This window comes from Lepidothrix coronata, unplaced genomic scaffold (genome assembly GCF_001604755.1).
Source record: "Lepidothrix coronata isolate B3197 unplaced genomic scaffold, Lepidothrix_coronata-1.0 Scaffold46, whole genome shotgun sequence".
Classification (NCBI taxonomy): Eukaryota; Metazoa; Chordata; class Aves; order Passeriformes; family Pipridae; genus Lepidothrix; species Lepidothrix coronata.
Genome location: NW_016690226.1, coordinates 4,297,479 through 4,369,567, shown reverse-complemented (window position 1 = coordinate 4,369,567; position 72,089 = coordinate 4,297,479). Strand labels below are relative to the sequence as shown.

The window sequence follows — 72,089 nt, the reverse complement described above, 5'->3', positions numbered from 1 at the left end:
AACTGGGAGAAGTATACTATTTCATGCTAGTCTCTCTCCACGCCTTCAGCTCTTTGAAGCCTTACAACATTGAGCCTGAAAATTCAATTTCTCTGTCTGGAGACTCAGCGCTAATAGCTCTGTCTGGAACATCAGTATCAAGGGACTGTGTCTTCAGAGTTTAGAGGAAGTCAGCAAAGAGCTTTCTGGAGAGACAGGAAAAAAATTCTATCATTCATTTTAGAGAGAGATTATTAAGAAGTGAGCATATAAGAGCATATTGTTTTTGTTATCAGCATCCCAGTATTACAGTATACACCAAAATTTATGTAGAGATACAGAAAAAAAATGGATTCGTACCTGTATACTACATAATTTGCCCAAGTTCTCTCACCAAAAGAATTCATTGCTGCTCATTTCAGAACAAGATAGACTGAGCTGGGACAATTAGCCTCCCACCTGAGGTCCCATCATCATCTCCAACAGTTATAAGCTATTTAAGCACTGAGGCAAAAGGATTTCATATTTCTAACAGTAAGTCTCATCATTAGCAATGAATATTCTTACTGCTATGACTATGCATCATTACTTTTTAAAAAAAACCATTTTTGCAAGCCTGCTATATTCTTGGGCCAGTAAATTTTCACTGGTGTTTAAATTTTCCACTGAATGACATACACATTCAGAGTGTTTTTAAAACCCCACACTAACTTTCTGTCTATTCTGACTGTAGCATGCAGTTGGTTAAGTTACCCAAACATATTACTGTGCACACATTAAGACCATCAGGAAGAATCAATGCTCAAACTGTACTTAGGAGACAAAAAATGAGGATTGCTCTGCTGAAATCCAGAAACCCAAATTCAACTCTTCCTTTGTCAAAGGTGAGGCATTTTTCACTCAATTGTCCTTACCATGTGTGTTTGTCATCATATCTTCTATCAAGAACTATGAATCAGACACCACCATTGTTCATATTTTTGTATTTGTGTGATTAGTATTTCTGAATTTATAAACATACGTTTATATTCAGGTATTTAATGCATTTATGTATTTAAAAACACATAAATCATCAGTGTGACTTTGTCTGTGTGCCTGTCAGCCTCCTGTTCCTGGTTTTGGTCTTCCTAGTAAGACTCTCAGCTTTGCTGCATCTTCTGGGATCTAGCCATGTTGATTAAAGCTTGCATCATGTCAGCCCAGTGAAAATAAGCAAAATAGTCTTTACTTGCAGCTTTAAAACAACACAGTTTTTAGGGAAAAAACCCTGATGTCTCATTTGCAAGGACACAGGTTCTAAGCCAGTATGGTTACACAGGTCCATCATCTTAAAAAGTTCAGGCTCTGTGACAGGCATCTGTTTAAGCACCATTTACTGTTAATGCATTTGATACATGTTGAAATGGATCACCCATTGCAGTTGGATCAGCTTTCCCTAAGCCGGAGTATTTTATTTAGACCTGTCTGTAAATATGTAGGTGTATAAATATAGACCTGTTTCTGGTATAACTCCATCAAAACAAATTGCTGAATAAAGACAGCTAATAGGAACTTAAGAAATTACCTGAAAGGAAGAACTTTCCTGATACAACTTTTATATGCTTCCACAATTTGATTTACATAACTTCATTTTCTCTGTCAAATCCCACCCTCATTTCTCCTTCAGAGCAGTATAATCCAAAACGTTCTCAGTCTCCCTCTTCCCTATTCACACAGAACCACAAGAATCTGCTGGGTTTTTTGTGAACACAGTGGCAGTCTGCTCAGATGCTCAGCTCAAGTCTTGAAAACTGGACTTTTAACTTGGGCTGAAGAACACATCTCCCACCTGCAGAACATGAACCTCCAAATATGCTTTGCAAACCACACAGTAAGAGGATTGAATGAATCAAACTTACCAATGTGGGAAAGATGTGACAAAAGGAAACGTAGGGGCAGTGTGAGAAAAATGCAGAGCACCAGAAACCAGGAGGTGGATTAAAAGGGTAGAGCTTTGAACAAAGGTTCAAACTCTGTTCTAATTTACGAGTACAGAAGTGTTGTCCAGACAAACAACATTTGAGAAACTTTCTTTCTCTTGATATTTTGTGACCATAAAAGGATCCAATAGATGTGTACATGCTTTCTAATTTCTAAACTAATAATAATTTAAGACTATGGAATAGTAAACATTACATGAAAAACTGCAAAGTAAATTAGTTCCTGATACAAATTTCTAAATAAATATTAAAATCTGTGTAAAGCTAATTAAAATTTCAGAACCTGCTTTGAATATTACCTATATTCAATTTGTAATTATCTGATTACTTACACATTATTAAATCACCCGTAGCCAGGGAGCAGAGCTTTTCCTCAGTCACAGCTGAACCTGAATGATTATTTTGCTATTTTGTTAAAATGAGCTGAAATAACTTCAGTCATGGCAGCACATGAACTAGGACTGAGCTGAAGAAATAATTAACTCAGCTCCACAACATGAGCTCAAATCTGTGCTGCTCTATTCATCCATTTTTTAATTTTTCATCTGAGTATAGAATGAAAGAGAATGACCTTTTGATTTTTCAACTAGCTGAGGTTCACTTTATCATGCAATCTGTATTTACAAAGTCATAGAGTATTCCTAGAATAATATCACATCAGGCAGCTCTTATTGTAGTTTTATATGTATCAGTGTAGAGTCTTGGAACATGCAGAATATTTCTGAAGAAATGGTCCCAGAAAATAGTGTGAGAAGGACAGTTCAGTTAGCAATCTGCAGAGGAACCACAAGATACTTTCTGTTTCTTCAGGCATTTAGGAAAAACAGAGGTATAGTGAGCAAGGTTTACAATTTTATATAGTTATGAATTTTGTTCAGAGTAAGGGCATCTGTATATTTTTATATATAATTAGTAGTCATAACCATTTAAGTTGCACTGTAAACACGCACTTTAACTGTGTTAAAGACAGATGTCAGGACTACAGTGAGCTTTACAAACTAATAAACTGTGGAAGAGGGGTTTATTTTTTGCCTCTTTAAGATCTACACAATCCATGCAGATAAGGATTTTATTGCTTTATTAATAAGAATTAAAGACAGCAGAAGCATGTTACCACCCATAGATTAAACAGTTGACTGAGAAGAGACTATGTGCTGCAATGAATAATTACACATTAGTAAATGTTGCTGTACAAGTCATGCTCAGGTTCTCCAAGCTGTTCTTGGCATAAGACCAGCAGAGGTGAAACAAAAATAGCTTTATGTCATCTTTGCAGCTGCCCAAATCCAGTAACAAAGGAAGGCCAGCCCCAGCCCTGCATGACACAATGTAGCTACAGGACTATTCTATGTATCACGCACTTGCCTATGGTTCCAACAGGGTATTTCATAGCTGAGGACCATTGGGAGAAGATGGATTTTAATTCTCAGAGGTATTTTTCCCAGGTACAGAAAACATTAAGGGAGCTGGCTGGTACTGAGGAAATGGGTCTCTGGATTTTAGAAACATCTCAACTTAAAAACTGTTCTCCCTAAACTTTTTGGATGGAACAATGCCGTAACATTAACTTAAAGTACTTAAATTTAAACTGGACAAGGTATACAGGCAAAGCAGAGAGGCTATACAGGCAAGGCAGGCAGAGTGCACAGGCAAGGCCATTGAGAGCAGCTCAAGGAGGACTTGGGGATCTTAGTGAATGAGAAGACTGACATGACCCAGCAATGTGCACTTCCAGCCTGGAAAGCTGATCACATCCTGACTGGCCAGCAGGTCAAGGGAGGTGATCCTCCCCCTCTACTCCACTTTCATGAGACCCCACCTGGAGTACCACATCCAGCCCCAGGGCCCCCAACATAAGAAGCCTGGAGAAGTCTGAAGCGAGACCATATAGCGATCTTCCAGTAAAAAAAGGGCTACAAGAAAGCTGGAGAGGGATTTTTACAGGGGATGTAGTGACAGGACAAGGGGAAATGGCTTTAAACAGAAAGAGGTTTTGATTAAATATTAGGAAGACATTCTTTACTGTGAGGGCGGTGAGATTCTGGAACATGTTGCCCAAAGAAGTTGTGGATGTCCCACCCTTGAAAGTGTTCAAGGCCAGGCTAGATGGGCTTTGAGCAACCTGGACTAGTGGAAGGTGTCTCTGTCCATGGCAGGGAGATTGGAACTAGATGATCTTTAAGGTCCCTTCCACTCCAAACCATTTTATGATCCCACTGTGTTCATTTTCAATTTCTATCAGCCCACAGCATCGAAATGGAAAGATGAGAGCCACAAGTTATCTAACCCCACTGTCAGCTACTTTAGTGAAATCATGTTCTCTTAATTAAGAGGTATGGATCTCATAATCCCTTTCCCCAACAGGATGTGAACTCTTGCTCACCTAAAATACTTCACTTAGGAGGAAATGTGCATTGTTAGGTACACATCAGCACTGCTGTGTTACATGCTTAACTAAGAATTATGAATTCTCTTTCCTTCCTAGTTATAACGTTATTATATACTTGAATAATTTTTATTTTTGCTTTCCTTCTGAAGATGGTCGCCTAATATTAGTGTAACCATCACAGAGATATGTTAGCTGGCAATTACTGGCTAAAGCCAGAGACAAATTAGCAAAAGAAACGAAGAAACTTAAAATAACAAATCCCAATGAGAAACGAAATATTTAGGCTTTTACATGATTCATATGCTCATCAAAAACTCCTTCTTTTAATCTCTGGGCCTGGAAATCAGATCATTTTTCAAACTTGAATGCAAGTTGCCATCTAAACCTATATTTGGATCAATGACGTGAATATTAATGTAAGTACCCAACAATAGAAATCTGAACCTGAAAATTACAGTTGTGTATTTTTTCTACTTTGACAATCCTTGATACAAAATGAGAACCTGTTATGCCATAATTAGACATTTTTAAAAGCTCTTTCAGATCTTTGGATGAAAGACAGTATCTGGATGCCAAGGTGTTGTCAACTTTTCTTACTGTCTGGAATTGTATGTTCAAATCCTGGCTCTATCAAGCCAACCTTTCTTATTTCTGGGACAGCTATTTCAATGTGTTCTGATTTACTGCAAACAGAGCTTTCAAACAAAGCCATATAATGTAGAGCTGTTTCAAACCCTGCCTATGAAAACAAAATCTTAATACTCCACATGTTTTGCGTGCAAGCGTATTCTTTATAATTTACAAGATGTTATTGTTTTTAATGGATATCCCTCCAAACTTACCTGCCAGTTTGCAAACTGCTAACAGCAACAGCAGATTGGTAGAACAAACTGCACTCTCTCTCAGCATCTCCTACACTCTTCTGTGTCGCCCAGGTTGTTGGCACAACTGTCAACAATTCTCAGTTCTCAGTTACATGTCATTAATTCTTTGGGCAAGGTATGTGAAGAGAGAGGATACAAATTGTTGTGTCAGCTCTGCTGGCTTTGCAATGTTAATTAAAAATACAGTACCAAGATTTGATTTAGTCTTTAGTAACTGCAGCTATCACCTTGATAAATATCACAACAGACATATCGAATAAGAAAATGAGACTACTAAAAATCCCCTCTCAGAACAAGATTTTACTTTAAAAACTGTGAACACTAACAATAACATGGCATTGCTTATAGGAAAGATATTTTGGCAAAACTATAAAACTTTTAGGAAAAATATGTAATTTCAGAGTAAGCAATTTACATTATTTTGATATAGTGGCATTAAAATAATCTGTTCCTGAGTAATAATCTTTGTCAATAGTATCTTCTTGCAGGATGTCATTGGGATTTTTAGCATCATTTGCCAGGCACTGTCATCAACCTAGAGGTTCTTAAAAATATCATATGCAGCTATAACTAACAATAGTCACTACCTAGAGTAATGGAAATTAAATGCTATGCTGCAATGTCATTTACAGACAATAAGTCTGTTTCTACAAATAACATACTGATGTACAATGCAAGGAATAAATTATTAGGGGAGAAAGAAACCAGACATTATGTAGGAAAAGCATCTCATCCTCACACAAATAACAAATGCGGAGCACTCAGATTCACAGCCCCTTGTTTCACCTCATTGACCCTGTTCACTCCAACAGCTGTGCAAGGAAGGATGTTCTTCCCCCATTTCCCTTAGGCGGGTCTGCGAGAACGCAGACAGTGCCAGCTCTGTGCCTGTCTCAACTCCCACCCCACTACTGCTTCTTGTCAGTTCCCCACATCTGCTCCAGGCCCTCTCACTACTGCTGGTTTCAGTACTAACACTGCAGCATCTCTCATCACACTGTGCTGCCAGCTACGGCGCTGATGATATGATGTCAGACATGTCCTACTTCAGCTAGAGTAATTCCAGTTTGACAAGTAGCGACAAATGGCTAGATCAGGCCCCTACCTGAATACCTTCAACTCTATCACTGCACAGAGGAAGTCCAACAACATGGAGAAACACTGCACTTCTCTCCATATTGTTCACCTATGACAATGACCAGAATATTGATATTTCTAGTTGTGTTCAGCTTCTTCCCATTAAGAGTGCCTCGTGTCCAATTTTTGTTGTCCTTCACAAAATACTTCAGTGCCCCAACTGAAAACTGAAATAGACTCTTTGAATGAAGTGAAAATAACTACAACAAAACAACTACCAAAAACTTAATCTGCTTCATTCTGGCTATTTCCAATATATGGTGACATTCTGCTTGTGTCAGATTCCAGCCACAGAATTACTGATGCATCCGTGGTCAGAGCAAGAATGTACCTATGACCTTGGTGATTTGGTACAGCGTAGCTTCATTTGAACCCCAGCTTTCAATTTAAACTAAACTCTTCTGGCTTTCACGGCTGTGAACCAAAACATCAGTGCTTAAACGGAGTAAAACAAATACTTGTGTTGCAAATGTTGCAGAAGTTCCAGAAGAGGAAGGGATTGCAGTTATTAACGCTGAGGAACTAAAATTCAGGTCCTCAAAAGTTCTTGGGATATTCATCATCCTCTTTAGGCACAGAGATTTTTCCACCCCTAGAAGTGACATCCAGCTGCTACTTAAGCCTGGAGGGTTGAGATCTCATCTCTGCAAGTCAGCACACTGACACTGTCTCGTGCACCACTTCATAGAGACACACTGCTCAAATCTCTTTACTGAAAGCTCCCAGGCAGAGCATTGAAAATAAGTGATCTGATCTAGCTGTGGAGGAAGGAGGGTAAAGGCCTCTTTTTAAGATTAAGCAGAACTTTCTGGTTAACTGATGCTTTCAAAGGCCATGCAAATGGACATGATATGAGAGACCATGAACTATGCAAACCCTGCTTAGAGAAATAGAAACAGCAGTAATTGTACTCTAACTAGCTGCTGAAATTACTCAATCCAAGATTGTTTTAGGAAGTAAAAGAAGCATAATATGTTACCAATATGTTTGTTAAAGAGTGAAGTCTAAATCATATGAAGAATTCAGGCTTACACATTCATATATACATTCACACACCACTGATTATATTAATGTTTGTAACCTCATTACAATGCTTTAGACAAGGGTATCATATGGAGTAATGTACTTAAAAGATATTGTGACACAACAAGTGGAACCTATTTTTAGAAACCTGTTGTTTAGAAACCAGACTTTTATATTCAGTTTGTCATTCACTAACTGTATCCAGCCCCTTCAATCTCCAATACATAAAACAGGAGAATTACAGTTGCCTCCCTAAGGTAAGATAAGGACTGTAGGTAGGTTCCCTGAAATAATAAAAACAGGCAGCAGAAGATTTAGTATTACAGCTTGGTTTATAAATCTGTGCATTTTCCCTAGACTGAAGGCCACTGAATGGAGGAAATTCATCAGCAGGGTATGACATTTTATAATTTGTGCAAGAATATGACAGTCTTGCAAAATATATGGCTATGCAGAAGGCGTAAAATATCAGTGGGACTTACATGTGGCATAGATTAATTGTCCTTTGAGCAGATTGTTGTCTTTCCAACACAAAGTTCCTGTAAAGAACTACCTCCACAATTCAAACCACAAAATTCTCATGTAGGAAGAATGACATGCGAACAGCTGCAACACTGGTGTATAGTGGGTACAGCTTAGTTAAATTTCTCCTCAAAGGCTAAATGTAAAACATGTTCTAAAATATAAACAAAGAGAGAAATATGAAAACTGGATTAGTCTTGCAGGGCTTGGACTTCTGGCTTGCTCAGGTTAGTCAGAAGGCCCTAATGAGTACAAATTAGGATATGTTCAAAGCATTTAAAAACACGTATGACTAAATTGGTCATCTTGAAAACAGCTGCCATGGCAGACTGAGTGTAGTACACATGGATACACATGGACCCATTCAGTCATGGCTTTCCACAACAGGGTTTCAAGCAGTGCCAAAGAACTGAGCAGAAATGCTCACTGTGTGTGGCAAAGACAGCAATGAGGTGAAAGGTGGAAGAAGATGAGAATAAAGAGGCAATCCTGCCACAAGCACCAACTACTGAGGCACTAGTCTAGACACTTAAACTGCATACACAGTGACTGTCTAGAATATCACAGGTAAGTGCATCAGTCTGGCAGATGTGACACAGGACCTGCAAAAGATCCTTGCCTTTCTGGGGTGAAGCAGCTGCAAAGTTAGGTTTTGTACTCTGTCTACCTGAGATGGTAGTCACTGAGAACTTTAAAGGTTCCTTCTGGGAAGAAGCAATGGTGCAAACAATATTGCCTGATTCCTCAGTCCCTAATATGTAAATTCACTGATGAAACCCCATCACCACCAGATCTCAGCTTCCCTTTTTCCTTGCCTCTGTGGAGTTTTGTGCAATGGATCATGTGAACACAGCCATGAGTGGACACTTCTATGGAGCTCCTGAGTTTGGTGAACACTTTGACACTAACTGCCAGCATAAGAGACACAGATCTGTTGCACCTTCACTGAAACAGTTAGTCTGCTCCCATTCCTGATGCTTCCAGCTGGTACTAGAGGAGACAGGAGTAATGGGGCTAGAGGAAATTCCTCCACAGCATTACATTCATCCAACAGTTTGTCTTCAGTGATGTTGCTTTACACAGGTAGTTCTCAAACAAATAAACTTCACAAGCAAATGCTCAATTACTGATGCCTGGCAATGGGTGAGCCAGAGGGTAGAAAAACAGGAATGGGGAATGAGTGTTCCCCTCTTCAAGAAGATTAAGGTTACAAGGTAAAAAGAAAGTACAGAGGACAGAGCGCACAAAAACCAGGTTAGATAGTACTTCTTTGAGGAAAGGACTTCATCTGTTAAACTCTGCCTTGAGATGATGACGTGAAATTGAAAAACAAATAGTCTTTCATCTCCTTAACCTCATCTGCCTGAGACAACTTCAGCACTCTGTGGCAGGAACCAGCTCTCTTTTCTGTTTGCAGAGCATACTGTAGACAACTATATTGGTTTATGACATGGCCTCCTAAGTGGAGACAAGTAACAGGTCAGTAGCCAGTAGCCCCATTGCTTGCAAAACCCAGAAGACTGCTCTGTGTTGTGGTGCTAGAAGGACTTGCTGACTAAAGGTAGAAAGCCAACAAAGCTGCTTACAGCAGGAATGATTCATAGTGACACTTCAATATTAGATTTTACTTTAGGTTGCTCCTAAATGTTCTTCTTTTCGTAAGATGTATGTAAAGAAACTCCAAACCCCTAGTTTCCCAATTCTTTTAATTTGAGGTATTAAGAGTCCAAGTATAGCAGCAACACAATAGGCAAAAAGAGGCACCAAAGTCAAACTCTTTCAAATAAAAGTGAGCTTTCTGTAGATGAATAGACCTATATGTTGATTATTCACATTAAACATCTGGAAAAAAATCCTGAAATCAACTGTCTTAAGTTTAATGACTTCTTGTGTATTTGGTTTGCTCAGATAGGTTGGTGCATCTGTTATCTATCTTTTAAAGCTCCCATATTGCTATTTTCAGGTAGCAATTTAATTAGGAAAATTTACTGAACTGATCCCATAATTTAAGTTGTAGAGAATTTATTATTACTCATTAGAGGTGACTTAATGTGTTCCTAATTTATTAAGCTGAAATAACTGGTTTTAGATCCCGAATACTGTTAAAAGTTCCAAAAATAGTGTATTTGTGCAAACTATTACAGAAAGAAAAAAGTCCATCAAGGAATTCCTGTAGACAGTAGCATGGTCACCAAGTTAATTTTTTTAAAATAGATGCCAACAGTTTAGCTATGAGCAGAGTATTCAGATAACTTACCCACTGTTGATTGTGAGATGTCTTTATGTTGACTGCTTTTATAATTTATTTCAGGACCATGAGTGTACCTTCTGCTTGGCTCACGCTGTGTAATCATTTTTTGAGAGGACTGAATTCCGTTTCATGATTGTCTACATGCTGCATCATAAATTCAAGACTACACACTCCCCTCTCTCCACTGATCTCCCACAGATGCCAAAAGGAAGCTTGTATAGAGATCAAAGGAAGAATTTGGGCTCTGGGTAGTAAGATAAAACTTTCAGTTGTTATTTTTTACATCACATTCAGAACTGCTTACTGAAAACTGTTCCCTTTGCTAGCATTATTACCACCCTTCCCTCCTGTCTCTTTTTTTCTTCCCCATTCTTCTTTCTTTCCTCTGTCTTCTTTTTCTTCTGTTTGTATTTGTCATTGCAGATTCCAGCTCCCTGTGCATTGTGCTGGAACTGTTAGCATGCACAGTGCCACCATTAACCACGAGTACTTGCACTCTAAGTCCAGAAGAGCAGAGGATCAAATCTGTCTCCAAACTGAGGACACAACACAACAGCCCTCACTTTCTGCTCAAGAGAACATTGCGTTATCTACAACTGCAAATGTCACAGGTCTGTTTAATAAGGTCCCCCCCTCCTCACATTGTTTTCCAAGATGCAAAAATCAGAATCTGCCTTACCCCTATCAAACGCTCAACCAGGTGTTCAGTGCCTTGTCTGCCAAAGTATTCAGCACCAAAGAGTCTCTGTCCCAGTGCCAGGCACTGGAGGCAGAGGCAGGTTAATATGCCAGACTCAAGTGCCCCAAACTAACTATTAATAAATAAAAATTATCAAGTACAGTAGCATAAAGTTTTCTTTCCAGTTCTAGTATGGATTTAGATCAGTAGAGCTGGTTTCAGACACAGGGGACCTACTCATAAGGACCATCTGAAGGCTGCAGAGCAGAGAAGTGGCCAACTGACTCTGTGCACAACAATTTGTTGAACCTTCCTGAAAGTGGTGGGAAAAAGGATCAGAAACTTTTGAACCCCTGCTTTGCCTGTTCCCATATGGCAAACATATCACAAGACAATACAAAGCTTTTTGCATGGAAATTCCAGTGTGCTTTAGAAACCCCTGTTTCTAACCAAGATATTTTTAACAAGACTCCATGAGGTATGGTTATTTTCCTCACTTTTGAAACTGGAAAACTGAAAGAAAATGGTTTGCTTGAGGTCAGTATCCAAGCCCAGAACAGGTTCTGAAATCGTCTTTACAGTTAAGTCACTGCATCCTGTTGCCTTCACTATAATTTCATGTAAACATGAAGAGATTAAAGTCTCTCATATTTTGTGATCTGAGCAGCTTATCTGTCCTAACTTTCACAGATGAACAAAAAAATATGCTTATACGGAATTAGCCTTGAAACATCAGCAGAGAAGATTTTGGTACTAAAGCTACCACCTCTCTGTCAATGCCCTCCCACAGTCTACTTGTGTGTCAACAGTGTTCTCAAAATCATTGGCACAAATTAGTGCAGGTAAAGCATTCCACACTCTTGCAGTTAATAAGTGACTGAGAAAGCCTATCAACTTATGCAGAAGAGGTTGTTTGCAACCAACAATAGATGCAACAGTTTGCAACCAACATGCAGATGGAATGGGAGCGAACTGAAAAGGTCCATCTGTCTCACTTGACATTTTTGCTCATATTTCAGAAGATAATTCTAACAAGATTATCAAATATCAAGAAAATATTGAGGTTTGAGAATGGTGGAAAGGGTGTCAGTCTGGCAAATCTGGGATCTAAATTTTTTCATCGAGCCATTAAATTTAGCACAGGAGTTTAACTGTATGACTGCGAAAATCACTCTATTGCTACTTTGAGAATTATGTCAGAATTTTACCTGCATGCAACCCAGTCCATCATTAGCCTTTCTGAGAGTTTACAGGTAGGACAGTCTGGTGGCAAATACTGTGATGAGTTTCGACACATACTTAGATATAGAGTTGGGATAACCGTGTTAATTTTATAGTTGACTCCAAACATCATCCTTATCCTGTCCTAGAATGAAAGAAATTGCTTTGGGGTGCTCTCTATGCTTTCTCATCACCAAACTGCCATAATCAATCTACTTTAAAACTAAATACTTTTCAACAGCTTCAATTACATCATTTAAATGTAAACTAGATTTTCAAATAGTATTTCATCTAACCAGCCATCAGATCCCTTCACCACTGTTCAGTAAACATATTCCTAATAATAATCCTACTAATTTTTCCACTCTCACAACTAGAAGAGATTTATAGATTCGGAGTTCACAACACAGGGATCAATGGCCACGCCCCAGATAATGCACAGGAAACAGAAATGGATTATGTTCCTGGGGTTGGAACTTGCATTGAAAAGAGAGCTTAGTCCTGCAGCATGGTGAAGTGAGAAGCACAGGACAGTAAGTGAAAAGAGTCCATAGCTGCCCAGCCCCAGACTAAATCAAGATCAGGAGTTAAGGGCCCTAATTTCCACAATTAGCATAAATACTTTCAGGGGCACTACACTGCCTGGGAAATAGCCTAAGCAACGCCTCACTAATACTCCCCTGACCTTGCCCCTCCCAGAACATCCTATCTGCATTTACACCAGCTGGTGAAACTCGAGTAGGAGGCAAAAAAGTCCCGACAGTGATAGAGACGCTACTCAAAAGGGGAAATCAGGAAAAGCCTGCAAAGCTCTCTTTCCCATTATACATGATCAAACAGAAGCACTGCACTAGTCATGGCTGGGAGATGGAGGGCTACTAGCCTTTACTAGCTTCCTCCCCTGCTCCTCTGAATCCAGCGCAAGGTGTCCAACAACGTTAATTCTAGTTTGCACCAGGGCTGCACAGAAAGGTACACAGAAATGGTATTTGGACAGAGCTTGAAAGAGAGCAGGAGGGCTGTGCAAAATGGACCACCTGTTTCAAGTAGGAAAAAAACAGCAGTAAAAAGGAGACACTTCGAACAAACATACGAAAATAATTCTAAGTATCATATCCTGTATCCACGTAAGTAAAAATGAAGATTTTAAGGACAGCTTCATTAGTTTTTAGAAACTCTCTTCAGACATATGGTGAGATTTGTTTTGAGTAGTGCTAGGACCTTCCAAAACTCCTAATTGTGTTATAAATTGGTTTGCAAGATAGTGCTACTAGTGGTTTTTTATTAGGATCACTGAGATTATTTTTTTTCCCAGCGCGTGTGATTTCAGTAAAACAACCTGTTGCTCTTTAAAGTTTTGTTATGAATTACTGTTCTTCCCCTCAATATTATTTCTAGGTAACTTCAGCCAGAGAAAACACCTCAGACCTCTACGGAAACTTCTCCTTTTGCCTGATCCTACATGTATCAGAAACCACCCTGCCTCAGATTTGGGGAGGGGAGGCGGAGGGGTCCCTCCGTGGAATTACGTCTGCGTCTGGCACGGCCGGCCGGGCTCAGCCTGATATGCCCCCGGCCCCCCGTCGCCCTCGGCTCGCTCCCCACCCCGCCCCGCCGGGGGCTCTGCTTCTCCAGGTTTTTGTACCCCCAAAGCCAGACCCCGGCGCTGCGCAGCGCTTCCCGCCTCGCCGCCCGTCCAAACCCCGCAGGCTGCGCCCCGTCCCTTCCCCGTGCGCCCCCAGCCCCCAGCGCGGGCGGGCTGGTCCCGGCGGGAGCACTGCCCGCCCCGGCCCCGCTCCCACTCCCGGGCGAGCGCACCCACCGCGGGCCCGCGCCCCGCTCACCTCGTCCCGCCGCCGGGGCTGCTCCTGCCGCCACCAGCTCCTGCCCTTACTCCAGCGCTGGGCAGGGCGGCGGCAGCAGCATCCCCCGCCGGCCCCCCAGCTGCCGCGGCGGCACTTGCAGCCTCACGGGAACCGGCGGCGAGGGGAGGAGGGGGTGGGGGAGAGAGAAACCCCTGGCCAGGGCCCCGTCCCAGCCCTCCCCGCCGCCTCCGGCACCCGGGCTCGCTCCCACGGGCCACGCAAGGCGGGGCGGGCGGCGGCGGCGACCGCGGTGACCCGCCCGGGCGCTTCTCGCTCCGCGCCGCCCCGCGCCGCGCCCGCAGGTAGCGGCGGCCCCGGGCAGGGCATCGCGCGTACCGCCCAGGGAAGTCGGATACCTCTCCATGAGCCTTCCCGCAGCCAGGCTTCGGGCGCTGACCCGCATGCGAGTTCCCTGCGGGCGTTGGTGCCTGGTCCTGTTGTTCCTCATCCAGCGGCACTCGACAGGTTGGCATCCCGGGTACATAACCCTGCAGCAGGACGCTACTGAGGGAAAATCAAATTAAACCAAAACAAAAAAAGCATTGATCGCTCAATTTTCTTTTCAAAACTGGGTCTTCTTCCAGCTCGCAGCGAGAAACTCTGGCCACCTGTTATATGCTGTTCCTTGGTACCTCAAGTCCACGCAGTAAAGACACCAGAGACCTGTATCTCTTGAAGATGAAAATCCTCATCTTGCTCTGTACAGTTAAACTGTTGTGTTGTTGTGTGGATATGTACAGCTCCAGATCTGCTGTACCCACCAGTGTATCTGGATCATAAGAATTGAAACACAGAGGATGAAATGTTTTCATTATTATTTGCTAGCACTTACATTACTTCACTGCTTTCAAAAAATAAAGGTCTGTCAGCGCCGGTTGAGAGCAACACTGTCTTTCGGGATCATTATACAGTTTATATCTGAAAACAACCTCATAACATGCTTTTTAAAGGAAAAGTAGCATGTAGCCCTATACTCAGACACTGGTGCCATTCTACAGCCCAGTCAAACAGGTCTGGATCTGTCCTGAGGATACAGTTTTCATTTGCCAAATAATAACAACAAAAATGTTGTTAGAATTGTAATGTACTGGTGAGAGTGATACTTAGAAAATATTAAAAGTGTATTGTATTTTCACCTTGAAGAGGTGACAGAGACCTTTGTTTCTGAAGGAGATCCATGAGACTTAACTTTAGTAAATGTCTAGTCCATGTATTATTGCAGAATTACCCACAGACTTGAAGTCACCTAGGTCCTCAAATAGCATTTCATGTATTAGGGTGCGGCTAATTTTAAAAAATAATTGGGTTTTTTTTCCTGCTTCTCCTGCAGTACACTAATTATTTAAGAAACAGATAATCATCCTTACATTACTTATTACAGTATAATTGCACAATCATAATAAAATAACCGCAAATACTTTTCAGATTTAAAAAAAAAATTAATTACTGATTGCAAAGGTGAAAGAATAGCTTCCTTAATTCTTAATCATGCTTAATTGGAGGTGGTTCCAGGTATAAGGTTTACAAATTCAGAGAATATCCTACTAAGGTTAAATTAAAGTTTGATTTACAAACCCAAGAAAATCTAACACTTCCCTGCAGCAGTCAAAAGTGTTAATGTTTCAAATCTGAAATCAAAATAACATTTTGTTAGAAGAAACAGTAGAGATTTCTTTGTACACCAAGTATTTGGAGTCAGGTTCTTCAGGACTATGCTGTAGCATGGCAACGAAACAAAACTTTTTTTTTAAGGCTGTTCTCTGGTTGTGCTGAAACTTGAGGAGAACAGGAAGTCGATTATTTTAAGTAATCATATAATTATGGGGCAAAGACAGAAGACATGAAAGAAAAAAAACCTTTAAAATGGCAAATGATCCAGGTCAGGTATCAGATTGTGGTACCATCCAAAACTTCTTCCACAAAATCTGTAAGTCAGATACTGCTGTATTCATTGCTGCACTACCCCCACATAGCCAGCCATTCAATTTATGCTGTAGAGGTTTTTGTGGCCCAGTACTTGAGGCATGGTTGTATCAAATAGGAAACAATGTGACAGAAGGTTTTATTTTTTAATTTCAAAATTAATTGTAGCTCCACGTTATCTGTGATTCCATCACATTATGATGGCTTCTTTCTCCCTGATAGTAGCAACAGAGCAAAAATTGTTTCCACCAACAAAAATAGGACAATGGAGAGGAAGCAGGACAGGCTCATAGGGACAGTCTGTGATCTTGCTGGACAGCTCTGCTTTCTACAGCTTAGTGACACAAGCCAAGGTAGTACAATCACATGCATTCAGGGCCCTTCTATTTATGCCTGAGCAATGTCAGAGGCTTTCTTCCTCTTTCTCACCTACAGAGTTCAAGCAGACCATACTATAATGCACTTTGTTAGATCCCAATGTTTTGGGGAGCCCAGCCAGGATGTAGAAGGCTCAATTCCTCCTGTGTCTAAGCAGATTTGAACCCACATCTCTCACTTAGCAAGGAAATAGCCTAAACAGCTGGTCACAGAGCATTCCAGAGGGAGAATTACCTATGCTGTCCTTTTGAAACCCATATTATCCTTCATTTTGTTTCAAATGGCCTCATTTTACTTTGAATTAGGTGGGAGGAAAAAGAAAGAGTAAGCTACTTACTCCATGGAAATACTAACATTATCAGTCCTGTGCTAATGACAGTTGATTGCAGTTTTGACTCTGTTGCTCTTTGCAGATGAAGCTGACAGTTTTAGTAGAGACCCTGGATCCAATCCTGTTTCAGTAGTGACTTGATTTGGAAACTAGTCGTTATATCCAGCTTCTCTCTGCCTTTGCCATATACAATAAACACTTAAAATACAGCATAAAAATAAAAAGTAAAATCCAAATATCTTATTTTTTTTACTTAATTCCCTCTTTATTGCAATACTAAATGGCATTAGTAGTTCAGTGATACAATGCCTGACAAAGAAGGAAACCAACAAATACTGAGGATCACTTCTACTTCAAAGGCACATGTGAGAGCAAAAAGAAAAGGAATACACAGAACTACAGAGAACATGCAGCCCTTAGTTCCTTTAAAACTACAAGTCAAAACCATTTTTGAATATTTCCTGGAAATACTAGGACAGTCTGGACCAATAAGGCCTAAACCAGCTCTCAAGTTGAGCAGTTAAAGAAGGGAAAGCTGGAAAGACTGAGATGAAATACCAGGCCTAAGGATAAAGGAGAGAAAAGCTGAGGTGGCAAGAGACTTCTCTGATTTCCATGATACTGTTGTCACCTCTACTGCACTGTGGCCTTCAGGATTTAATCTCAAAGTATCAAAGGCTGTATTGTCAAGCCAGTCTATTAAGTTGCAGCAGGTCCCTTGTGATTGAAAAACACCTGTGACATCAGTGGGGAGATTCCAGGTTCAGTGTTTGCACTTCCCCTTGTAAATGTGGGCAGCTCTCGTGAAAGTGAGCTATCAATGAAATAACCTCCTCCTCTTGAGGCTTTGTCTTTGTTCTATTCAGTGTGTAAGTCAAAACAAAGTCTTACAGAACAAGGAGAGAGTTCAGAAAAACAGAACAATGCTCAGAAACAGCTACTTTCTTCTTGCAAGGGTTTTGTTTGATTGCAGGGCTGATATGGTTTTCAGTTGCATACCATCAGATGCCCAGGCATGTTAGCAACTCAGTCAAAAACAGACTGGGAGAGAGGTGGGCAACTGCTGGGAAGGACTTCTGGAGGAGATCACTGATTGGAGTGGCATATGTAATCAGTTGGACCTACTGAGGATTTATGTATATAACACATCTTATTGAGCAGAACTAAGGCAAGTAGGGTCTCATGGACTGTCTTTTAGGGCACAGTTGGAAAAGTTATGTTGGCTGCTGATTCTTTTGATTATGTCTCTGGTGATTCTTGGTCAGGAATAACGGCTCTGGTGGATGGCATTGCACACCCACCTTACACTGGCTCTGTGGATGACTTTCTCTATTCCAAGTTAATTTCCTAGTGAGTAGGCAGGGTAGGGAATGTGCAGGTGCCATGAAGTGACGGAGTCTCACGAAAGAATGTGTTGATGTGAGCAAAGCAGGTGACAGCTTGTAAGGCAGAGTATTGAAGGTTGCTCATCGCATAAACATTTTGTTCACCAACTGCGGTCCTCTCTAGGCGTGAAGGACAAATTAATCCCACAGAGGCATTTTCCTGCAGAAACTCTGCAGAGGGACAGTTCTTCCCATCATCTGGACAAAGACGTAGGTCACCTCCCAAATAGAACTCTTGCAGCTCTCAAGTCAAGTCTCTCAAGTTGGGCAGGTCTGCAGAAAGGAAAGCTGCTTGATTCACCTGATCCTGGTCAGGAGGATGGACTGGTGCTGGGACAGGCTTGATGTTCTTGTAAGTTAGCCACTTCCAGTTTGTCGGTGTTCCTTATTCAGGTGTGCATGTAGTTGGGGAAGAAGAAAAGGTCATAGAAGAAGCTATATAGGTTAGATGTCAAGGTGCAAAGTCAGATGGGATAACTAGAAAGTTTGATATTCATTCTGACAAAGCTTTCTGAGGATGCAGCTTGTGTTTGCCAGAGGTATGATTAATAATACCATGAGTGTGGATGTAAGTGCCCTGAGCCAGTTGCCTGGGAAGCTGAAGTTCAAATTTGAGCCAGGTTACTGGTGACTGAATCTTCTTCCCAAGGCATGGCATGCTGAAGAGAAGGCCTAAATCAGGCTTTTCATTGTTTTGTTCTGGTACATAAGTTCAGAGAAGTATGTGACAGCGAGAATGACTATGTCTTCCTCGACTTCTTAAACTACTTTTATTGCTAACAAAAGAAGCTAGACTGATAGTTTGAAGACTGAGAACCCAGAAGGCTGAGTTCTTCTTTCTGTTGTACAAACTGAGCACCACAGGCAAGGCATATCCTTGGCTCCCTCTACCCTAGAATGTTCCATATCTTCAGCTTGGAGAAAAGACTTTATTAAAGCCTTCCTCTCTGCTGTGATTGAATGATGAGTACTCAGAAGGAACATATGCAAGCTGAGTTTTTACAGGGGTTCAGAGAAAATTTGAACTGTTAGGCTGTGAAGGAAATACTAGAAAGAGACTGGGGCTATGAGAGGGGTGTGAAGCTGATGTACTTTTGCTGTGTAGATGTGGCTATATCACTGTCTAGTGGCTGTCCCATGGAACACAAGTCCCCTCTCTGCAGCTAGACTTTATGGATACACCACGTGCTCAAATAATGAGTTCTATGTTTATTGAGCCAAAAATTCTTTTCCCCCTACTGAGGACCATGAAGTTTGTGTATCTGCAACACATGGATCCCTTACGGAGGAGCACATTTGTTCTTGCAGGGCAGTTCATGTTGTTTTGGTCAGTGCAGGAATGAAGAATGGAATCAGCTTTTGGTAACTAAATGCGTAAGGATTAAACTGGTATTACACTACCCAAAACCAAATCTACTAGTCCAGCTAGGATTGAAACATAAACATGGCAAAATCTGAATTAAAAGCTTCTAGAGAGAGACAGCACCCAGAGTGCATTGGATAAAACCAGCAGCCCTGTGGACTGAGGACAATCCAACAACAACTCCAGCCCAGCTCCACAAATGTTATTGAACAAGTCTCATGAAGGTGTGTCTTATGTGAATTAGCGTTAAACAAAGAGGACTAAAAATCTCGAGCCTGTTCCTTCTTCCTCCCTGCTGTCTTGGTTTAAAAAGTTGAAAAGTCATGATTAAATTGGCTGAACTTGTTATTAAATATGTTTTATTTAGTTTGTATCTATGATTTTTTTAAATATTTGTCATATTGCTAAAGAATGGTGACTGTTTTCATAGAAACTGGAGATGGAAGAGACCCAGTAAGTTCACATCCAGTCCATCCCCCCTGCTGCCATCGCAGAATTGTTCTGCATGTACATTTTCCAGGACCACCTCCAAACTCATTTTGAAATGTTCTACTTTCTTGGCGAGGGTCTGTGCTCCTCGTGTGCAGATCTGGAAGCAGCTGATGATGTCCATTCTTACATTTTCTTTACTCCTTTCCCTCTGCATCATCTTTGTTCTTGTATTCCTTTTTCAGGCATAGGCATTTCTTCTTTGGTTATCCTTAAATGTTTCTTCTCCTTCCTTAGATTTTTTAAAAGGATCTGCGCAGTTGGGCAGGATTACTCTGGCAGATTCAAGCAGCCTAAGGTTGTTGAGCAACCCTGGAATATCCTGTCCTGGGGAGCATGAAAAACCAAAACAAAATCTCCAAAGTATTTGCTGAATATCAAAGCAGAAGCACACAGAGAACATTGTCCCTCTATTAAACACAGCCAAGAGAACTCTTCTTAAAATCCTATTCTGCTATAATTTTTCAGCAAGGAATTTTCTGTTAAAGACTTATTTATAACTATTGTAGTTCCTTTGTTTATTATTCAGTCCCTGCATTAGTTTGATCTATAGGTCACATTTGGCCTACTTGGGGCAGCTTAGTGAGCTGGCTGTTTTCCCTCATGACAGAGTCATCTGGTGCTTCAGGAGCTAGCCATGGACAAAATAACAGTTTCACGTCCACATTTTATGATTGCAAAGAAAACTTTCCAGATGTGAGCCAGTCCAAATAGATGTAGAGATATCTGAACCAGAAAGCTGCCAGCTTCAAAAAATAATCTAAGAGGTAGGACTTGCTTTCCTCATTTTGGCTCCAGAGTCTGTTAACAACTATTTAAAGGCAGTGTGGTGAACAGTATCTGTTGGCTCACAAACGAAAAGAGACTAGTGTGAAAAAGCAGTCCACTGAGGATGAAGCTTTCCAGCATTAACACAATAACTGAACTGAAGGCAAAATCTACTAGTGTCTGGCTGTCTGCTTTTTTCAGTCAGACTCCTCCTGTATTCTCTGATCCTTCCTCAGTCAGTTTTGTTTTGGTTGTTCTGGAATTTTTTTTTTCTGATATTAGTTCTCTTACTGTCTGCCCTTATTTTCACATCTGTATTTCTTCTCAATATTTCCAAAGTTTGGTTCAGGTGGGCTACAGAAAAACCTTGCACACATTGCCCTGTTTTTTTTCCTCAGGTTGAAGCACAAAAGCAGCACATCTGTCTGAGCCAATAGTGATTGTTAAGTCTGCAGGTTTGTGAATGTCATTCCCTTTGTGTTAGTCTGAGGTTAGTGCAAGTGAAGTGTTGGGATGGAAAACCATAAAATCTGACCTCAAAAGAGGCTTCCAAACATCCCTTTAGCACAGACAACCCAAGAAAAAGTAGGATTAAAAGCAAACACAGAATTCAGAAATGCATTGAAATCAGAAGACTTTGAAGTCACAGAAATGCTTCCCCTCCTGTATTTAGAAGGGCTATTGGAGCTCCTGTTTGTATGTATTAAAAATTTTCAAGGTTAAAACTGAACCGTAAGTGCTCATTTACTCTTGAGAAGCCTCTTGATCTTCTCTCATGTTTCCTACAGCTCCTTAGCTTCCATTCTTCCTGATCTGCTCCAATTCTATTAAGAGAGCATGTCACAGAAGTGCTACATTTCAGCCAGATTTCTAACCATATGTACATAAGCTTGCTTTTTTGGGTTCTTCTCCCAGCTCCTTTCTCTTGTAATTTCTGTTCCACTTTTGAGTTGCACGTATGATCTGTCCTGAAATTGTAGCATTCCTAGAGAATTTACACTTTGAATAATAAACAGCCTTCTAAGAACAGAATAATATTAATTAGCTCACACACCGAATATAATTTTGAAATGTGATTTATTTAAAGAGTCAATTCTGTTTCATGTGATTGCAGATGTGAGCGATTTTGACAGATTGACTGGGTGTGGGTTTTGTGTTTGGTTTTGGTCAGTTCAGGTATTATCTGCCTTGACAAACATTAACTGAGATGAATCTTAAGTTCAGCTGCTGTCGTGGTTAATTATTCATGATGATGAAGGTTAATAGCTATTTTTCTACAATCTTTTTAAGGTAAAGACTAAATGCTAATGCACTAAGGCTCTGCCTTTCTACAACTTAGTTGCTGTGTCCTGTTGTTAGATCTAAGAAAAATAGACAGTGAAGAACTGGTGGAATGTAATGCAGATCCTTTAGGATACTTACTGTATAACACATAAGAAGGTGATTAAAAGTATAAGGGCCCATCAAAAGATCTGAACAGCCCCATGAAAGTTGTCTGTCTCTATGAAGTAACGAGTCAGCATGCAGCCATTTTTCCTCCTAAATGAGATAGTTTAGTCAGGACCTTAAAATTTGGATGAAAAAAATCTTAAAACCAGGATGAATGTAGTCCTCCCTGTCTTTTTAGATTCACAGAAAATGCCATCAGTCTTTTCTCTGCACTTCTACTCATTCACAACAATCTCATCACTTCAGATAATGTTGAGTGAGAAATGAAATAATGAGAAATTCACACACATTGACATTTGTGGGTGTATTCACTATGGCTTAAGCCTCAACTTCTATGAAAGCATTTGGACATCTCAATGGACATGTAGATGAACATCAGGTTCACCCAGACAATGCTGCACAGAAAAGTGTTAATTTATAAACTGGGAATCTTCTGTCTCTGATTTGCACTGCTGTGGCAGCAGATGGAATGTTGTATCAAGTGCAAGTGTTCTTGCTTTAAGACAGATGGCCTTAAAACTGGAGATGAACAAGAAAAAGGACATAAGAATGTATAAAGATTTGGAAAAAAAAGCCTCAGTGAAAATTTGAAAGAGACAGATTCGTTTAGTTTATGAAAAGGAAGATGAAAGTGTGAGTTTATCACAGCCATTCAGTGCCAACATGGTGGTGGGGAAAGTGGTAATAGAGTTCAGTTTCAAAGCCAAGGACAGTTTTCTGGTAGTAAAAGAAAAAAAAGTAGATAACCTTACCTGTCTGGTGTTCCAAGCTAGGCAGAAAGAGATGGGTAAGCTCTCAACTCCTCAAATATGGAGAGACACCCATTTGCCTACATTTACACCCAGACACCTAGCCTGGCCAGAGACACTTATGGAAATCCCAATTTAAGCAAATTCAAACTTGAAATCAAGTAAATTTGGTGATAGTGCTGACATATAGTTGTCAGAATTACCAACAATTACTCATGCAAAATATTTTCAATTCAAAACTTTTTTTTTTTTAATAGTCAGGACATTAGTATCAAATTCAACAGTCTCTCTTACAGAAGAGGTCGAACTACATATTCACAATGCTTTCTCCTTTCTTTATAACATCCCAGCCTCTGAATTTACGCCTTCATTACAGTATTGTTTGATCATCAGTCTTAATAAAGCTCTCATTAACCACCTCTTCTTTCCTGTGAAATGGTCACATGTACTATTCAGCCATTGCTGAATAAATCTAGTCATTAAAGAAAGGAAATTATTAATCTCCTCTTGTCTTCAGTGTCACAGCTGCTAATGGGATGATATGATAACTAAAATGTAGATCAGAAAGTACATTCTGTTTTCTTTTAAAAGCATAAAATGTAATTTTAAATGTTGTTATTGTATTGCACCTACTTTTTGTCATATGCTTTCCCAGCCTTATGAGGTCCTAGAACATGCTTCTTGGGTAGACTAGTCTTCAGGCCTTTATACCCTATGAGAATTTTCTGGGTGGCTTTCAAATACTCTGTTATTGGTCAATACTGACATCATGTTTGAAGAGCAAGAGAAGAAGAGGTAATCATGTTTAGCTATATGTCCTACTACATTCTTTTTCTACATCAGTCTTAAGTTTCCATGACAAGAAGTCTCAATTAAGGAAGTATTTTGCTTCTTGGAAAGCTCTTTGCTCCAAAGACATACTTGGTTAAGTATTACCTCTCCTTTGCAAATAGGAATCAACTCACTTAAATTAATATTCATATTCAGTATTGCAGAGATAAGTTTTAGATAGTTAAAAGAATGAGTAACTCTGCAAACAAAGAGTCTCTCTGTCAACTACCAGTTTACTTTTTAGCTTCTTGTTGAATACAGTAGACTAGGAGACACCATATGAAGATTAAAAGCCTGACATGTCCACATCTTGAATGCTATCCTCAGCTCTGGTCTTTCCCACTGGAAAAAGGATATGCTGGAACTGAAGAGATACAAAAAGGGAAGGATAATCAGTGAACTAGAATAGCTTACGTACAGGCAGAAACTGAATACGCTGCTCAGCTTGGAAATGAAGCAGCTGAGGGATGTTATTGTAGAGGTCTGAAAAATCAAGAATGGTTTGGAAAAAGCAAAAATAAATTGCCATTTCAATGCCTCACCCAGGACTGTTTTGTCTTTCAGGGAGGACTTGAACTGATGGATTTCTAGAACCTGGGAGAAAACTGAACCACATTTGGACTGTTCATTTACTCCTTCCCTCAGCATTTGCCACTGGTCTATAGAGCCAGTGTGCTGCCTTCTTAAGTGGACCTTTAGTACAACTGAGGATGGCTGCTCTTACCTGCTTCAGCAGGCTGGGACGGAGGAGGGAGAGTTAGAGAAGAGATTTGAATGCGTTAGGCTATGAGATCAAGTCATGAGTGAGACAGTGATGTGATTGCTAGCTGACTGCTAGACGGGAAAGGCAGATCTGAGGAGAGCAGGGCAAGAATATCCCTTTTCCTCTCCTAGTCCTGTAATTTGAAGTGGCTTAGTTCACAGTTTTCAGTGTGAACCTGCTGTCTTGTCTCCAATCTTTCTTATGTTTACATTCTCTTTGTGACTCTGGCTTTGGCAAGTAGTCCCTTTTTAAAAAAAATCTTTCAACATGGTTATCATATTGGTAAGGTGTATGTGGCCGTGTCTGTTTCTATTCCTGCCCCTTTCATAGACCTACAACATTCCCTAAATCAAATATTAGAAGCAAGGTATCAGTTAAAAAACACCTGCCCTGATATAAACCTTACACATTCCATACCATTTCCTTTATCACCAGAAGCCCTATAAAAATTGAATTTCTTCTGCAGACTGCTGTTCCTCTCTTCTAGCCATCACATTTCTTATTCCAGGCCAGCTACTTCAATGTTGCTAGTGGTTTCCCCTTGTTATGCACCCGATGTATAAACAAAGGTCTTTTTGTACAAAACAAAGTCGAGTTATCATCTTTGATCAGATTGTTTGGATCAGGTTCAGCTGACAACTACAGAGTTATTTTTCCACCCCTATACATTTCCAACATGCTGCAAATCCCTTATGCTTGTGGGATTTCTGTTTGTTTGGTTGGGTTTCTTCAGAGGTTAACTTCTCTAAAGAGCAGTGTGGAAAAGAGAGGAATGCAGCAAATTTCCCAGATCCCAAGCAACAAAGAATGTGTGTTGCTGGCAGAATATGACTGCTAAGAAACATCTTGGATGCCATCAAGCTAAAAGCATAAGGGCTGTGAAGTCAAAGAGTGCATCCACAGAAAAAAGGTGAAGCTGAAGCTGTCAGGCCTTTGAGCATATGGTGCACACATGAAATAGATCTTCAAGATCAAAGGTTAAAAGTTATTTTTTAACTCATGTAAATAGTTCTTTGTGCTTCCACAGTGCCTTTCCTTTTGTCTAGGGATGCTAAACCGTTTTTGTAACTCTGGGGACCATTTCCTTATCTAACATTCAGAGACACTACTAATGTGCAGAGGGTTGAGGTGCAAAGTCAAGTCACGCAGTCAGAAAGTAAGGGCTGGCAAAAGCAGACACTGTGCCTTTGTCTATGGACCTTGTGTTTATAATGTCAAGGATTTAATTTTTAAAAGGACCAAATAATAGTGGTGATTATGAACAGGCTAATCTTTCCTATAGGCAAAAGTCTAGCAAAAAGTGTATTGTGTTTTACCAAAGGGGAGACTGATGCCTAACCAGGCAAGGAAATATTATTATGCCTATTTTAAAGATCAGATACTCAACCCTCAGTACTGTGTTCTATTGAATGAATGACATTTGCAAAAATTTTTATGTGTGTCTACCTCTACTCTGCCCACCTTTGTAAGAGTGCAGGTACTGAAACACAAGCAGTTAGACAATGCAGTAGCACTGTTGCTGAAATCTCAGCCTTACTGCAGGCTCTGATTGTCTCCCTGAGCCCTAAGTGTCAACTCTCCACCTGGGACACCATACATTGTAGTACTAATGCTGTCAGTATCAAAGAAGTTATTTTCTGGATACAGAACTTGGCAAAAGCTATGCTAGGCATGTTTTGTTCATGTTTTTGTCCATGTTTGTACTAAACATCAGTGCTCTAAGTTCAAATTCGGTTTATGCTTTTAAGTGCTTACATATCTCTTCACTTACCCTCATCAACCAGGAATGAAACTAGAAATAGCACAGTACTGAACAGATAGATCAGACCATTCTTTCAGTATTTCAAACCCTGGAATTGAAATATGAAGTGATTGTTTCTTTGATCTAGAGAGTCTGAATAACACCTAGAGTACCAAAGTGATCTGCAGGAAAGGGCATAATGGAATGTAATCAAGTTGCCAAATGTCTGTGCTTTTAAATGAACCACGTTAAATACAAGCAGATGTTCAGAATACAGGCAAAGTTATTGGCAAAGGCCCTAGAAAGAACTACTTTAGAAGAGTACCTGATTTGCAGTATCTGGATAGGCATCAGTGATGTGAAAAAAAAATAGAGAGAGTTTATAGAGAAGTCTGAAGCAGTTTTTGATTCTGTGAATGTCTCATTTAGAAGTATCTCTTCTTGACATGTCACAAAGATGCTAAAGCTTATCAAACATAGCAAATGGAAGTTCTGTGGGAAAAGAAATAGGGGAGATTTAAAATATTGTTATGCTGATTTTGAAAACCACTTTTTCCATTTGATCTTCTGAACATTTTAAATCTTTTAAAACATAAATTTTGGAAACCAAAAGATATTCCAGTTGAAAAAGAAGGGTTAATTTTGAAAACATTAAATTCAGATACCATAACCATATAATTTTTTCCCCAGACTTTTACTGAGTCAATTGATGAAAAGCTGCCCTTTCTCACTAGCAGGGCTGGTTTCAAAGAATTAGCTTTTCCTAATTAACAATGTTACTTCAGAAAATCCATAACCAGTTTTAAGAAACACTGTGTTTAAAAGCAATGCAAAACTCCTCACATGGGGGCCTGGGAGTACATACTGCTTGTCAGTAACAAACACATCATCACCTGGTGGTAACTAGCATTTTATCAACAGCTGTCAAAAGGCACAGGTCAGCAAGACCAGCACAGGAAAAAAAAGGTGCTGATGCAGGTATCCCAAATTGGAGGTCTGTAAGATAAGGAGATGATAACATGAAGGGTTTTTTTTTTTTTTTTACAGAGACTAGAATTACTGGAGGCATCAATTAGTCACATGGATATGCACACAAGAAAGTGTGTTCTCCCTGGTTGCAAATGAGACAAGAAACTATTTGCAAGGCAATTTGTCTGTTGCTGTATTGTCCCCATCATGGTAAAGCTCAAAAATTCCTGATCAGGTTAGGAAGCTGGTCCCTATAACTACTAACAGCTTCCTGGCATTTTCCACTAGCTATATCTGCACTGTATTGTTGATGAGATGCATTTCCTTAGGTGTCTGGGAAGTGAGCCACTATAAAAAGATTACTATGGAAAAATCTATTAACACTGCTGTATACTGACTGCACATGTACAATAGTTTAGGATCCAGGAGCCATGGAATTGCCACTGGCTGGTTTAAGAAATACAGTAATTAATAAAAGATTAAGTGTCTTCACTTGGATGAATGGCAAGCAGGGATATTTGCTCTAGATAGTGCAAAAGCATATTCCTTACCAAGGATATAGGGTAATCAAACCAATAAACCAATACTTCCTTTAGTCCATGTTTGTCAAATGGTACTTTCAAGCCTCTGACTTATTTCCTTCACAGTGATCCTTTTCCCTTGCAGATCAAAGTCTTCCCAGATTTTAAACATATTTGTTAGCCAATTCCCATTCAGAAACGTCTACATCCTTTTTTAACCTAGTTCAAGCAAAGCCCAGAATGTGGATTTCCTGTTGGAAAGCTGATCTGCAGTGACTGAGATCAGTTGTTGAGCAGTTGGCTCATCAAGGAAGAATGGTCTTGTGGATCAGACAGTGGGGTGACTCTCAGGAGATCAGATATTGTACCTTGCTCTTTCAAATCCTTCCTGTATGATGGCCAGATTGCTTAACTCTGTGATTTAGTTGTCCCACTGTTGTTGCTTCACGAGAGTACTTGTCTACTTCCCTTGGGAAATGCTTGTACATTATAGTGATGCTGACAAAAAAATAACCTAAATACCTAGATAACTCCTGACATAAACTTAAGTGCTACAAAGATACCAGAACCTTCACAGATACCTTCTCTCAAAGTTATTGTTTTCTCAATGTTTCAAAGTTAGTGTTTTCTCTTTGGAACTGTTTAGCTCCATTGTTTCAATTCCAGGCTTTTGCTATTGCTGAAATGTTTCATTTATGCCAGATTATAAATCAGATTGTTACTAATGGAAACAGCAATCTTATTTTTTTCCTATCTATTTTCAAATGCAGGAAATAAGCTCCTTGGAATTTTCAACTAGTCAGACATCTTTCCAATTTCATTTGAACCATTTCTCTGTAGGCAATGTTAAACAATTGCTATGGTCCTTGTCAGATATTTTAGTAGTGAGCTGGTCCTACATAGAATGAATGAGACACGTATAGAACTAGGCAGGCCTTCACATGGCTCCCTCACTGAAGGTAGCAATCTCTCAGGTGCATTTCCTTGTGTCTGAGGCTCTATTGAGCTCATTCTTTGGATGTGTTACTGTAGCAGAGGAACACAACACCAGTGAACTTGGTTTTTATTCTCATCAGCAACTTTGTAAAGGATCCTGTAATTCTTTTTTTCACTGATTTAAAGGTGGCAGATTCCTCTTTTGGTCTATGAATCAAGAAATTTTACTTAATTTAATAATAAAAAATTCCCCTTCTTAAATTTTACATTAGGCTGGATGAGTCACTGGGAAATCATGCTTCTTTTGCTGAAAATTGTAACTACCACTCTGCTGTAGAAGTTGTTGAACACACTGGAGCTTCAATGTCTTTACTATTTCCCATGTAAAGAAACACAAAACACCAACCTTTACAAATATGCAAACTTACACAGGTAAGTTCTCCTCCTTAGACCAGTCTATGCTATTTATCAGAAAGATGAGGGATGAAGTTTTGATGTTTCTACTAGTTCCCAGCCAGCATGGTTCACACAGGATTGGTTTGAGGGTCTGTTATATTTTCTGATACAAAGTTGTAGAATTTTACCTCTTCTCACAGATTTTCTTCAGGTCACTTAAGAGTGGCTTTATCGCTCAGCTGCTTAATCACATCGGCTGCTTCCAGCTCCCAGAATAAGGAACAGAATAAGTCTGTTCCTCTTCAGTAACAGGTGTTTTTCTTAATCACTGGGAGGAGACCACTGAGCAAATAGGTCAGAACAATCTGCATTCTCTACTATGTCTATAACCTAGCTCGCTCCTTTCTGAAACTGCATTTCTACCAGCTCTATGGGACTACTTGCTTAATACAAAAGCAGTGCATCTTCCCACTGAATGCTGAGTAGTGGTGTTGCCATAATACACTAAAGAATGGTTGGGTTTCTTTCTGATTTTCTCTCACTGAGGTACTGTGAAGGTCCTAATGCACCAAGATCTAGATTGACCTAACTAATGCTCAGAAGCCTGTGGTGATATGCTGTCTTCTTTATCTTTTCATATATACAGCATTTTGCTTGTACTTATATCACCTGGAAGAGCTAGGAAGGCAAAGACCCATTGCAGTTGCCTGCCATCCAATATACTGTATTTGCTAACATACTTAGTAGAGGTTATTTAAGGAGTACACTTGAATCAGGAAAAGTACTTCTCTGCATGCTTTTCCTGCATATATTTCTGAAGGTCCTTGTACAATTTGGCTTTCAGGTAAGTTTTAGGTAAGTTCATGGAGGGTCCAATGACTTTTGTCATTTAGGCAAAGAGGCCTAAGAGCTGGCAATATCAGCAAAGAGATTGTTATTTTGCTTCAAATTATTCAGACATTTACAGTGAAAGGTAGAAAAAAAGATGCTCCTAGTACAATCAAGGTATCATCTGCAATGGCCCAAGTGATAATGATGGCTTTCTTCCAGAGTATTGTATATTCTTGGAACATGCAGAGCTGCTGCCATGACTAGAAGGGTGGGACATACCATTTTTTTTTCCCTTTCCTGCACATGTGAGAGGAAGAAAGAGAAGAAAAAGGAGTGAGGTTTTAAAGTACTTTTCAAATCTTGTCAAGGCGAGAACTTCAGTTAATATTGCTTGTATAGGAATAGTAGGAATGTACACAAAGTATCTCAGAGAAGATTGGTAATAGATTAGTAGCATTTTTATATAAATCCAATAAATAATTATGGTCATGTCTCCAAGACTTTACGTCCCATGTACTCTTAAGTTTACCTCCTAAAATTCCCAGGGAAAGCAAAAATTGGCTGCTAGAAGTCCACAGTCACAGGACTTCTTCCTTAATCTTTGCTTGCGCACTCTAATATTGTATTACCATGTAAAGACATGATAACACCATCTTTCCTTAAGATGTTCAGCTCACCAGGGAATGTGGCAAAAGAATGCTTTGCAAAGTGTCACTGTGACACCCCTACCCAGCTTAATACTTTTGTCAGTACCATTCCACATTGCACAGGGAGAGTCATTACGGGTGTGTAACAATAGTGACGCTGGAACTTCCCCCTACAGGTGCCTATTCAACTTACTCAAATGCTTGGGAATTGTTACAGGGATGTAAAAGAATGGATTTTCATGTCTCAGAAGTATAGAGTGGTAGTGTAAACTGAAAGGTTTAGTACTACACTAAGTAGTTGGGAGGGGGAATAATTAAAACTGAAAAAGGATTATTTTGGTATTTTATATGTTCTCATTCTGCTCCTAATTTTGTTTGGATTGTATAGTACTGACAGTATTGAAATTAAAAGCTTTGACTAGATTTTTTCCAGGTTTTACAAATCCTTTTTCATAATTTCCCTTTTAAGAATAAGAGTATACTTTAAATTCTTAATAATTTCTCTGAGAGGAAAACTTCTTTCTATCAACTGCAATTTTCAGCTTCATGGTTTGTAAAATAGGAACTTCTCCCCTTAGAGACTCTCTGTCCCCACCTCTGATGTGTTATCATCCATACTCTCAATTTTCTGGATGAATTCAATTTTCCCTGTTGCATTCAGTTGTCTGGGGAACTTTACACTTTCAAACATACCTTATAATTCATTTTCCCTCTTTTCTAAACCTGTCTTGTTGTCCCATGTCTTCTTTTTTGCCCCGACTGCCTTAGAATGCTGTTCACATGAATAATTCTCCTTTTCTCTGTGTTTTCTGAGTACCTTTTGATTTGACATTAAAAGTTTCCAAGTACTGAGTGAAACAAATTGCAAAGAATTTGTTGAGAGTGGGCTAGGCTTGTGGGATTGATCATGAGCAAGGCCTGAGAAGAGGGGGAGAAATGGCAAGAAAACTACAATGTGACATTAAAGATCAGCAGAGTGAATCAATCAGCAGAGTGAATCGATCAGCATAGGTTCTCAATACCTCATCTCCAAAAGTTCTAGCTGCTTCTGGGGAAAAGGTGTAAAGAGGAAGATGCTGGTGAGATGATTTCTGTCCATGTAGCTCATGACAGAAGAGTGCCCTGGCAGCAAACAGGGCTGGTGCTATCCGGGGCTGTATTGACAGCAGCACTACCAGTAGATAGAGGGGAACGGCACTACTGTTTTTTAGTCAGCACTGCTTAGACCACCTCTAGAATACCATGTCCAGTCCTGAGTTCCCCAGCACAAGGAAGACATTGATAAATTCGGACAAGTTTGGTGTGAGACCATCCAGGCGTGATGGGACTGGAGCACCTGCACTGTGAGGAGAGGCCAAGGGAGCTCCCTTTCTTTGGTCTGGAGAAGAGATACCAAATTGTATCTTTTGAACACCCACAAGGACGTTATTGAGATGATGGAGCCATGCTGTTTGCAGTGGTGCATGGTGGTAGGATCAGAGATGGCAGCCAGAGGCTGAAAGAAGAGCAGCTCAGGCTGGGCACAAGGTAAAACTTTTTCTCTGGAGGACAGTCAAGAGGCAGAGCAACCATGTAACTCCTGGAAGGCCATGCCATTTCCATCCTCAAGTCCAGAGAAGGGTAACAAAGCTGTGGAAGGGTCAGGAGAGTAATATCCACTCCTATGAGGAGTGGATGAGGGAGCTGGGATTGTTTAGCCTGGAAAAAAGGCTCAGGGGAGAGCTTACCACTCCTTACCTTTCCAGAGCTTACCTGGAAAAGGAGGTTGTAGGCAGGTGTGGGCCAGTTTCTTCTCCCAGGCAACAAGTGACAGGATGGGAGCTTGTCTTAAGCTGTGCCAGGGGAGGTTTAGGTGGGACATCAGGAGGAATTTCTTCACAGAAAGGGTGATTAAACATTGGAATGGGCTGCCCAGGGAGCTGGTGGAGCACCATCCCTGGAGGTGTTTAAGGAAAGACTGGATGTGATACTTAGTGCCATGGTCTAGTTGTGACAAGGTGGTGTTTGATTAGACTCTATGATCTCGGAGGTCTTTTCCAACCTAATTGATCCCAAGATTCTGTGGTTGTGTTTACAGGACCTGGCAGGACAAGGCCCTGAGCAGCTCAGCCCGGCCTCAGCGCCGACCCCGTTTGGAGCCAGAGGGGGGACCGAGGCCCTACTCAGCCGCTTCCAGCCCTTGACGCTGTGACCCCACTTCTCTGCAGGCACCCCCTGACAGCAGTCCCTGCACAGCCCCCGTGCCGGGGCAGCCGGGCCGCGGGAGCGGCCGCCGGAGCCACCAGGGGGACCCCGCGCCTCAGCCGGCCGTGCCGCCGCCGCCGCTTCTGGGTTTATAGGATAAAATTGACGCGGAATTCAAATAAAACTGATGTGGAAACCAAAGGGTGCCGGAGTGTCCGTGCAAGCGGTGCGCACGGGCGGCCCCTCCCTCAGCGGTGACTGCCCGGGGCTGCTCCCCTGGCTCGGGGAGTCTGAGGGGGTCGGGGGAGGCCACTGGCGCTGCCCGGGGTCTGTAGGCGCTGCTGGTCAAGCGTTCCAGGAGGGCAAAGGAGAAGAAAGAGGAAATAAAGAGCCAAGCCCAGCGGTCTGACTGAGGACTGTCATTATCATACATAACTACATTTTCCCTCAGTGGTGTACGGCCACTACAGCTGTTCGTGTTGGAGTTTAGAGCGGCCAGCTGCAGTCAGCACCCCAAAATTACCCCGCAGATGAGTGTCCGAGATGTGATACCCTTGAATCCAGACTTCTGTGCACTTTTTGCCCATGAGAGAAACCTTAGGAGTAGTAAAACTGATACGAGAAGATAAGTATGTGCCATGGCTCCTGTGTTCTGGGATCAAAAGCCTGCTTGGCATTACTTTAGGGGAAGCTGGGGTTTGATGTTTCAGTGTGTTATGCTGATGGAGCATTTTGGTATATTGCTTCATAAAACCTACTCTGTTCCTATACTGAGTTGTTTTTATACATTTTCTGCTCTGGGTGCATACATAATATTGAAGGACTTAACCACTGACCTAATTGAGGAAGAAACACCTTCCTGAACAGTCTAATTGAATTTCTGTAAAGGCTTAGGTCTGCAAAACAGCTTTCACTTCTGCACACTTCTAGCTTGCTTACCCATGATTTTAAAGATGTTAAGCAATAGCTTTGCCTTTTAAGTATAAGCTCTAACTGTAGTTTAATTAAAGCGGAAGAAAAAATTAGTTGTTATTGAGGGTTTTTTTATTTTAAATTATCTTTTCTAATACAGCTGGACAAAGATGACTGGTCATATGATCTGTTGTTATCCATCAGTGCAATTCTGCCAGTTTCAGCCCATCCAACCTGATCAAATCTCAGCTGAGACACTCTCCAAACAGTGGTTGGACAGTGGATCTTGCACGGTATCCCAGGCATAGAAAGAAAAATCTCTGAAGAAAGAAGATCTCAGAGTTTTAAAGTCCTCTGTGTCTGGGTGCCTGATCTGTTAGGAAAAGCTTCATTTCTACCTCGCTCACAATATGCTCTGTTGCCATTGGCAACTTGAGTAATAAAAGCTGTGGCCACTGGTAATTCTTTTAAAAAGCTATCTAGTGATAAGGAATATGATACTGAGCATCTTCTCTCCTTGGGTTTCTCTTGGCTTTTCTTTCCACATAGAATCTCTTACTAGGTATCATAATTTGTTTTCCCTCTAATATTGTGTAAAATCAGTCCCCTTCTATTCCACAGTACAAACATGTAGGCATATATGTATGTATATACTGGATCTTTCATGTACATTCAAGAAACCTGATTACTCTGACTCTTAACTCAGCTTCTCTGTCCCCTTTCCATGCATCAGTGCATGCTGGGAGCTGACAAGCTAGAAAGCAGCTTTGCAGGAATAGACCTGGGGGTCTTGGTGGACACTGCACTGAACTTAAGTGACAGAGTGCTAATGGTATCCTGGACTGCATCAGGAGGAGTGTTGCCGTCAGGTCAAGGAACATGATCCTTCCCCCCTACTCAGCATCGATGAGGCCACACCTCTGTGTCCAATTCTGGGTTCCCCAGGGTGAGTCACTCAGCAGGAAGGATCTCTAATCAATTCAACTGTTGGAATACCAGACAGATTCATCAGGTCCTTTCTCCATTTTCTTCATTGTCTGTATAGGTTTAACTCCATAAACTTCACATTGTAAACATGCTTTCTAGAGCCTTAGTCACTTTTTATCACTTCTTTTCTAGTTCTAGTATTTTAACATCTTTTTGAGATATGACTTATGGTTCTGGATACAGTAGTGCATTTAACAGTGCAAGGTAAAGAAGTAAGATCTCTCCTTTGCTTCTGTGTCATAGTCTCATTTTCACACCTGTGCAAGTTAAATCAAAAGCATGTTTCAGAAGAGGGCAGGCAATATACACAGTGTATATATACTGTGCATGTAGGTATGTAACTGCAGTCTGAGCTATCCTCAACTCATCTTTCTGTTTTTTCCTAGGTCTATGTCCTTCTGAAATAATAAGCATTGCTTATTAGAAATGGGTGGCTAGGGATAATTTTTATGATTCTCATTAGTTTCTTTGGTTTAGAGTTGTATTAACAAAAGTAATGGACAAAAAATATGCATGTGTCAGTATCAAGAAACCAGGAAGTGCAGGAAAATTTGATCTTGCATATCTGCTATAAATATCAGAAGTATGTAAGGAGGTATGGCACGTCAACAGCTGTAAGTGTACTCTGGATTTCTGGACTTCTGTGCAGAACCTCTCCTTGCTAGTGGCATGTCTGCTGTCTGGAGACTAGCCTTTCCCAGCTTTCCTGGAGTCTGTGAAGCAGCTCTGCTCTTGATGCATGTGCACTTCCTGTTGCAAGCCAGTCCAGCGTATCACTCTTCTCCTTACACTTTCTCAGACCTCATTCATTTCCAAGTCTTTCTCAACTTTCACCAACTTTCTTGTCTAATTGTAGATATTCTCCTGAAAACCTTCTGGTAGTCAATCGTGAGATCAGAAAACATGTCTTGCTTAAATCTTTCCCTGTCTCAGCATTATGGCCCTCCTAGTGCAGAAAATGGAAAACCAAAGAGAGATCAGTTATGAATTATGACAGTCCAGCGTTCCAGTGTAGAGAAGTACTTAATATATTTTTTTCTTGTTGCCTTCTGAGTTTGGAAAGGAGAAAGAAAAAGAATTTGAAACCAAAACACAGAGGTAATACACACAAGAACTAGATTTTTTTAATAGAGTTACCATATTTCTGTGGTTAAATGTAACCTCCAGTAGCAAATACTTCACATGAAAGGGTAAAAAATCCATTAAGGGACATTTGCCATGAAATACTTTGTTAATGACAATCTTCTCAGAAGTGACTGTGGAATATTCTGGAAATGCAACACTCCACTGTTCCGTCACCTGTTAACCATAGCAGTAGCACTGGTGACATTAAGGAATTTACAGTAAAACTAATTGATTTTCCTCTTCACTAATGACTTGGATGCTGGGAGCAAGTGTACACTCAGCAACTTTGAAGATGATGAAAACTTGGAGGAGTGGCACACCAGACAGTCATATGGCCATCCAGAGGGATCTCAAGAGGCTGGAGAAATGGGCAGGGAGGGACCTCAAAAAAAAAAAAGGAAATTCAAAGTCCTGCACCTTAGGAATAAGAATGCCATTCACAGGTACAGGCTGAGGCAAACCATCTGGAAAACAGCTCTGCAGAAAAGGACAGGAGTGTCCTAGTGGACAAGTTGAAGATGAGGCAGCAGTGCGCCCTCGTGGCAAAGGCAGCCAACAGTATCTGGGCTGCGTCAGCGAGAGTATTGCCAGCAGGCTGAGGGAGGTGATCACTGGTGAGGCACCACCTGGAGTCCTGTGCCTAGTTTTGGGCTTCCTGGTAGGCAAGAGACATGGACAGTGGAGAGAGTTCAGTGAAGGACCACAAAGATGATTAAAGGAGTGGAGCATCTCTCATCTGAGCAAAGGCTGAGTACCCCGGGACTGTTCAGCCTGGAGAAGAGAAGCCTTGGAGAGATCTCATCGGTGTGTGTAAGTGCCTGAAGGGAGGGTGCAAAAGAGACCGAGCCAGGCTCTCAGTGGTGTCCAGTAACAGGCCCAAAGGCAATAAGCACAAACTGAAACCCAGGAGTTTCCCTCTGAACACCAGGAAACCCTCTTTTACTGTGAAGGGTGACTGAGCTCTGCACCAATTTGCCCAGATATTTTGTGGAGTCTCCCTCCTTGGAGATATTCAGAAGCTGTCTGGACATGGACCTGGGCAATTTGCTCCAGGTGACCCTGCTTGAGCAGGGGGGTTGAGTTGGACAATCTCCCTGTGTCCATTCCAGTCTCAGTTATTTGGTGGTTCATTGCTGGTTAATCAGTGAACCTGAAGCAGTCTTTCACAACTCTAAGTCTGATGACAGGATTTTTTTTACTTTAGGGCATTGGATACTAGTTTAACACACCTTTGCCATTTCTTTGTTAGTATTTTCTGCAATTCATAATGTTCTACCTGAAAATAAAGGAATGGTGTTTTTAAGTGAAGTTGTTACATGCTGTGGTACATAGAGGTGTATGCTTATTCATTTGCTTGCCATGTTTATAGAGTCACTGAATGACTGAAAGTACACTGCCAAAGAAAAAAGTGAAGTGTGTGAGGAGAGAGCCCGGAAATCTGAATGTATCTGTATAGAGGACAAAAATACCAGCACATCAGCCATGCTTTTCCTGTGCCTTGCCACTGTGCTCATTACACCTGCTAGTGCAGAGGATTAATGCATTTAAACAGAAAGAGACAAACTAAGATTTTTCCCTGAAGCCCACCTGCTTTTTTCCCCTTAAATGTCTTTAACTGCAGGAGGGAATTAGAGTTGATTTTAAGAGCAAGAATAAGAGGAGGTAGAGAAATTAAGCAGGTAATAGAAGAAGGCTGGCAGCCTAAAGTAGATGGATGGCAAGGAGGAAAACAAACAACTTCACCAATTAGGAACAAATTAATGATGGAAGGGAATTGTCAAAGGATAAACCTAACTCACCATGTCACTTTTTCCACTAGCTGCAGCTACAGATAGTGACAGCAAATACTGTATCAGGGTGAAAAGCTCCCTCAGAGGTACTAAGGCATGTTGCAAAAACTGTTGAATTGCCAAGTGCTCGGAATTATTTTTTTCTGCTAAGTGAATGTGCTATAGGACTCTTGAGTCCTAAAATGGAATCCAGATCCCTTGTCCATTGTGGAGGAACTGATTATTGTTTTTCTCCTATAGAAAAACATGAAAGGTTGGTGATGTTTTTTTTCCCTCAGCGTGTAAAGCTGACCAGACAAGCAGCATATCAGAATGTGGGGACCAGCAGGAGAGTTCCAAGACTGTGAGTACAACAACATATGTGTACATGTGTGAATCTAGTCATATGGAAGACAAAAGACCCCCAGGGCTCGTTGTTTGGGTAGGAACAAAGTAAGGTTTTACTATTGTTCTGACAACCTCAGTGTTAGCGAGGATTTGAGGTGGATGACGAGTGGGAAAGGAAAATGTTGAAAAAAAATGAACTGAATTACAGCATGTGTCAAAAAAAGCAGGAGAGACAACACAAATCTAGTGAGTGTCTATCTGATTTAGTATACCTGACTGTTTAATGCATGCACTAATTAAGGAACCAAATGGCATCAAGAGTTAGAGAAGATTATGTGACCCACTGGAGATATATCTGACAACCTCCAACATAGAATCAAAAATTTTCAGACTGCAGATTTTTATCTAATCTTTGAGGTGTATAGGTCAGTAGATCAAAGAGCTATGTACACACAGATCTGTGCACATAGAGGCGGCCCCACAGATGAACATATGAAAACCTCCAGTTGTGCCATTCTTGGTCATTTCATCAATACTTATTTTATTCATTTGTTTTCAAGAAGTAATTCTGGAAATGTTTCCTCCCTGAGAACACCAAATGTAAGTATTCCCCAATATACTGCTTTAATGGCAGGAGAATAAAAACAGCAACACAGAAAAAGACATATGTTTTAATAAATCATTAAATAAGTTTGCTAGCAAGTATAAACTTTTACATAAAAATAAAACCTTTAACTTTTAATAACATTTGAATGATATGAATCTGAATGAAAATATTTGGAATGTTAGTGTAATAGCTTAATAAACTGACTCCCAAATAGTTCAGGTAACTCAAAAAACCATGCATTTCTCTGACACGCTTGAAAAAAGAGTAAAAACTGAGGTGGAATCTAGCAACTCACAATATCATTTAACAGAAAAGAATATTTGCATGCACGAGAAACTGTAGAGAATTTATGTCCCCAAATTGCAATTCTGAGCTGAAATTTGTCTTGAGAATATGATGCTTGTGTCCCTGCTCTTTCTGAAAATGCCAGACCTACAAACACAATCAAGACCTCAGAAGAATTTTGTCTCAGTTCTGCTGTGTTCTTGCTCCTGAAAGATGTCAGTGCTGTTGAAGAATATAAGGTGCAGAGGTCATTCAGGATTGGAAAGCTGGCACATTCTGAGCAAAAAAGAATCTTTTCTGAAAGGTAAAACTATCTCCTATGGCTGAACTTACTACAGCGTATAGATTGTGCTATCTTCAGTTTTGAAGCAAAATTAACAAGGGGAGAACATAGTCAACCAAACTGGAACATGACCTACTCATGTAATATTTTTTCATTATCTGCTCAGCTTAATTTTGTATGTTTAGATATATACATGTATGAATGATACCTCATGCTTTTATTTTCTATCCCTGCATCCACCTGAACAACTACTATGGCATTTGGTCAGAATACAGAAGAACAAAGCATGGAAGTACTAACTGTCTGGGTACATAAAGCTTGGATGATATTAAAAAAAATTAGGATAATCAGAAATTATGTTTAAAGCAGGTATTGCCTTCAGATTATTTCTAGTTTCAAATGCCTGATAGGAATTGCACGACTTTTCTCAGAAGGTGGGGAAATGCCCTGAAGTTCCTCTTACTGGCGTGAAGCTTTACAAGAAAGTTACTGGTACACAGAGCCTCACTGGCTCTGCCAAAAGCATTTGTGCCTCATGATTAGGCAGGGGAGTGGAACTAGATGATCTTTAAGGTCCCTTCCAACCCAAGCCATTCTTTGATTCTGTGACTAATAGCCTGCCTGTTTGCAGCAATGGTTATGATTCACAGATTGTGGCCCAACTCCTTCTCTTTGAGACATTCCATAACCCATGCAGCTCTGCTTTCTTCATTCACTGTCAGGATTTTACATTCTCAAAGAGCGCAATAAAAGATACATCAAAAATGTAGTCGTGCAGAGAGGCAGAGCATCATATTTACTACCATCCTGGAGCAAAAATAAAAACAGAGAACACTGGGCAGTAGGTTTCAGCCATTAGACAAAATGTTGCATGTTGTTCTGTAGGGCATCTGTGGAGGATTCTCGTTCTGGCAGAGACTCTAAAAACATAGGACCCCAGGTCCTGCTGTGTGCTGAGGCAGTTCTCTGTCAGTAGTCTGGCTGATGGCCTCAGTTTCAAGCTGGATAGCTTCTAGACTGCTAGACTGACACCTAAAATAGATGAATATGTGATTTACAGAAATGTGATAAATAGGAGCCGAAAAAGAGTTGATAGTAAATGTCCGGTTATCTTAGAATTTGGAAAAAAGAATGAGGTGAGGGCCCTTGGCTGCATAGGAAACAGGACTGACTGAGGAATGCATTTCCCTTTTGCTACAAAGAAGAATAGACTCTGATGTCAGCATGAGGATCCTTTCAGTGCCAAACAAACCCTGGACTGCTGAGTACTAGTCTTGGAAGAAAATAGAGAAATGCAATGCAAAGATCAAATTCTGTTCCTACTACAAGATTATTCTTGTGTGGGCAGATGAAGTGTGTGGGCAGCTTGTGGTGATCATTCAGCTCTGTGATGATGGAGATCCTTGCACTTCATGTAAGTTCATCCCTTCCCCAGTTCCACCTTTCTTATAAGTAGTGATGGACAAGAAAGATTTATACAGTTCAATGATTTTAGGAGCCAAATCTACTCAAAATCTAGTAAAAAAAAGGTTGAAACTACAGGAAAAGGTGGTAAACTGGTGCCATGGCAGCCTCACAGAACACGAAGAAGAAGGAGAAGTAGATCCCAGGACAAGACAGGAGAAAGATGTTTTGACTTGGTGCAGGATGGACTAAGTTGTTATAGGAATTAAATTGTCCTGCAGGAATTAAATTGTCCTAGGAAGTTTAGCTTAAGTCCAACATGAAACCTAACTTTCTCTCTTTACCTGTAAAGAAGGTAAAGGGATGATTACAAAGGGTAAAACCTATGACTTGAGGGATGGTAGAGCAGAATGACATGTAATAACTTACTCTGGTTGGTAGACAAGATATTTCTGTTCTTCTTCAATATCACAAAACCCAGAAGAAGTGCGACCAGTACAACCACAGCTATAAGCGGGCCAGAGAAATTTATATTTACTTGTTCCACTTCTTTCTCCTGTATCTCTGAATAAGAAAACACAGAAGATTCACACAGGAAAGATTTAATTTGGTGACATTAGCTTAAACACTCTATTCCAAAGTTAAGTGACTTAGAAGTTTAGGTAAAGGCCCTCAGCATCCTTTGCTTTTACAGTGCTTTAATAGTGTCAATAAATCACTATGCATATTGTTTTATTTCCATTTCCAAAACCCAGAGAAACTACGAGGTCTTAATCATCACTTCAGCAACAGGAAGGCAAAGCACTCTTTCTGAGGTTTGGGTAACATGTGAGGGATTGGCAACTTAATACAAGAGCCTAGGAGGCAGCTACTGTGCTAATGCTACTGTGCAAGTTCAAAGAACCTTGGATATGTTACTACGTGGTATCCGTTGCAAATTATGGTCAAAGCCTAATGAAATGCTGGAAGGGATGTGAAAGTAGCAGGGAATGCAAAGGACTTTCCCTCTATTTCTGGTTTTTGTGTTTTTGAGGTTTTGGTTGGTAGGGTTAGCAGCTGATAGAGGTTCAGTTACTGCCAAACAAAACTTATGTTTATGTGGAGTTTCTGGTTTCTTACCATCTCTGCTTATCAGGTGACTACTTTCATAAAGCCAGGGAGGAGGGAATAATTGAGAAGAGGAGGATGCAGCATTATTGCTAATATAGCTAATAGAGCCATGTCAACATTCACAAGGAATGTGTAGAGCTAAACAAACCTTAGAAGACTTCTGGATTGTATTTTAATATTATTTAAAAGTCCTAGAATTTTAAAAACATTAGAGGCAGTTTGCCATTGATAACTTAACTCTTTAGCTAAATTTATATTAAGGAAACTGCACTGTAGAAATTTTTCAGAAAAAGTGGCAAGGTTCTTTTACATCTGCAGAAGGAAAGTGCATGTCTGTACTACCCTGGCAGGCTTTCCTGCAATGCTACCATTTCCTCTTGGTTCCCCGTTCCTGTCAGTTGAAGCACAGCTCTTCATCTTCAGCATTGTCTTAAAGAGACATGTGCAAGACAAACAAACTTATGACCAAAGTGGGAATTGTCTTTATTTTGATGTGCTTGTGCCATAGTTTACAAACAAAAGTATGCCCAAAGGTGTCTTCCTGTTCCAGAAAATAAATAAAATACTGCTTTAATTTAAATAAAGGATCAGTCACGTGGAACCCTGAGATAATCCAACAGTAAAGTCATATTGAAACTCAGGTCCCCAGCTTCATCTTGCAAGAGGTGTCTCAAAAAAGACACAGTCTCAGAGAACAAAAATCCCCAAATAGTCATTTTGGAATGTGCACTTCATTCTGCCAAATGTTATGAAAACCACCAGGAATGCTTCTAATACTAGTCCAAGTTTCATGGCCTTTACACTTAAACTCAGCACAGTCTATAGGCAGTTTGTGAACCAAATATGGTCCAAGGGGCTCTTCTGTTTTGCCTTCTGCCTTTCTGTAAGGAATGATTAAGAATAGCAGCTCGAGCACTTTAAACCATAAGAAAAAAACCCCTTTTTTACTGTCAGGGTAGTCAAAATCTGGAACGCTTGCTGAGAGAGGTTGTGGAGTCTTTATCCTGGGAGGTATTTAAAATTCAACTGGATAAGGCCCTGTGCTAACTATTGACCCTACTTTGAGCAGAGTGGTTGAACTAGATCATTTCCAGATGCCTCTTCCAACCTCAACAGTTCTCTGAGTCTGTGAAGTGTCAACCTCTCTCAAAAGCTATCACCTCTGGAGGTTGCTGCCTAATCCAGACATCCAGGTTGCTTTGTTGCTACTACAGCATATTCTAGGGAAGAGATGAATAGGGATGATGTGTTCTGGATCGTGTAACAGTAGCCTTCCTTCTCTGTGCCCTCTCCTTGCTGTAATAAGATTTCCCATGTGGAAAAGAAAGGGAGTTCAGTGGCAAACAGATGGAGAACATACAACCCTTGTAACAAACTGCTACTATGAGTTAGGGTTTGTTCCCTGCCCTGACTATGCTGTTATTTGTGATCAGCTCTACTGCAATACACCCTGCTCCTACCCATGCAAAAATGGAGTGGGCAAATGGAGACTCACCAATATGTAGTGGCGCTGAGACAAGGATTCCCAGCTGCTCTCCGAGGTGAAGCAAGCAGCTAATATTAGTGAGGCTGTTTGTAGGAACTGGGATATTCAGCTTGCTAGTAACATTGTACAGCTTTGTTACAGCATCCTGTGAGACGTCCATGTGAGGCATATGCTTGTATGTTGTGTTTTCATATGAAATTAGCCAAGTCATCTCCTTGGGCTCTGGATAACCTCCAATGGATGAACAGGAAAGATTCAAGTATCCAATGGGCTTTAGTTCCCCAGTGTGCAGTTGTGCTATCTCAGGTTGACTATAGTTGGCTGAAACAGACCAAAGAGAAAGCATCATGAGCCAGGCATACCACATTTCTGACAGTTCCTGTGAATTATTTAAGGTTTTCAGGCAGAAGCAACTCTAAAGACTTTTCTTCAGGAAGACAATGGGTGTTCCAAGAAGGGGTTTTTTAGGGTTTTTTTTTGTTTGTTTGTTTGTTTGTTTTGGTTTGGTTTTGGTTTTTTTTTTTTTGTTTGTTTTTTTTTTTTTTTGTTTTGTTTTGTTTGGTTTTTTTTTTGTTTTTTTGTTTGTTTGGTTGGTTGGTTTTGGTTTTGTTTTTTTTTTGTTTGTTTTGTTTTGGGGTTTTTTTGTTGTTGTTTTTTTGGGGTTTTTTTGTTTGTTTTTTTTTGGTTGGTTTTTTGTTGTTGTGGTTTTTTTGTTTTGTTTTGTGTTTTTTTTTTGGTGTATATGTAGACTTGTTGCTTCTTGTCCTCAGGGTGTTTCAAGGATGTAAGTCTGATCAGCAAGACAATGGGCCTCTATCTCTCCCACCTCCTTTGGACACACTGACACCTCAGAATAATCAAACCTGGTCTGCTTACTGGTAAGGGTTTAAGCAAAAAATGGGGAGGGGACACAATGCTGCCTACTTTTGACCTCCTGAATGGGTAAGGGGAAAACCACAAACTTGTAACTGTGAAATGTAGACAAAGAGATCATCTGAGAGAATTCAGATGGGGTAAGTTGGAGGTGCAGGGCTGTCATGAGCAGAAATATCCTTGGTGTCTGTCAATATTGTGAGCAAACATTTTGCAGCATATAAAGTAATTCACTCATCAGAGCTAAGGCTTCCCTTAGCTTAGCTTTTTAGGTAGAAAAGACCATAGCATAAGGTTTTTTTACTTTGTGTCACTTGGTACTCATTGGAGTCAATGAAAAACACACCCGTTGCTTTAAAAACTGAAGTTTCCCAGGCAAGAAATAGTGAAATAGAATTGGGAAGAACCATTTAAACATAAAATATGAATGAAAAAATAGAAGATTTTAACCACTATTTTCTCTTAAATAATCTCCTAAATATTCTCAACCAGGATTTTTCTGGTTAAAAGGTCACTGTAAAAACAGTAGACTCTGATGGGAAAGGAGAAGGAGAGAAGGTAGCCATAATACTGACTACATGTTGGCATACAGCAACTTAAAAAAACCAAACAACAGTCCCTTCCCAAAAATCAGCAACAAACCCCAAGAAACAGACTCAAGACTTCATTGAAAATGCTTCATTATTTTAGTGCCAATAGGACTAAAGAAAATATGGAGAAATATTGAAGAAGGGGAAAAGGATTCTTAGAAAAATATGTGCCTAAGAGGGTCTTGCTCTTCTGAACAGACATTCAGTCTGTTGGATCCAGGATTTAATCCTTGCCCTACTGTATTCTTAACACGGATGAATGAAGAAACATGATGTTGCTTTTATTTGCTCTATCCTAGCACACAGGGAATAGGATTTAGTTTAGTCACCTAAATCTCCCCAAGAGACTCCGCGAATATGAAATCAAAATTGAAAAAGCCCCCCTTTTTTATACCCCAAAATTTAGTTAAGTTGTCCCTCAGGAAAGCTCAAGCTTCCTCTTTCTCCTCAAGGTCTGACTTGCTTAGCTGACTGCTGTCAGACTTCTGGTCTGGAGAATTTATTCTCTCCTTGATATTTTATAGAGATGGCAGGATTGTAATCCATGGCTGTGAGACTTGTCACATCATCCAAGTGATTTAAGGGTTTCAATCTTATTGACAGTAAGCAAGTGGAAATAGTAGAATATACTCGGCATTTCTGTTTTATAGCTTCTGGAACCTCAATTTACTGCAAAGTGATGTTGGTTGCATGCAGGGTGTGGACTATATATATGTGAGTTTTTTGTTGTTAACAGAAAAGCACATTTCAGAACATCTTTCATAGTTAAAGATAGTATCTTCCAAAAAGGCTATGGGTTTAGATTCAATACTTCAAGAGACAGCAGATCCATCAAGCCCTTACTATTTTTCTCAATGGCTTAATCATCCTACTTGGTTTTGTTCTATTTTCTCAAGCGACAATGTGCCTTACTTCTCACTTGCTTCCAGACACTGACTATCACTGAATTAATTAACCCTTTTAAAATTTTTTAATATCCAGTACTTTATGTATATTTCAGGTTCCCACATTCTGGAAACAAGATTCTTCTCATTATTCTGTGTTATAAGGTAATCAGATTGTTATTTTAACATCTCTAGTTGGACTGTATTTTTTCCAGCCTTCAGATAACTTTAGTAGAGCTTTTCTTCATACTTTACAGTTTTTCAACATCCCTTTTCAAATGAGGTCACAAACTGTAAGCCTCTTTTCTGACATCAGCTTAATTTCCAGCACTTTGAATAGTGCATATTTTGAACAGCTTCCCTAGCTTCACCTACTTCCCTTATTGATTCATCCAGAAGATGCATTGCAGACATGCTATTGCAGCAGATTTTCCAGTTAAGTAGCTTGTCATCATGGTCTCTACCTCGCACGTTTTAAGAGCCAAAGTTTTCCATTGTGAAGCCTTCCCTTTTTTTCTGGGGAAGGATCTGAGTTCATTGTTATTATATGTCATCCTGGCTGTACACAATACATACAACATACATATTATAGAGTCATAGAATCTCCTGAGTTGGAAGGGATCCACAAGGATCATCAAAGGCCAACTCCTTGCCCTGCATCCCAAGAATCACATCATGTGCCTGGGAGCATTGTCCCAACACTTTTTGAACTCTGGCAGGCTTGGTGGTGTAACCACTTCCCTGGGGATCCTGTTCCAGTGCCCAACCACCCTCTGGATGAAAAACCTTCTCCTAATATCCAATTAAACCTCCCCTGACACAGCTTCATGCTATCTGTATATGGTACTAATGTAATACATAAAAATAACCGGTGTAAACTGTATTAGAAGCTACTTCAGTATTTCTGAGTAGGCTTGGTTATCAAGTGGTCTAGATAGCTTTGTGTGACTGCCCTATCATTCTTGTACAGCACACAATCTTTCTGAAGTCCATTTTAAGTGCGACATGCCAAACTACAAAAAGCCCTCCACGTATGATATGAGATTCTAATTAAAAACCAGCATGTAAGCACAGGTACATTTCAACATTTGTATTTTCCCTTCAACATCTGTATTTTTCTTCTAATTATTTTGAAGGGGTTTTTTAAAAATATGGTTTTATACTGCTCCTTTGTTTAGGAATTTATTGAACAAAGAGCCATTTGGAAGGAACCCAACAGCACATAGTTCAGACAGTCTTCCTGAGATAAACCTTACGAGCTGTAGGAGAGTCTTAGTGCTTAAATATGAGATATCTATAACATGTTGCTCAGATGTTGGCTAAGCTGATAACTGACTTAACTGTGTGAACTAACTGAGCAATTGATGCTAAGCATCTCTTAAATTGGAGGCCTTGATACTGAGTGCACATTATGAGTTTCTGAGTTCTAAAACTTCACTGAAAATGCTTGTCAAGTAGATCCTGGGAGAATCAAAATGAACAATCTAGGTTTTCTATTTGTGGATCAAGGGAACACTTGCTGGTAACACAAAGCTAAACAGGCTCAGATATCCTGTTACTCCATTTTTGCCTGCAGTTACACATGGCCTGTTCTCTTTTACATTAGTATGCTGAAGCCTGAAAACACCAGTGGAAGTTAGAAGCTGCTATTATTAATGGCTAGCACTATCACAGTGGAAGACAGAACACAGGCATATTTGTTAAAGGTTGCTAACAGAATAGTTTAAAATAGAAAAACATTAGGATTATACATTAGGAATTATTAAAAATATTAGAAAATATTAGGAAAAGATTGGTGCCTCATTTCCATTTTCCTGTTAAAATATCTACTGCCTTTTCCTCTTATTACAAAAAATTCTCTGGTGCAAAAAATCAGGTTGAATCTCATTAATGCATACATTTTTTTCTTCAGAGATATTTTCAGTTTTCCTTTAACTGCACATATGACTTTCTACTCCTCCATGTGAGTTGTTCTTTTCTTTATTTTCCCTGTGATTTATATGATCATAAAATAGCTGGGTGTTTGCAGAGATCTTGCTATGTTTCAATTCTAATGTACCACCAACGATGATAACTACTGCTACTTTTAATAGAAGGTAGTGCATCAGATGCAAAGAAAGTTTATTTTCCAGAGTCCTTAAAGTCATAAAACTTGCAGGAGGCAAGAGGAAGAAGGCAGAATGGTTTTCACTGTAAAATATGACAGGGTGGAAATCAGGGATCATGTAATATCGAGCAAATTATTGCCTCATTTTCTACTTCTGATTACTTCTACTTGAGTACTTTTCATTCACAGATAAGGATTTCCTATTGAGAATGCTCTTATCCACCTTTAGAAATTCCGCTCCTGTGCAGGTACATTTTCAGTGGCTTGGAGGCAGGACCCATATTTCTGGACTGAATAAAGTCACAGAGAATCCCCCCAAAACCCTCCGAGCAGATGGCAATTGGAAGAGATTACTTACCAGTGATGTGCAGTGAGCACTCAGATGTGTGTATGACCTTTGGCGGTCCCTCCTTTTTGTGCTGGATGATACACTCATAGTGTCCCTCATCCTTAATTCCTGCATTTAACAATTGCAAGGTCCATTTGTCCATATCCACCTTGGTGCGATTTATATACTCAGGACTAAGGTGATCACGTTTTTCTTCCCCGTAGTATACTTCGTGCACCACTCTATGAGAGCCTTTTTGCCAAAAAACTATTAAGTCCCTCATGTCAATTTTCTGAGAGTTTGGAAAATAGCAGGATAGGTATGCAGTGTGATTGAGAAATGCCTTCACCTGATGCACACTGGCAGCAATACCTTAGACAGAGAGAGAGAAAAATTGAGATTTCCACCACCTACAAAAGAACACTAAGTTGGGCTCACAGAGGCAACACTTAACGGCAGTGGCAATAAAAACACCAGCATTTAGACACAAATTCTCCCACTAGGTATGACAAGACACGTAGTTGTTCAAATCAACACACTTAGTCTTATGGAGTTCAGGTCATAAAACTGTTTCTTATTTTTCTTCCTATATTTTACTTTCCCAGGAAGGTTTACCACACAGAGATTGTGAGCATCTATATTTTAGAAGACTAATCTGCAGGCCTAAGGTCCAAACCATTCTTGTTCATAGCATCCCGAGTGAAATGAAATTCTGCCCCAGAAGAGACAGCTGCACAACTCCTTTTTAAAAAGTTGAGTTCATTCTCCTAATAAAACAACACGGCATTGGAGTTTTGAAGAAAATGTGAAGTACACACTGTTTGGTAAATGTGATTGTCTAGGGAATGTATGACCAGAAGGTCAGAAACAGGTGAACACTTTCAGTCTCAATGAAGAATTAATCTAAAGTTTAATGACAAATTAAATGTCAGATTTTACTGCTCTGTAATTAATCTAGAGTTTAATGACAGATTAAATGTCAGATTTAACTGTTCTGTTGCTGATCTTGTTAACAAAAATGGTCAATAAACAAAATTATGCCTTCCTGCAAAAAAAGGATGAACCATATTACACAAAGGATGAGTTTTCTCCCACTTTCATTCACGCACGTATCCATTTTTATGGGTGGCAAAGGGCTCTGAGGACTGTCTTTCTTGGAATAAGAAATGCAGTCCTCTGTCCCAGAAGATACAAACATCTCTGCTGTGTTCAAAACGTGGAGAAGATTTACAGTATCTCTCCTGCTGCAAAGTTTTGACTGTTCTTCTAGAGCACCAGACAGCAAAATGATCTCTCCAGATGCCTAAAACTCCAGTTGTCCCATATCAAACTGTCAGTTTCCAGTTTAATACTGCTCTTCTCTATAATACACACAGGTGATATACACACATTTTAAAGACAGATTTAAATTGAAAATTTAAGAGCAACATAAAATAAGTGTAATATAAAGATATAAAGCTGAAGAGAGAAAGTACTTACTATATATATTTTATAGAGTACCTGCACACAATTTAAATACAACACATAGGCTATATGACCTTGATTGTGCAATGGAAATGATTAATTATTACTAAGGAATGAGCTTCTTAGTGGATGAGATAGTATCCTATAGCAGGACACACAAAATCAAAACAGTTTTAACTGTTTAAAAATGTGCCTTTTACCTGGGACAGATATCATAGCACAAAGGAAGAATATGCAGACCTCCATGACACTGTAAGAAGGAGGAAAGAAATATGTTAGAGGTTGAAAACACTCCAGTACTTCCAAAGAAATGGTAAACCAAAAAGTTTTAGCAAGAGAGAGAGTATTGAGAAAGTTACTCTCACCTTTTTCCATAGACTGGTGCAAGGACTTCTGTGTGTTTCCCAGCCTTCAGCAACAACATCAAGCATGGCACGGCAGATCTCTGGTTTACAGAGAAGCTGATGTGGTGCAAGATTACTGCAGACTGTGCATGCCATGGGAGGAACACAGAGTCCCCGGGGTGCAGTGGGCAAGACAAGTACTCAGAACGCCTGAAGCGGGGGAAAGAGGAATGGGGAGCATGCTTGACCTGGCAGTGTGGGAAGAAGATGGGGGAATTGAAAGTAGAGGGGGAGGAGAGGGTGACACAGAAGGAGGAGGTGGGGGAGACGGCGTGATGATGTCAGCTACCAGAAGTGATGAAGTGTGTGACCTTCAGTTTTGTAACAGGAACCTGTCCTTCACAACAATAAAAGTAATGGAGAGAAATCCTGTACGATTGTAAAAGTTGAGGCTAAACAGCACATAGTTTGTGGTAAAGAAAAACGGGTATCTTTTTAGAAAAAAAAGAAAAAAAATCCTGTGATTTGTCTCATAAGCAAACACTTCTCTGGGTGCTTGGGTTCATGGTAAATCCTGGTAAACAGCCAAATGTCATTCCCATGCACTGGTCAGAGAACAGCACCTGCATCTGACTGGTCTGTGCTTGCTAGTTTGCATTTTAGCAGCACCTTTGTGTTTTTTGTGTGCATTTTCCATATATCTGGGAGAAGCCTCCACACTATCCTTGCCAAGATCCTTCACTCTCCTCCTTTAAACAGCTCCAAAGAGTCTTGTTTTGGTGGAGGAGATGTGAAAACTCTCCAGCTGTCATACTACTTAAAACCAGTGAGATTGCTGTCTGCTGTCAGTTTCCTGATGGTTCCCCATTTTTCGTCATGTTTTATTTCAGGCTGGTACACTTGGGTCTTTACCCTGGGTCTCTGGTCTCTTCTTCTATTTAATACAGAATTCCACTCAGTCCACTGACATATTTTTTGTGTGTGTACTGTAACGTACAGAACTGCCAATAATTTTTCCAGGTTCATCCTGCCTTTTCTTAGGAAAGGGGAAAAAGAAGTCCAACTGTCTCAGAGGATATAGATAGTTTTTTCTGTGATACAGCTGTCACAGCAGAAGAGGAGGAAAGGGAGGGAGGGCTCATGCAGAATCCATTGTTGTAGACAGGGGTCATCCTCTTTCTGCTCTGGCTGCCCTACTACATGGTGAACTGTTATCAAGGGGTTTTCTTCCCAGGCTGGGCTCCACTGAATTAAACTACGCAACTGACTGCCTAAATAAAAAGGCATGTGCCAAGCCACTGAAAACTACAGAAACTATTTCTCAGCAAATAAATAAGAATTTTTGCTTTCAGTCAAGAAAAAAATAAAGGATAGCCCTATTTTTTTTTTTAATTCAATGCAGATGTGTAAGAGGAGAAGTTAAAACAATTTAGCAACTGGAGACATAAGTGGAGAGAATGTACTGCTATAGCTGGGCATGTTTTGCAATGACTGTCTCACAGGAGCAAAGACCAAAAACGGAACTGAAAACAGGAGTGAGAGAGAGACGAAACCCAGGCAAGAATACCAGATAACACTTGCTTGCCTTTCTTGAGGAGTTATATTTGGAGCTGTGAGGACAGCTCCAAGATCCTACAGTCTCAAAGATCCTACGTGGTTTCCTGGCTGCCATCTTCCAGGAGAAGGCATGTTGCTGGTGATGCTTGCATGAAGAAGGATCTCATGAGTCTGCAGATGGGAATTACATCCACATTCCCTGCAGAGGGGAATTGCTTGTCACTGAGAGTGTGACAAGCTGCTTCTCTCACATGAGCTACTTTATAGAGAGAAGCTGAATCATTAATTGGGACACTACAACTTCAGTGCTGCATGCAGCTTTTCTTCCCCTTTTTTACAAAATGTCTTTAAAAACCAAATGCAGATCCTTGGAGCCAGTGTTCAGGAAGGCTGAAGGAAGGGGAATTACACAGTTGGCTTCTTACATTTCTTTGGCATATTCAGTACAAATTCTGTGCTCAATTCTCTCATATCTGCAGGCCATTGAAAGTCTTTTTGTGTCCTAGAATTGATTAGCAATGGGGGCTAGGTAAGAGAGGAAAGATAGACTTAGCTTCAGGATATGGCCTGCTGCTGGCAAATGGTGCAGACCAAACTGCCCTCTTTGTGGCCATGGCCCAGTGCATGAGCACACTGCTCCACTTCAGAGCACTGTGGTCTGTGTATGGATGTGCAGTTTTCCTGGTCACAGGCTGAGTGCATCCATCTGTGGAAGCGGCACTTTTTCATGGTGCCAATGATAACTGATGAGATGAGAGTGGTTTGAAGACCTGTTGCTTTAGAATTATCTCTGACATTCAGAATAATGTGAGGTCAGTCCATGGGGAGGTACACATTTTCCCCTGCTCAATAAGGCTAGCGCTATGTGTTGTGTCTTTCTTGCCTTTTGAAGCTTTGTCACCCATTCCTGGAGATGTCTTTATGACTCACAATTACAAATCATGTGTGGACATCAGAGATGAAAAATGGAGAAGTATATTAATTCAAATTGTCAGTATGCAGCCAGTAGTCACACTCAAACCCTTTATTTACTATCTCTTCAGTCCAATCACTGAAAGGAGAAGAAACCACATGAATACATGCACTTTACAGGCCTGATTCACGACCGGATTGGTTTGGCCCAAACAAGTCTGAGAAAACTCATGAAACAGTCCCCACTTGTCTCAGTACAGGGGGATTCCTGTCCTGAATCATAGTTTCATAGAATCATAGAATGTTACGGTTTGGAAGGGACGTTAAAGATCACCTAGTCCCAAGCTCCCCTGCCATGGGCAGGGACAACTCTCACTAGACCAGGTTGCTCAAGGCTACATCCAACCTGTCCTTGAACACTGCCAGGGATGGGGAATTCCACAACCTCCCTGGACACTCTCTTTCAGTGTCTCACTACTCTCACAGTAAAGAATTTCTTCCTAATATCCAACCTAAATTTTCCCCTTTCAACTTGTACCCACTACTCCTTGTCCTGTCACCAGAGTTCCTGATGAAGATCCGCTCTCCAGCTTCCCTGTAGCCCCCTTCAGATACTGGACGATTGTTATTTGGTCTCCATGCAGCCTTCTCTTCTCTAAGCTGAACAGCCCCAACTTTCTCAGCCTGTCTTCATAAGGTAGGTGTTCTTATCAACTTCCTGGCCCTGCTTTGGACTTGCTCCAACAGCTCAATGTCCTTTTTATGTTGGGGGCACCAGAATTTTACGCAATACTCCAGGTGGGGTCTCTCAAGAGCAGAGTAGAGGGGGCCAATCACCTCCCTCAACCTGCTGGCCATGCTCCTTTTGATGCAGCCCCAAGTACATGTGCCTTTCTGTGCTGCAAGTGCAGCATAGTCGAGTTTTTCATCAAGCATCACCCCCAAATCCTTTTCTGCAGAGCTGCTCTCAATCACTTCTCCGCCCAACCTGTTGTGTCTGGGATTGCCGCAAGCCAAGTGTAGGACCTTGCACTTTGCTTTGTTCAGCTTCACGAGGTTTGCATGTCACAGTGCCTCTGGATGACAAAGATCTCTAAAATCGATGTTTGGGAAAAATGGCGACTTCACTCCCTTTACTTGTGAGGGCAATTGCCAGAAAGCTCGGTGTGACTTAGTTTGAGATTGGCTTGTGCTTTCTGTCTCCTGTTCCTCCCAATCCAGCATGTGAAAACCAGCATGTAAAACCCCAACAGGTACACTGAAGCATAAAGGTCTTGGAGTAAACAAGAGCTTTACCAATATGCTTGTCTGGGTTTTCATTTGCTCTCTTTTTTGCTGTTTTCAGTTTGGGATGTAGTCATTAACTTTTGAAAGACACTCACATCTGTGCTCTTTGACTCCTAAGTTCCTTCACTGCCCCTCAGTTCCTTCCAAAATGTTCCTTTCTTGCACGGTCTCAGATGTAATTAGCTTATTTTCTTACACTGGGTACACATACTCTATGGGAAGGCTCCTGCTCCATGTTTCTTGTTGAACTCAAAACAAAACTAAAGACCAAAGTAGTAAATCATTCTTTTGACTTCTCTAATGTGGGGATTTTTCTGAAATTTCCACCCACTTGCAACACTGAATAGTTCCACAAGCAGTGCTGTGAGCCTCCTGGTGGCAGAACATCTCTAAGACTTTCCACTCCTGACCTGAAAGCTATCCTAGCAGCTACTAAATTAAATTATCCTAAAAATGCATTTACCAGCCTTCTCCCATGTAAACACAGGTTGATTGAACAAGTGTTATCAAAGGAAGTCACAATTTAAGAAAACTCTCTTAACGTGGCAAGTTCAGAGAATTCTGTGGTGCCCTTCACCCAAATACTGTGCCATACAACCATATAATATCCATCGAGGGACACATTTTAAAAAGATACCATTACTCAGGCGACTTGTGTTTCCTATGTGCTTCTCCAGTTAGAAAGTGTCACTGTTTTAAACGATCGCGAAACTTTTCCTATTGCTCATTCTTTTAAAACAATTTTTTACACCAAGTTACATTTAAAAATTCTGGGCTTATTGTTTAATTATATTGTTATTATATGAAAAAGTACAACTCTCTGTCCCCCTAATTTTTCATTCTTTCCCATTATCCCCTCTCTAAGTAACATCCTTTTATTATATCCAAGATCTCCAGGAGAACCATGACTTTCACTATGATTCTGGGATAACTTTGCCCTAACATCTAGAAACTCCTCTTTTGATAGCAATTAAGAAACACCAATTATTTAAATAATACCTTTGGTCCAAAGATCATGGAGCATTCCACTGCTTCTGCAAGCAGAATTCTTCATCCACAAGTAGGGTGAGGTATCTCTGAGAGAGAGCACAGCGGCTGCCTAACGACACACAGTCCCACTGCACAAATCATAGGACACGAAAGTATTCTCCCTGCAAGCGAAACTGGGGGGGGAAATTCAGAGGGGAAGAACGTCATCAACCAGAATTAGACATTCATTAGGATCAGCTGTGGTGTTTGAGTTCCACCTAAAGGACACGTCAGGTTGACATATTTTTCCACACTGTAAGCTACATCTGGCCACAGAATTGGCAAGTTGCTTGAACCACTTCTGCATCACAGGTACCATACCTGTCCTCCTTTCCCAGCCCTTGTACTTGCCTCAAGGCTAGTCAAGCAAACTTGTCAGCTGGGAAGTAGCAATTGCTGGGTTCACTTCTCATCAAATCACACTCAACTGTTTGACTTCACAGTGAAACAGAGAAGGAGCACACCCTGTTCCCATACAGGTCACAATTTAGAGATGTTAGATGATTAACAAACCAGACAATTGCTGGAGTCTCTTCTAGAGGGAAGAAGAGGGAATTCAAATGCCCACTCCCAGGTTGTCCCTCTTCCAAGCCTACTATTTCTGCACAGGACACTGCCTGGAAATAGCATCATGGCTACACAATGCAGTGCAGGCATAACCTCAGATAGCAGTTTGCAGGGCACCTCTGATGTCAAGGTATGTACTGTATACAGAAGGATGAATCTGTACTTGATTCCTAACCTATATGCAAACACAGCTAACAAGGATTAGCAGCCATACAATATATTATATACTTCGTTCTCAGGTATTACATACTTTATTTTCAGTAAGTGTCTCTCAAAAGCAGCTGGGCATGTGACACAAACCTCATACTCCTTTTCAAACAAAAGGATCACTGATCAGATGCTACTTTTTCCTGCAATAAATTAATCTCAATTATTAAATGAAGATGTGATATTCAGAAGTGCAGTTAAATGAGCCAAGCCCTTCTACTCTCAGTTCTAGTGCAGAAATCACTCTGGGGACACATACTGATTTTCTCACAGTGCTTCTCATGGCACATTAACTGATTTACAAAGCTAAAGGAAAAGATTTTGCCTTTTGGTTTTGGTTCCCTCCCTTCAGTCACCAGAATTGCAGTAGCTGGGAAGAAAGTACCTGATTCTCCTATCCACTGCTGTAAATTAAGACCAGTATCCTTACAACATGCATAATCAGACAATACCCTGCAGATCCACTTTAGTCCTTTTGCCCAGTTCCTGATTATAAACATCCTGCTCCAGGAATTCAGGAAATATTCTGTTGATGCCACTACAGAATGGGCTCTGGTTCATTCTGCTATAGCTTGGTCAGCTATATCCAGGAAATAAGGAATATGTGTGTGAAACTGCTATGATAGCAGCTGTGACTCAAATGAAACAGAGAGTATCTGTGGAGCCACTTCACTAATAGCAATTATATTTTTACTGATGTATGCACCTACTTGTTTATAGGAGCATTACAAAGGCTTGCATCTGTAGCTGTTCAAATCATTATCTGATAAAGAAAAAAGTCTAAACCACTCAACTGAAAGCATCATTACAATACTAGGGAATGCCTTATTTCTTTTTCCAAGGTTCCTGTCTCAGAGGCAGCAAAATAGCCCAGTATGTCTTGACAACAGAAATGTTCATTCCTTCGTCTATCCTCAGTATCTGTCCTCCACCATGTGCAGAAAGCCCAGATCACAGAAAATCAGACTTTCCTATCACAAATACGTTTGTGCTACTTATAGCAAACACTCTCTGTCCAAAAGAAGTTTCCTCTTTTTAAGTCGAAGTTCCCCTTTCAAAGAACATTTAATTCTTTCACAAGTGTCAGTGTTATTCACAGTGTACCTGAGCTGCTGTGTTGCCCCAGTCTTCAAGAAAACCTTTGCTTGGATTTTGCCTGAAGGAAAAAACCCTTTTTGAATAAGACTAAGTCTTCATGGCCGGCAAATTCCATTCACTTTTGTTTGCTTAAATAGGTCTTATAATAATAGAATATGAAATAGATTTTTGGCAAAGACCAAAGTTACTACAATGAGATTAAACAAAACTGTCTGTCTTTCCCTGATACTTTGCTGTTGAAAGTCACCAAGTTAATTTAAGAACTGATGACACAATAAAAATACAGCTGAATGGATTGTTATGTAAGAATAGTGATATCAGGACTGATTCCATAATATTTATGGGAAATTGTGGAAGGCCATATCTATACCACAGCTTCCCTTCTTGTTCTCATTGACTTTTCTATATGACTGAGTAAAGAAGCTGTGCTTATGTGTTTGACTATTTGTATGTATAATTCTTTGATAAATTGATGACAATTTTCCTGTACTGCCAATCTATTTACACGGAATTTTATTTCCTCTGTAAGCTCATTTTTTATTCTGCAATTTTATCATTCATTAAGATTTGTTTCAAGTTGGCTTATGAGCATGCAGTGAGCCTCATAAAAGCCCAGCTTAATGATTGCAGTTATGCTTGCCAGACATAGATCAAACAAGATTTACACCTGAGTTTTTGTCTGAATAACAATTTATACATGGCTTTCAAAAAGGAAAAGGGCTGTCTGGGGAGAAAAAAAATCCATCCTCTATCTATTGCCTATTAGACATCTTATATCAATTGCCTATTATTAGAAATGAAATCCAAATCAGTTTCTATACACACGTTTTTCTTTGCTCAGGACAAACTACTCAAAAGCTCTGATCAAAAATAGAGAAGTAGGTTGTTAGGAGTGAAGAAGGGGAAGTATTTTCTCTAGTCTGTAGCAATCAGAGAACTATAATTTACTTTTAACAGTTTCCCGCGAATGCAGCCAAAAGAATAATTTCTTCAACTAGATTGATTAAAGACTAATTGGACCTAATTTAAGTGTTTCCCAAACATGTTCAGCAAAAATCTAAAACCTAGGAGCATTTACAGGCTTCAGTTTTTTTACTTGCTTGCAACTTAGTTGTGCAGTTAACAGGAAAAGCAGGAGAGGTGCATAGGATTTTCAGAGATGACGGAGTATCCTCCTCCAAGTTTAAGATGTCACCACAAATAATGATGGATGAGACCTAAACTTTGCACTGGAAGTAATCAAATTTGAAATGCTAAATATTCTTTGCCTTTCTGCCTACAGAGTCTCACCATTTATACTGAATGTTGTACAAATTTATTGAGTTCAGTGTTCATCTGAGTCAAATCACCAACCAGCTGGGCTGGCTACAGTTGGATTAGAAGGTAGTGCTCTTTGTAGGAGCCTGGGTAACTTTTGAAGAGATGGAATTTGGTTCCTAGTTCATGGTGAAAGTTTTGCTATGCATTTATAGTTTAATTTTATCTATACTGTTATTGATAATAATAGGTACTTGATGCTGATAGCTTTGTTTGCAATGTACTGCCTGTGATTATCTCTTAAAAACTTGGGTGGCATCTGAAATAGGAAACCAATGAGTCTAAATCAGAAGAGAATCTAAAAGGTTTGGAGAAAGACAGAGACAGTGCATAGGCAAGGAAAGAGAAACTAGATCAGGCTTTAATTGAAACACATAAAAACTACATGAGAAGACCAGAGAGGCAGGTATTTTTTAGAATAGAATTAAGAGTTAGCAGCAGATAAGAAGGTTTTTAAGAAGAGGTTAGTGAGAACACCCTCTAATAGTGTTAGGGGAAAAAACATACCTGATAATAGATCATGAAGAAAAGGTAAGTAATTATTCAGAAAGACAGACTGAACTTGAAAGCCCATGCTTAAGAGTGAATTTTCATCAGAAGTTCAGCCACTTCTTTGTCTGCTGCTAAAAGAAAAACCTTGAAGCTGAAATGGAAGAAACATGAAGATACAAAGTAAGCATTGAAAACACATCTCCAAGTTCATATATATAGAAAGAGGAAATGTTCTTTGTTGAAACAGGTCACACTAATTATTGTATATATCTCAAATACATCACACCCTAAAAGCTGACAGGTACCTGGAAAAATATTTCCTTGCAGCCTAGATTCCAGCTCTGTGCAGGTTTCCCCTGAAGACATGCAGCAGCAAGGACAAGATGCTATGGTCTGCACAGAACCTCTCTGAAATTCACAACTGTGCAGCAGGGCTGCAGGTTAAGAAGATTTGTCAATCTGGAAGCTGTCTGTGATACTGCAAAACACATTATGATAAGATGATGTGCAAGAGATTGACTGAAGCGTATGGGGACGTATGGGGACATATACCTGCCACCCATAGCATGGGTGCAAATGCTGTGAGCAGCCTAAACATGCTCAGCAGATGTCCCAGCCTGATAGAGGGCCAAAGCGTGGAGGGCCAGTCTTAATTTTTGTGCACACGGCTTAGCGTTAAATACATTTCTACTTATGGTAGGCAGATGTTTTGTAGATATTTATCAGAGTGGGAAGAGCATGGGATAAAATGGTCAAAGGCAAGCAAATCTGGTGTACTGAATCATGTGAAGTTGTGGAGAGGTTTTTTTTGAAAGGTTTTGGGAAGGAGGTAAAGGGCATCCTAAAGGAAGGGATTTTGGTGCCCCAGGAAATGGTTTGGCCTGAAAGTAAGTGCTGCAGTCTTTGGGAATCCCAGAAAACTTCCAGAGGAACAGTGTGATCCATTGCCTAAGGCTGAAGTAGCCACCAGGAAGGCGGGAGAAAAGTCATAAGGAGCCAAAAACTGGGGCGATGGCATCTATGGCAAAGAGAACAACCCAGTTTACGGTGAAGGAACCCCCTTAGCCATATGTGGGATCTCAGTTTTAGGCATATGGGATATGTTAAAGGCATATGGAATATGTTAAAGGCATATGGGATGGCAAAACATTCTTCATTAGCCCCAGAGTATTAATGGCTGATGCAGAAATGATTAAAAAGACTGATTAAAAAGCAAGATGAGCTCCAGATAAAAGTGTGTTACAGCAAACAACAGGGAAGTACCCAAGGTATTCTTAGGAGGTATCTTGAGACTCTGGAGGTATAATTATGAAATTGTTTTGGCATGGTCCCCCTAGAGTCTCTGGGTACCACGAAGGCCAAAACCTCTGCTAAGTGGCCTGAGAGTACAATGCACAAAAAGACTGAAAAAACAGATTGCCTTTTTTCTGCTGCCACAATCACAGCTCACCCTGAGAACTGAAAAGAACCCTGGCATGGGGTACTCCCCAAATGGGTTGTACAGGACAAATCTTAAAATCTAGGGAAGGTGGTGATACATATTTTGTCATAAATTCATGAGACAAGCTTTGTAGACAGAGAAATATCTTTTATTAGATCCAAATATTGGTGGAAAAACCAGGAAGAGCTTGAAAAGGCTTGAAAAATGCCTAACAGCCTGTTTTCTTTTTTCTGTTGTATGAGTTGCTCCAATAGGAAACATGATCTCTCTAAAAATCTTGCTTTACTTAGACTACCCTGGCTACAGCAGGACTGCTATTATAACTAAGGCTTTGAATGCCTACATCCAGAAAACAAGAGATGCTAAACACAGAGTTTGCATGGGGAGAATGCAATGCTTCCAAATGGAAATTTTGACAATTAGCACACTGAGGAGGGAGACATCTACATGAATCTATGGGAGAGGCCCGCTAAAATAAGTTTTCAGTCTGACCACTTTCTAGGATGTGGCTTTCATATGCTGTGCTAATAGGTAGCTGATTTCCCTCAGGAATACCAGCCTGAAAGCTTTTCCTGCTAATAGGCGTCTTCATCACTTCCTTTAAAAAGAAGGATGCATCTCTCTAGCAGAAGGGCACAAGCAAATCCTCTTTCTCTTCTTCAGGTGGCTCAGGTTCACAGTCCTAGTGAGGAGTACCTGACTTAATTTTTCACACTACAGGACTACTCCCATGTACCAGGCTAAAGGCAGTCCTGTGGCAGTACCAAATCACTTCTGAACCAGTTCTACTTTGCACAGAAGAATTACTAAGTCTCTTGGTCAGAGACGGAGAAGGAGCAGAATGACCTTCATTTACCAGTGCTTCATGTGGAGCACTGGATTAATATTGCTGCTCCCAGGACTGTGTTAAGAGTTTTGTGTTAAATATTATTATGCCAAATGCACTGGTGGTGGCTTGGGGCTGAGAAAAGAAGACCAGGAATGACTTCTTCTGTGAGACTGCTTGTATCATACAGATAAAGTAGTATTCCCCCTTTCTAATTCACAGGTTCAGGAGCGGTTGAGAATTGCCATCTACCAGAGAATAGCTGTCTACAGTGCTATTCCATAACACAGGCGATGGAAGCATACAAACATCTGACAGCAGGACTGGGAAATGGCCTGCACCCTCCCCACCTCTAAATGAGGGCTCTAACCACTAAGCAACTGTAAAAATACTCCCAACCTAATAGGCAGAGAGAGACATTGTGCTTCTACCCAAACTTCCAAAGGAATAAGCGCCTGCAATCCAATTTTGTGCAGAGACGATTCAATAAGTGTGGTCTGAGACAACCAACTATGTCAAGTCCATCAAAAAAGACAAAGAGAGGAAAGGCTGGGACTTGGCTGAGACTGGCTCTTGGTAGGTCCTGAATTAGTAAACCCTCTCTAAGTATGTCAGGTTTTGTCACCTGGAAACCTGAAACCCTGGAGGCCTATACAATTTACCATACTAGGCGCTGAGAAACTTGGTGGATTTATCCTACCGGGACAGACTTTTTCTCTCCTTTTATGGCCAGAGGCAGATCCTACTCTGGTTTTTGTTATGTCTTTGGTCACTGGTGATTACCAATGTCTGTTGAAAATGACATCCCACATCTTCTCAACTCGCAGAATGGCAAAAACTTCAGGAGATTAAAGGAAATCTCACAGAAAATATGTACTACAGTTCCTAAGAGCCATGGCCAGCAGTGCCTGGGAAAACACTCTACTCCTCAGGAAAGATTGAGATTTAAAATTTTGCTGCTCCCAGGGCCCATTTTGGCAAGTCCTAACAGTTGTCCAGGAATGAGAACTCTCAGGCACACCCTGCTTAGTTTGGATTCAGAGAAAGAAGTAGTTGCTATTATGGGGCAGAGAAACTACATTTAAATTTCAGTCCTTAAGTTTATTTAATTGGCTGTGTCTTACAGGATGTTCCAGTCAAACTGGGAGCAAAGTTTATTTAATACAAAATGCCTGCATTTTGAGAGATGAAGATTAAAGTATCCAGTGCATTTGGAGAGGATTTCATTTTCATGGCATCTGGTTTAGCAACTTGTTTAAACAAAATGTGATTCTTTGATGTGGAAGTGATGGTAACATGCAAGGGAATAAAATACATAACATTTAAATACAGGGAATGGGTTTACAAACAGCCTTGTATATATGCTGATGTACTGAAGTGCTCTTGTCCATGCATTCTATGGACTTATTCACTATTTTTCTATATTATGCCAACTGGAAGAATTACAGCATTTGAGACCAGAGAAGAGAGCATACCCTTTTCAATTCAAATCTTCCCAGAACATAAGAGAATCTGGCAGTCCTCCTAATAAAAAATAAAAGTAAAAACTGGCTGAAAATGGAAGAAAATTACTGTAGCCTCTTCTGCAGTGCAAGTCCACTGTGTGGAAATATAATCAAAAGACAACTGTAAGATTTTACTCTTTAATGTTTTTGAGGGTTTTTTATATGTACCTTAAAAAAACTAAAAGTCATTGCTGAAAAACTGAAATAATCACATAAGTTGACAACTTATGAACATTTTTGTATGGTTTTTGATTTTTTTAATAAGTATTGATAACAACTCGCTTGTCTTTGAAGCCATCATTTGAAGGCAGCACTAAAATAATAAACCCCTTTGGACAAAGCTTGGGTATTTAAACCTCTCTTTACATACTCTCCCGTCTCATGCTCTGCTAATGCTGTTTTCCTTTACTTAACTAAATTTCTTATTACTGTACCTACAAAAAATTCTTTTGCAGGGGTGACCTTCCTTCAGCTAGGATGAATAAAATTACTTTATTTCCCTGATGCTTTCCTGCTAATGGGACCAAGAATGGTTGAAAAAATTGTTAAGAGAGTACAAAATATTGACAGGAGCACTAGGAGTATCAACAGTCAGAGAAAGTGAGGGAAAATATTGGTGAATTTGGTCATCAATGAAACTAAACAGCCAGAGGAAGTGAGAGAAACTGAGAGCATCATCAGCTCATCTCTTAACCTGTGTGGGATTTGATAAAAGAGCTGTGCAGTAATCTCCTCCTTATCCTGAAAGCTTCCTATTTTGAGACCCTTCTATCATTGCTTTAATAGAGGTTGACAACATGCAAACTGATAGCAAAAGAGTTCAACTTTCAGGATTTGACACGGGGCTAAATTGAAGATAATCCCCTGAAGTTAAAGGGGTCAGAAAAAGGAAACAACATATATCAGAGATAAAATATGTGACATCCTTCAATACATTTGAGTTGCTGCAGAGAAAGAAGGATCCCATTCATAAGGGTAAGCAGCTCCTGCTGTCCTAAGGCTAGTCCAAAGCAGATGGCAGCTCAAGACTCTGCAAACTAGCCTATAGATAGCTTCCCTACCAGTGAGTAATATTTGTAACCTTTAGAAACTGTGATTAAGTGTGTCTGCATGCTAGCTTGTACACATCCAAATATGTAGAAATTGCTACCTTAAATCATACTGCATTGTGAGGGCTGGAAACTGTGTTTGTAGCGTATTAGCTTGCCAAAATGAAAAAGAGAGGGTTTTAGGCCATTTTGAATGAAACAAGAGCAATCAGGTTGAATAATGGAAAATTGCATTAAGATCCTCAATAAAGAGCAATTTTGACAAGTCGAGCAGCTGCCTCAAAGAGACTGAAAGAAGGTTGTGTTTGTTATATTACCATTATCACACATTTCTAAGTCTCAGACAGGTAATTTCACAACCTGAATCCCATTTGTGTTCATCTAAAGTGCAGTTGTTTACTTCATACTGTATCTTAAAAGTATATTAATTCATTTTATTGCAGTTGTAATTTAATTTGAGCACTGTCTTGCTTGATTTCATTTGGCTTAGTGGGCAATACTGTTTTATTAAGATATGAATGAACTTTAAGCTCCTTTGTTTATTAATAGGTAATCATCCTTGTAAAAGCTCTCGGGCTTAGGGTTTTTCCCTTTCAGAAATGTAGTATGGTTATAAAAGCTATAGTCATTCTGCTGGTAAATATCTGTCTCTATCTCTTGATGTGCACCTGGGTTCTTCACAGTACATTATACACTTACACATCTGTGTAAGACACTTGCTCACCTTAGCTTTTAAGACTATTACATTAAATGCCTACATATACCTGTGTATCAGTGGGTATTATATTAACAGGGTATGAACCCGGAAAAAAAAATCTAGCTATTTCAAATTATATATAACTTTAGAATGTTTAATGGACTGTTTGTGTAGTTAGGGTCTCCAAAAAGACTATTTGGTCCACACTGCAGCTCTCACTGTATTTTGTCATCCTTCATCATTAGACTGTACTTTTTGAACAACTGTAACTTCTAGAAATCAAAGTACTTCATCTTGAATTTGCATCATGTATAACAGCCAATGGGTCTTGAAATATTCTTCAAGGTTATTTACTATGGTTCTGCTATCTCATCACAGTCCTGGCAAAGACAAATGAAAAGCTGTGGAGTTTATTAGCAATGCTCTGAAATATTTAGTCCACCAGAATACGTCAAAAAAGGACTATATAATCAGCAAACATTTTTTATACATTCTAGATTTACATTTCTATTGCAAAGACAAGCTCTTCAAAACTCAGAAATCACTGCATTTATTATAATGCTCCACCTGCCTTGCCCAGTGCATTCATTTATGTAGGCCTGAAGGAAGCAATGTACCAAAACTAGTATTGTGCAAGAATGGTATAGTCAAAACCTCATTGAGACAGATGTATCTGCTTATGTGTAGTACCATTCAAACACCTCTTTCAATGCATTATTTCTGTTATGTACTATTTATATCCTACAAAAATTCATGAGTAGTATTGGAGTACCTCAGTACACTGGCACACTAACACTTGAAATGAGGCATGTTATCAAAGATTTTGTTTTTATGTAGCATAAAGACTGAGTTCAGTCTGGTGAGGAAAAGACCTGAAAAAATGGAACAGCCTTAATAAAAAGACATTTTAATTTCACTGACATTATCAGTTACATTGACCTGCTCAGATGTTAATGATGTGAATGTTAACACCTCTGGTTATGATGTGATTAAGACAGATTGAGAGGAAAAAAGGAGTTTAAGAGATAGGACTATACAGTGAAGATACAATTACCTTGTTTTAGGTCTGTAGCTCATAGAACCATGAATTATTTAGGTTGGAAGGGACCTCTGGGGGTCATTTAGGGGAACCTCCCTGCTCAAAGCAGGTATAATTAGATCAGGTTGCTCAGGGCCATGTCTCGTTAAGGCTTGAACACATCTTGGGAAGGAAATCCTGTAACCTCTCTGGGCAACCTTTTCCAGCATCTGACCACTGTCAAGGTAAAAAACACCAAATCAAACTAAACCAAAAAATATGATCTATAATTGAAATTTCTCATGTCCTAACTTGTGCCTTTTGCCTGTCATGTTATTGCTTTGCACCTGGAAGATGAGATAAATCAGAAGTGAAGATTCCTGAATGCCTATAGACCAGTATGCCAACTAACACTGAAAAATATAACAGAAGTAGCAGGGTGGAAGGAGACAATAAGATGAATGTGAAAAGCGCCAACCCCTTAGAAGGGTTAGAAAACTTGCAATTACACCTAATCAAGTTTCTACAATGGGCAGAATTCAAATCTGCACTATTATGGGGAAATTAAAAACTGGAAGATTTGCAGTTACCAATTAAACATCAATAGAGTTTCATTTTTTGTTCAAAGACTTTTAGATTCTCTTGACAGAAGGGACCTCCCTGTTCACCTCGGCTGACCCTCCCTGTGCAGATCTGGATAATTTTTTTCAGAACTAGATCAAAGAATGTCTTTTAAAAAGAGATCTAATCTTGTATTCTGCATTCAAAGGGATGGTGACCTAACCACTTCTTCCAAAAAGTTGGTAAAATGTCACTTCTATAACTTAAAAGCCTTACCAGCGTAAGATAAATATTTTGGACTTCACTACAAGGAATAAAGATAAAAGTTGTTGAATTAGAAGTTGGTGGTTACCAAGAGACCAGTGTTCAAGGCCTGATTATATTTAGTGTGGCCAATCAGAGGAGAGTCTCAAACACAGACAGCTTCAAAAGCTTTAATTTATGAAATCTCAAGAAAGTTATAAGCAGAATCTGTTGGGGTAATATATCTGGGCAGAACATTGTACATGGAAGATGGTGGCTCTTCAGGAGGGTTTATTAGCTGTCCAAAACTCACCATCAAAGAACAGAACATTGACCATACTGTTTTCAGTAAGGGAAAGCCATGATTAGAAACAAAGAAGCAATTCATAACTAATGAAAAAATTGGAAACGGGCCGTAAGAATGTTGAATGAGGAGCCATAAATCTTGGGAAATGGATATAGGAAGATAAGTTTGTCAAAGAAGGTTGCTTACTGGAAAGTCAAAAGACAACATAAAGTTGAGAGCATTAGTATAAAAAAAAAACAAAAACAACCAACGAAAAAAACCTCACCAGCCCCAGAAATGTTTGCCCTAGCTAGATGCAGCTGATAAAACTGCTTCTAACAGTGCAGAAAAGACAGAATAATAATTTCTTTACTATATTTGGAAGAAAGCAGTGTGACACGTATGTCAAATGAACTATTTTCTGACCCACTGATTATTGGCATGTTAAGTAACAGAGGTTAACACTGATAAACCCACAGGCCCAAATTATTTCCTCCTATGAGTCATAAAAGTATTGGCCAACTTGACTTCTGCACCTCTGATAACTTTTAACAAATATAGGCATGACAGAAAAAAAACCCAGAAAAACATGTCTTAGTGATAACGTCGTGTCAATATTCAGAGAATGAGAATGGTACTGCTAATTATAAGTTAGTTAGCCTGATTCAGTCATGGTAAAACAAGGGAAAAGTGGTTAAGGGATTAGCTAAGAAAAACCTGAAGAGTAAGATTATAATTAATGTCAGTTAGCATATTTTTAGGGAAATGAATCAGATCAAACAGTTGTGCTGGGAAGACAGCAAAATACACAGATTAAGACAACATTGATACAGTATATACAGATGTTTATAAGGGGGTTGATTTAGTACCTCATTACACTCATCGAAAACTTTGCACGGTGTGATGAGAAGACAGACCACATTAACTGGATTAATAACTGGCTAAACGATGGCTCCCAGTGCCTGTTTGCAAAGCAGAAGCCGTGGCTGAGCAATCGTGTCATTACTTGGAAGTGAGTATCAGCTGTCGGTGGGCTTGTCAGGTGCTGTGTGGCATGGATTCCTTAGAAATTTCTTTTGGGCAGCCATGCTGTGACTAAGTACACACTAGTAGGTGGGTTTGTGCTCAACAGGACCGCATTGTGGTGCAGCTCCATGTGCAATGTGAGCAACTGTGAAAAGCCCAGGGACTCTCATTGTGATAACTCTAGCACAAAACCATAGGTAAAACGGACTACAGCTTCTTCCCCCAGATGATTTTGAGAGAAAATGTCCATTTTCTCAGCAAAAGAGTGGAAGACTCTGGCTGATAGTCCATGCTTGTGGACAAATAGCTCAGAGGAATTTGGTGCAAATCAGGACAGAGGGTCTGATAGCCATGGGCTGGCTTTTCTTGGGTGCGAAAGCCATCTTGAGTTCTCCCTGGCTATGGCAGGAATGCCGCAGCAAGATATTTCTGTGCACCCAGCAAGATGTTTTCACACTCTTGTCACTTATTTAAGTCAGAACTTTTCTTTTTCAACTCATTGTTCAAGTTAGAGACAGTTTGGAGATAAGCTTGTAACACAACAGGAATTTGTTTCTTGATGAAAGAGGCTGAAACTGGTTTTGCCTAAGCTTAACAGCAGAAAATTCAGCAACTGGATAAACCAGGCATGGGAAATTTCTGTCAGAAGACAATTATGGGTAATGGCAAACAAGAGATTAGAATTTAAACCCTTCTGCATCCTAACCAAAATGAGCATTACTGATTCAATAAAATTACATTATAGATGATGTATCTTTTGTTTAATCTCAATTTTTCACCTTTTTTCTTCTCCCCCCCCCCCGACATGCTCAGTGTAGGCACATATTTCTCTGCTTCCCACAACCTGTGTCCTGGAGCACTGAGCGGAGGCAGACTAAAGGGAATTTTTGAAGGATATTTCAGAATGAATCTTGGGTGCTTTCTTCTTAGGTGCATTTCTCTTTCAGTAATGATAAAGAAATACCACAGTGGAACATTTATTCTGACCTGTGGAGAATGTGTCATGATTTGTTTCCCGCCTGAAGACTGATGAAGCTGCTAGCATATGAAATGCTAGTTGTTGGCCATGCTGACAAAAAAGGCATTTGTAGTTTTTAAGAACTGTCATTAATCACACGTTGTGTCAGGGAGTGAAGAGTGCAGCAGTGCCAGCACATTTCTAAGAAAAGAATGAGCTGACAAAAAGGGGAACGGGACTAAAGGATTGTCTGTGACTGACTATGTGGCTATTTGGTGCTATGTCATGGGGGTGGAGTGTGCTGGTGTGACAGGTAATGGGAGTTCCCAGGCAAATGAAGAAGGGAGGCTGAGCTGCTAATTGAAAAAGTAACTTTAACAATGCACATGCCTTTGGGAGAGGTGTGGAAGGTGGAAGTAGGTTGCTTGCCCTAACTTTTCACTCCTTTGCTTCCCAGGGTCCCTGCCAAGACTATTATTTATTTGTGTATCTTAAAATTATTTTAAAAGTGCATCTAATTACTTTCTTAATACATTTCAACTGTTAAATAATGTCTGTGAGGGATATGAAGTGTAGCTGATGACAGAGAACATCTCAGATTTATGTGCTGTTATTAGCTGTACATGAAGTTTAGTGCTTTAAGCTGTACTTAAAAGCCTTCTGTCTAACGTAAATAGTACATTTCTTCTACCTGTTGGTAATTAGGTAGATAGACATGAAAAAAATGTGAAATAGCATAAACAGAACATTCCAGGCATTAGATCTACACTAAATGGCACAGACATTTGCATTATTTATTATGGGATATCCACGAACAATCTCTGAATCTCTGCCATGAGAAAAATTCAGCCAAAACTAAATTTCAAAGTCTTCATAAAAAGAAATCATAAAACTTGAATGCCGGTACTTTAACAGTAGCATCTGAGCAAAAATGAATGGCTATATATTAGTCCAACCAAATTTAAAACATGCTAGAAGATTTTAAAAAATGAAGAATGAATTTCTGGAGCATCCTTTCATGTGAGATGTAGATGCAACCCAATTTTGGTCAAATATAGCACAAAGGAGGCAGAAAACTTGGCTATGGAATGTCATAAACTCATAAAAACATAGCTGATGAAGTGAGAAGCTGATAGGCCTAATGATGGGAGAATGATGGGCTGGGGAGGTTGTCAGTTTAGCCACAGGCTTTTTGCTAGAATTGCTTCTCTATGCAAAAGCAGGCTGAGTAGGAGCAAGCATCAGGTAGAAAACAGGCCTAGAAATATCTAGTCAGGTCCTTGGGTCTGCACAGAAATACCACAGCTGTAGAGCACACTGAAAGAGTTTTGTGAGGCAATATCTATCAAACACATCAGAAGACCAAGTCTTTAGTATTGTAAAAACTGTGCAAGTTACAGTGATCTCTAAGGCCTTCTATAAATATTCTTTTGCCTCTGTCTCTTTCCTGCAAATACAGTTCTGTGTGATGCAACCAGCTTGCTCAGATCTGGGTCAGGTTTATTAAGGAAGCTGATTTTCTGTAGTTGCCTACACCTTGTTAAGGACAAAGATGTGTTCCCCCTGAGATTTTGACGGAAACTTGTTGGTTGCCTGGGTATACCCCTGTGCCCTTATCTCACCATTTTGCCTTTTCTCTGAGTCAATGCTACCCAGATACTCAGTTTCGGAATTTCTACCCCAGCGTGGCATTTTACTCTCTGACATTTCAAGCTTGTTCCATGTGTAAATAATTTTGTTTCAGTTATTTTTATTTCTGCTTTCACTTTCCTTACTGGTGTTCTGACTGTTCTATATGTTAGAATATGAACCATTTGTGCCTGGTTTTGTTGAGTATTCTCAGAAATTGCACATTTCCCCTTTATCCTGCTTACGAGGACCTTATTCCCAGTCATTCCATCTTTAATGCAAATATTTTCCTGCCTTGTGTGTATATCTTTGTGAACTAGCTGGGTTCATCACTACAACTGCTGGTATTTGGACATTTTCTATTACACCTGCCAGCTGCTTTTTTGCTGACATTGTTTGGCATATTTATTTATTTTGCTTTTTTATTTCTCTAGTCTTTACTGAAATAGTTTAAAATGGGTTGCTTACATCATGTAATCTATGCTTTTTACAGACCTTTGGGATTTTGATTCAGTGGTTACTCAGATATTCCATTCGATAAATCAAAAGTTTCTGACCATTAATTAATTGTTCTGATTAAACCAAACCAAGCCAAACAACAACAACAAAAAAACCCCTCCAAACATCCCACAACAAAACTCTTCAGGGTGGGGGGAAAAAATCCTACTTCCTCTTTTTATTCTGAACTCTTAGTGAGAAAATGGGTAACATTCTTATGGACACAATGTTCGTCCTACCTTTGCATTACCATTTCAAAACAGAGTTCCCTTTTATCTTCCTAAAGAAAATGCAGTCAATACTCCCCAAACCAGTACCATTTCTTTAACTGTCATCTCATTTACTAGCCCAAATGATTTTCATGTACAACAGAAAGCGCTGGTTGAATCTGAGCTTTTACAAGATTTCATCATAATCTCTCGTAAGTTTTAGAGCTGCCATGTTATTTACACAGTGCCTGCCCGGAGACTTTGGAACTCTGTTTTTATTGTGATTTTACTGTACTGAGGTTAGTGATTTTCATCCAAGTTCTTAGACTCATAAAATCATTTAGGTTGGGAAAGACCATTAAGATCATAAAGTCCAACTGTAAACCTGATACTGCCAAGTCCATCACTAAACCATGTCCCTAAGTGCCACATCGACATGTCTTTTAAATATCTCCATGGATAGTGACTCAACCACTTCCCTGGGCAGTCTCTTGCAAAGGTGGTCATCCTTTCCAGGAAGAAATCTTCCCTAATATCCGGTCAAAACCTCCCTGACAACTTGATGCCATTTTCTTGTCCTGTTGCTTGTTACTTGGGAGAAGAGGCCGACCCCCAACCGGCTACAACCTCCTTTCAGGTAGTTGTAGAGAGCAATAAGGTCCCCCCTGAGCCTCCTTTTCTCCAAGGTAAACATCCCCAGCTCCCTCAGCTGCATCTCATAGGACTTGTACTGCAGACTCTTCATCAGCTTCGTTGCCCTTCTCTGAACTTGCTCCAGCACCTCAATGTCTTTCTTGATTTGAGGGACCCAAAACTAAACACAGGATTTGAGGTGCAGCCTCACCAGTGTCCAGTACTGGGGGATGATCATTACACTTGTCCTGCTGGCCAAACTATTTTTGATACAGGCCAGAATGCCATTGGCCTCCTTGGCCACCTGGGCACACTGCTGGCTCGTGTTTAGCTATTGTCAAAAAGCACCTCCAGTTTCTTCTCTGCCAGGCAGCTTTCCGGCCGCTCTGCCCCAAGCCTGTAGTGTTGCATGGGTTTGTTATGACCCAAGGGCAGGACCTGGCAACATCTTCCACAGTCTCGTTCTTTTTTCTGTATTTACTGGGAATTGTGATTTCCATTTTAAGGACTCCATTGCATTCAAGCCCTATTATATACAAATTTCAGGTAACAAAAACACAAACAGTAAGCATTCATGCTGTCTTTCATCTTGGCTTTAGTCTCTGCCTATATCCATGAAGGAGTATCTGAAAATCTAACAATGGTCAATACAATAACCTGTCAGCAGTTATTTAGCTATTGGATGGAACATAAACTTCCATTGCAGCATTTATAGGAAGGTTGGATAGGCTCTCTGAGGCATGAAAGGACTAGCTGTAAAACTCTGAAGATGTTCAGGTAAGATCAGCAGATTGCTATTCATGCTTGAGGGAGAAGGGATGAAGCTGGCTTTGTTCTTCCTGAGGGGAGACAGCTCTGTGTTCTTTGCTTTCAGCGTGTGCTCACGCGTGTGTGTTTGCAGAAGGGAAAAGAAGAGAATATATAATGATGGTGAAGGTATATAATCACAGACACAGTAGAGAAGTTTCCAGTCTCATTTCTGGGCATCTCCATCAGCAGTGGCAACAGTGGTCATCACAACCAGTAGAAGCAGAAAGAGAAACACTTTTTTTCCTCACCTGTTGTCCCATACCTAGATTTCATCAGAGAAGCTCTGTTTTGGTATCCAGAATTTCAAATTTGTTGGAACTGGAGATTTTGAACTGTATCTAGTACTAGATTCAAGTTGCTGCAAGTCTCCTGCATAGTTGTTCCAGCTGGGGGGGCTGTGTATCTGGAAGTCACTGTGGTTTCAAACACACACCTCACACAGCTGCTGCATACCCGTCAAATAGAGCTAATACCATCAGGATGCGCTGGACTCAATTACCATCTGTCTGCTACTCAGCCAGTGGAGTCTGACCAGCATTTTGAGCAAATGCTACGTTCCTTGTGTATGTATGACTTTGATTAGTATTAGATAAGTGAGGAGGAGGAAGATTACTGAAAAGTGTAAAGGGTAGACTAACAAACCAAAAGGAAGCCTTGTGTTTGGGTGATGAATATAATCCTTCACTGAAAGCAGTTGCACTGGCTTGACTTTCAACCTGCATAGAAGTGGATGGAAAATCCTTGT

General features: G+C 40.2%; 2 protein-coding genes across 4 annotated transcripts in view; both read right to left on the bottom strand.

Annotated features, from left to right (window-relative positions):
- CASR (calcium sensing receptor) overlaps positions 1-13,981 on the bottom strand; it is a 74,685-nt gene extending 60,704 nt beyond the window's left edge. The window contains exon 1 of the mRNA XM_017814624.1: positions 13,909-13,981. The gene's annotated coding sequence lies outside the window, so the exon portion shown is untranslated. The remainder of the gene's footprint in view (positions 1-13,908) is intronic.
- A 19,823-nt stretch (positions 13,982-33,804) lies between these two features.
- Positions 33,805-54,423, bottom strand: CD86 (CD86 molecule). 3 transcript variants are annotated; one of them, XM_017814659.1, is made up of 6 exons: positions 49,511-49,703; positions 49,346-49,395; positions 47,712-48,053; positions 42,909-43,220; positions 40,733-40,867; positions 33,805-35,428 (listed from the first exon to the last, which is right to left on the bottom strand). In XM_017814659.1, exons 1-6 carry the CDS (start codon positions 49,567-49,569, stop codon positions 35,418-35,420), a joined length of 909 nt encoding a protein of 302 aa, XP_017670148.1. In that variant the 5' UTR covers positions 49,570-49,703; the 3' UTR covers positions 33,805-35,417. The 3 variants fall into 3 exon arrangements, with proteins under 3 accessions (XP_017670148.1, XP_017670149.1, XP_017670147.1); XM_017814660.1 differs by lacking the exons at positions 33,805-35,428; positions 49,511-49,703 and adding exons at positions 38,906-39,931; positions 54,245-54,423; XM_017814658.1 differs by lacking the exon at positions 33,805-35,428 and adding an exon at positions 38,906-39,931.
- Positions 54,424-72,089: the final 17,666 nt, after the last annotated feature.

Excerpts from the sequence above, each read along its gene's own strand:
- CD86 (XM_017814658.1), bottom strand. The coding sequence starts at position 49,569 with ATGTTGTTGCTGAAGGCTGGGAAACACACAGAAGTCCTTGCACCAGTC. Across the intron at positions 43,221-47,711 it reads GTGCTCACTGCACATCACTG|CCAACTATAGTCAACCTGAG; the intron begins GTAAGTAATCTC and ends GGTCTGTTTCAG. Across the intron at positions 40,868-42,908 it reads CTCAGCGCCACTACATATTG|AGATACAGGAGAAAGAAGTG; the intron begins GTGAGTCTCCAT and ends TTTCTTATTCAG.